The sequence below is a fragment of the Cannabis sativa genome, chromosome 3 (genome assembly GCF_029168945.1).
Source record: "Cannabis sativa cultivar Pink pepper isolate KNU-18-1 chromosome 3, ASM2916894v1, whole genome shotgun sequence".
Classification (NCBI taxonomy): domain Eukaryota; kingdom Viridiplantae; phylum Streptophyta; class Magnoliopsida; order Rosales; family Cannabaceae; genus Cannabis; species Cannabis sativa.
In genome coordinates this window covers 49125418-49197506 of record NC_083603.1, presented here as the reverse complement: position 1 = coordinate 49197506, position 72089 = coordinate 49125418, and the positions used below count along the sequence as shown (strand labels likewise).

General features: G+C 35.7%; 4 protein-coding genes across 5 annotated transcripts; all 4 read left to right on the top strand.

The window, feature by feature from the left end:
* Positions 1-16842: 16842 nt before the first annotated feature.
* On the top strand, positions 16843-21765 carry LOC115704359 (protein EXECUTER 2, chloroplastic). 2 transcript variants are annotated; one of them, XM_061112019.1, is made up of 11 exons: positions 16843-17438; positions 18043-18159; positions 18253-18318; positions 18532-18638; positions 18710-18791; positions 19444-20142; positions 20374-20500; positions 20597-20769; positions 20864-20938; positions 21135-21227; positions 21350-21765. In XM_061112019.1, exons 1-11 carry the CDS (start codon positions 17094-17096, stop codon positions 21449-21451), a joined length of 1986 nt encoding a protein of 661 aa, XP_060968002.1. In that variant the 5' UTR covers positions 16843-17093; the 3' UTR covers positions 21452-21765. The 2 variants fall into 2 exon arrangements, with proteins under 2 accessions (XP_060968002.1, XP_060968001.1); XM_061112018.1 differs by having other exon boundaries at positions 16930-17438; positions 21135-21765.
* A 9764-nt stretch (positions 21766-31529) lies between these two features.
* On the top strand, positions 31530-34010 carry LOC115709949 (CASP-like protein 4A3). Its single transcript, XM_030638219.2, has 3 exons — positions 31530-32502; positions 32954-33089; positions 33542-34010. Exons 1-3 carry the CDS (start codon positions 31766-31768, stop codon positions 33725-33727), a joined length of 1059 nt encoding a protein of 352 aa, XP_030494079.2. The 5' UTR covers positions 31530-31765; the 3' UTR covers positions 33728-34010.
* Positions 34011-38062: 4052 nt separating this feature from the next.
* Positions 38063-41946, top strand: LOC115704452 (uncharacterized). The gene is made up of 2 exons (XM_061112629.1): positions 38063-38188; positions 38332-41946. Exons 1-2 carry the CDS (start codon positions 38063-38065, stop codon positions 41944-41946), a joined length of 3741 nt encoding a protein of 1246 aa, XP_060968612.1.
* A 1823-nt stretch (positions 41947-43769) lies between these two features.
* On the top strand, positions 43770-56945 carry LOC133036135 (uncharacterized). Its single transcript, XM_061112628.1, has 4 exons — positions 43770-44361; positions 44472-44743; positions 55154-56503; positions 56826-56945. The coding sequence occupies exons 1-4, from the start codon at positions 43770-43772 to the stop codon at positions 56943-56945; spliced, it is 2334 nt and encodes a 777-aa protein (XP_060968611.1).
* Positions 56946-72089: the final 15144 nt, after the last annotated feature.

Here is a 72089-nt window from a genome sequence, read left to right as displayed (position 1 = left end):
GCCAAACTGTTTTAGCCGAAAAACAGTCAAGATTTCTTTTTGAGGGTCCTTCTTTTTTCAGTTCCTAATACCCCCTTCTTTTACGTGATCCTCCTTTATATATCCTCTATGTCTTTTTTGCTTGCATGGGTTATTTTTCATTTTTCCATTGTTCTGCTGACACGTGTTCTTTTTTATTCTTTTTGCCCTCTGCCACGTGTTTGTGTTTTAGTAGCTTAACTCTCTCGCTACACGTGTTAGTGCCTTTAGTGGGTTTTTAGAGTTATTACTCTTCCTAACTTAGGTGTTGTGTCCGTCGGCATCACATTCCTGAATTTATTAATTTCATATTTTATACTTTAGTTTTCCTCCCCTCCCGACAGGATCCTTGTCTGCGGAGATCCAAGCTCTCATCCGTCGGGGGTCTTTATTCCATAAGTTGTGTTACCTCGGTCCCCCTTTGTTGTGCTCTAGTTACTTTCTCCGTCGGCGTTTTCAGGTATTTCTTACGTCGGAAAGGTATCCGGGTGCCTCTTCTGGTCCTGATATACTATTTTTCTTGTAGTTAATCCTTGATTCGTCGGCGTCTCTTTCCTTCATGTTTCTCCTTCTACTTCCGTCGGCATTTCTTTACTCGTTCCTTGGTTTTTGTCGTTTTCCTCCTTTTTGTCCGTAGTGCCCCCTTATGGATTGGCAATTGGTGGTTTGGTCGTATTGGGTTGGGCCTATTTTTATATTCTTGGGCTTGGGTATATTTATTTTAATGGGCCCTTTCAATGTGGGCCTTTTGGTAGTCATTTATTTTGTTGGGCCATTTTATTTCCAAGTCCAGTTTTTTCCCCCAAACAATGACTATGTGAATAAAGTTTCCTAGATTTATCAGACACAGGGTTTTTCTGATATGATAATCTACAACAAAGTTTACTTGCATTTGGAGAAATGCTATGTTCTTTCCAGAGCATTGGTTAAAGTAAAGCTCAGGTTGGGTGCATGGAGTATGCATCGGAAGAGACCGATATTGAACTTTGACTTAGATTTATTAAACTTACCGTAATATCTATTCAAGTCAATATCGCCTAGTTGATCCTAGATCAAATGATCTTAATCCTGTTATGATTAGGCTCAATCTCAAGAGGTTATTCGTGTTCTTTGATTTGTTAATTAAGCCTACTTTTGGGTCAGGGTGATACGTACATTTTGGGAACACGGTAGTGCAATTGAGTGGGAGCGCTAACATAAACATGGAATCTATAGCTTCTATCTGGCGAATAGTAAGTAAATGATGATCTCCTTCGAGCTTGACCAAACGAAAATAAATAATGGAGTACTCATTTCACATAAGCTCAAATATCATTTATACGGGGTTAAGTGTTTTAAGGATAAAATACATTGTAGGGTGTAACGGTAATCTAATCCCTTTACAGTGTAGATCATTCATATAGAGGATCATTGATCAAATTAGGATTATAACAATGGATAACTAATGATGTGTCTATATGGTGGAACATATAGAGCATTCTATATACTGAGAGTGCAATTCTAAGTTCTATGCGTGGATTCAACGAAGAATTAATAAGTCAGTGAATTTAGGTTATAAATTCTTGATCTGCTTATTGGAAGCTCGGTTATATAGACCCATGGTCCTCCCACTAGTTGAGATAATATTGCTTGTAAGACTCATATAATTGGTTTTGATTAATCAATTATAATTCTCAAATTAGACTATGTCTATTTGTGAATTTTTCACTAAGTAAGGGCGAAATTGTAAAGAAAGAGTTTTTAGGGCATATTTGTTAATTATGATACTTTGTATGGTTCAATTAATAAATATGATAAATGACAATATTATTTAATAATTATTTATAGTTATTAAATAGTTAGAATTGGCATTTAAATGGTTGAATTTGAAAATTAACGTTTTTGAGAAAATGAGATGCAGAAATGATAAAACTGCAAAATTGCAAAAAGTGAGGCCCAAATCCACATTGCCTAGGCCGACCACTTTTATAGGGTTTATCATCTGATATTTTCATTATTTTAATGCCAAATAATTTAAACCTAACCCTAGTGGAATGCTATAAATAGATAGTGAAGGCTTCAGGAAATTTACACTTAACTTTCTACTTTTTCCTTCAGAGAAAAACCTGAGTCTTCTCTCTCTATACGTAGCCGCCACCTTCTTCTCTCTCTTCTTCATTATAAATTTCGAACCACTTAGTGTTAGAGTAGTGCCACACACAGTAAGTGATACCTCAATCATAGTGAGGAAGATCGTGAAGAAAGACATTCAACAAGAAGGAGTTTCAGCACTAGAGAAGGAGAGAAAGAGATCCAGGTTCAGATCTTGATAATATTCTGCGACAGAAAGGATACAAGGGTTAGAGATCTGAACGGAAGGAGACATAATATTCCGCTGCACCCAATGTAAGGTTTCTCATACTTTATATGTGTTTATTTCATAATCGTTTTACAAGTTCATATTTAGGGTGTTAATCAACATACTTGTGAGTAGATCTAAGATCCTGGTAAAATAATATCCAACAGTATGTGCACGAGTTATTTGCGGCATAACCTCCTTAAGTGGTCAGAATTTTACAACTAACCCCAATTCTAAAATTTTGGTGGTAAAAGCTCCTAAACTCATGTTCTGTTAACACTTAACCCTTTCCATTCATTTTTAGGTGTTAAGTGCATGCTGTATTGTCTACGTGGACAATATGTACACATGGCATTATATTATTGGTCAACGTAAATAATTATTTTAAAAAAACTAAAAAAATAATTATTTTGAAAATAAAAATAAAAAAGTATTTTTCTTTAAAAATTAATTAATTTAAAATTAAAAAAACAATTTTAAAAAAATAAAAATTAAAAAAAAACCTAATTCCCTAAAAAATTCTCTCTTCTTCTCCTTCTCTCTCTCATTTCTCTAAACCTAGCTGCCATCCTTGTCGAAGCCACCATCACCATCCACCACAATTGGTGACTACCACCACCACCAACCCTCACAACTGCCCACCATCACCACCACTGTCGAAACAAATGCACACCATCACCACCGTCGAAACCACAACTGCTCACCACCACTACTATCATCACCTCCATCCTAATTCAAACACAACCCCATAACTCATATCCAAACACAATCAAACAATAACATAAACACCTACCACGATCTCAGTTTCAAATCCTACAAAAACAAACAAACTGCATCCAAATCCATAAGAAAAAAAAATCTTAGATCTAACAATTAAATCTGTCAAAAGAAATAAATGAAAGAGAGAGAGGTGCAACAGTGGAGAAGTCACTGAAGGGGCAAAAACTGTTGTCCTTGTTGTCTTTCCAGTGCCATCGCCCTAAAGCTCTCCACTGCCATCTCCTCCGTGCTCGCCATCAACAAAGACCGCCCCAACGAACCTCTCCACTCCCATCTCCTCCGTGCTCGCCGTCAACAAAGACCGCCCCAGCAAACCTCTCCACTGCCATCTCATACGTGCTCACCGTCAACAAAGATCGCCCCAAGGAGCTTCAGTCGTCATCTCCAGCAACCGAAACCTCCACATGTTGAGTTCGAGCTCGTTCAAGAGCAAATTTGTTGACCCACTTTCTCTAACCACTTCCTCCATATTTCGACTGTGTGAGCCCTCACATCAACACCGAAAACCTTCATCTCGGACATGGGGGAGACGCCAGAGTTTCTTGCGGGTCAGAATGGTGGTGGACGGCTAGGACAGTGAGAGAAGAGTACGAGAAGAAGAGAAGAAATTTAGGGGAATTAGGGTTTTTTTTATCTTTTTTATTATTTTTTAATTTTTTAATTTATTTTTTTTTATTTTAGATAAATTTATTATTTAATTTTTTATTTTTAACATAATTATTTTTTTGTTTTTTAAATATTTATTTACGTAGACCAATAATATAATGCCATGTGTACATATTGTCCACGTAGACAATACAGTGTGGCACTTAACACCTAAAAATGGATGGAAATGGCTAAGTGTTAACAGAACATGAGTTTAGGGAGTTTTACCACCAAACTTTTAGAATTGAGAGTTAGTTGCAAAAACCTGGCCACTTAAGGAGGTTATGCCGCAAATAACTCTATGTGCAATTAATTCTTAAAAATACCTATAAACATATATTGTTTCCTCAATAATGGATTTCTCTATTATTTTTTTTTAGTTTTTTTGTGATGTTTCACAAAATAATTTTTATTAAGAAATGCCAATCAACAAAAAATACAACTTGAATAACTCAATGGAATATCCAAATCGTTCAATGAATATATTGTGTGGATTGAATATGATTCTAACCTGCTTAAATAACCCGAATAAACTAATTTATTTATTTTTACTAAAATTATCTATAATATATATTACATAAATAACGTTTACTAATTAAACTATTTTATATTTAAAGTTTCTACTTTATAGTGTTTAATCAGAAATGCAAACTTTATAGTTGATAATTTTAGTATTATTTGAATATTAAAGTTAACATTCAGAATCTACACTACATTAATATATATATAATATATATATATATATATTTTTATCTATATTTTTAAGAATGTTGTTTAATAATTTAATGTTTATTCAATTTATATTTGTCTTATGTTTAAGTTTTTAACATTAATTTAAACTTTAACGCTTTTAATCTTGAAATATATATACGATACATTAAATATTATCAGATAATGTATTTAAAATTAAAAAGATATTATTAAATAAAAGATTATAATTGATTTTCATTAATCACGATATTTATATTTGAAATTTGAATTAAAAATAAATTATCTTTTATTTTTGGGATTAAATAAAGGTGTTTTTTTATTTTTACACTTCAAAATAGTTTTTTTTTTTTTTTTTCATTTTTATAGAATTAGGCATAGAAACCCTTATTGCAACTAGCGCTGCAACTTAAATTGCAACAAACAATCGTACAGAAACCTCTACTGTAACTAGCGCTGCAACCACTTTAGAAACACAAACCGTAAATTTGAAAAAAAAAAAAAGTTAAAAAAATAGTATATGGGGTAATTCCCCTTAAATAAAAGATTTGGTTAATTATTTATTATTAAGATTTATATTATATATATTATTAATAATAAAACAATATATATCAGAAACATAAATACATGACTTTAGTTAGATCATTTTTAAATTTGAAAAATACAGTAAACTTTTCAAACTCTCTCTCTCTCTCTCTCTCTCTCTCTCTCTCTCTCTCTCTCTCTCTCTCTCTCTCTCTCTCTCTCTCTCTCTCTCTCTCTCTACCTTGCTCACACGTCACTCTCTCTTGAGGGTGATTGTGTTTTCCTAATATCAATCACATTATCTCATGATTTAATTACACATTGTAATCAGAAAATTATATTTATCTAAATTAAATCTAATAGTCCACTCTATGCTTGGAGTGTTGAGGCTAACTTAGAAGGTTCTGGTGTAAACTCTTCAACAAGTTCTTTTAGATTGGATGTTCATTATTTTAATACGAAAAAAATAGTTAAGAAACACTGATAGGTAACAAGAGGTAGAAATCTCTAAACTAATAATTAGGTTTATATTGTATATAATTGTGTTAAGATCCGAGGTTTATAATTCATATAAAATTTAACATTTTTTATTAAATTAAATTTTATTCTCTTCCGCTGTGACTTTGATATGAACCCTAAAACTAACATTTTTGTTCGCCAAGACAAATGCCTCTTTGATCTTGGAGTTTAAGTTCTTGTTCTCGGTCCTAAGCTTATGTCACTCCACTAATGCAATATGGGCAGAGTCACAAGCCCTTTCGGCAAGAACGATCATCTAGCGCACCAATACAAAAAGAGAGGAAGTGTTAGAACATGTTGGTAAAAATCAAAAGTGGCAACAAAAATTGAGTACTCTAAAGCAAGTCTTACCCCGGTGGCTTGTTGTTTGGTAGCATGTGCGAATAGAGTAAGGTCTGTGCTGGAGGCCATGACCCATTTCTCTGAAGTCAGTTCGCAGAAACTGCTAGCAGATAAATTAATCATTTATGCAATAAAAGGAGCAGTGTCACTTCCAACCCTTAGTGCAAGATACTTGGACAAAGATAGGAGGTCCACAACTAGGTCAGAGTTTTTGCCTTTGTCAAAATCTTAGCTTTCCTCCGAGTGTGCAGGACATTGGCTTTCTTCTGTGCAACAACCTCATCCTACACAATGCGCTTCCAGATCCAATTAGAAACTTCTTCGACTTTTTTCTTAATCTCGACCGGAAGTAGAGTGTAGGAGAAAATGGGCTAGGAAAGGTTAACAGCTGGAAGTGGAGGAAGAGAAGTTGTTGTTGTTGTTGTCTCTGTCCAGAAGGTGAAGGCTTTGAGCTTACTTGCAAAGTTTGAGCCTCACCTCTAGGAGCTGAAGGTTCTTCCTGCCCTTCCCCACCTTTGAACGAGCCCTTGGTGTTCGGAGCTTGTGTAGGCTCAAATATTTCTTCTATTTGTGCCTTCTTTGTCTCCTTTTCCACAGCAGGCAGAGGGTCAGATCCTTTTAGCGGTGCATGGGCTCTCTCCGAGAAAATGAAGCCTTAGTCATCATCATCGAGTGAAATGAGGTCTTCAGCGACCATGACATCGAGATATATAAAGACCTGCTTGGCAAAAGTAGACTCGAAAGGGTGTATAGTCTGTAGCAATTGAATGACCAAAGTGCACCCAGAGGCGGACTCTTTCCTTTTATTCAGAAGATCAAGGGCACCTGCTAAAATGATTGGGCTCTTGGATTTGGCCTTGGCTTTCCCTTTGCCTTTGCCTCCGGCTAGCAATTGAGATGTGACCTGGTTCTGGATTTTGGCCACTTCCTTATCCATTTTCCCTAGGTTTGTTTTGGAAAAATGGTCAGGTAAACCTCCAAGCCTTTTTCATTTAATTTTTTTTTGGATGTGTTGCTTTACTTCAGAGTATAGGAAAACTTGAACCTAGGGCTTTAAAGTGTGTTTTCTTAGGGTACCCTGAAGGGGTAAAAGGCTATAGACTTTGGGTAAAGGAAAAAGGAGGATTTAAAACTACGAATAGTAGAGATGTTATATTCCAAGAAAATATTTTTCCTTGTTTACCTAATGAAAAGTCTAGTGCAGGAATGGAAGATACTAACCCTGCAGGTACAAACCTATAAGTTAAAACAGGTTCGAATCAGGTGGAACAAAATGGAGACACACCGGGAATGGTTCAAGTGGAACCAAACAAAAACCAGCAGCCCGATAACAATGGTCAAGGGGGAGGAACTGATGCTCAACAAGAGATTAGGGATGAAGACACCGAAAAAGACCTTACAAACTATCAGTTGACAAGGGATAGGACTAAGAGGACTCCGAAGCCTAATCAAAAGTACAGCTACAACATATGGAGTGAAGAGCTGGCTTATGCACTTATAACAGATTTGGAAATGGATGACATGGAACCGAAGACTTATAATGAGGCAGTAAATGGAAAGAACTCTAAGGAATGGAATAAAGCCATGGATGAGGAGATGGGGTCTCTCAAGAAGAATAAGACCTGATTGTGGTACCAAGACCCAAGGGTAAAAGTATTGTATCTTGCAAGTGGTTGTTCAAGCACGAGGAAGGAAGATCTAAAGATGAGCCTATAAGGTTCAAGGCTAGGCTAGGCTAGTCGCTAAAGGCTTTACACAAAAGGAAGGTATTGATTTCAATGAGATTTTCTCTTCGGTAGTGAAGTATAAAACGATTAGAGTGGTCCTAAGCTTAGCTTTGACATGGAGATAGATCAAATGGATGTTACCACCACCTTTCTCCACGGGGAATCGGAAGAAGAAATATACATGACCTAACCTGAAGAGTATGTTGAGAAGGGAAAAATGAACCATGTTTGTAAACTGGTTAAGTCCTTATATGGACTCAAGCAATCCCCTAGGCAGTGGAATAAACAGTTTGACACCTTTATGATGAAACAAGGATTTTTAAGGAGTTACTATGATACATGTTTCTATCACAAGGGAATAGACATCAACACGGTCATCTACCTGTTACTTTATGTAGATGACATGCTTATTATAAGCAAGGAGAGATCTCTAGTGGATGAGATGAAGAGGCAACTCAAGGCTGAGTTCAAGATGAAAGACTTGGGGATAGCATCTAAGATACTAGGTATCACTATAAAAAGGGACAGAAAGCTGGGCAAACTGTTCTTGACACAAGAGGACTACATTCAAAAGATCATAGAGAAATTTTCAATGAAAGATTCAAAGAAAACTTCTCAGCCAATAGCCAGCTAGTACACTTTAAATAAGGAACAATGTCCTAAGACTAAAGCAGAGAAAGAAGCAATGAGTAAAGTGCCTTACTCAAGTGTTGTTGGGACTATTATGTACTTAATAGTTTGTACAATGCCAAATCTGGACTTTGCCATAAGTTCTTTGAGCAAATACATGTCAAACCCAGGAAAAATTTATTGGCTTCCAATGAAATGGGTTTTCAGGTACCTAGTAGGAACACCTAAGGTTGGACTCATCTACAAACAACAAAACTTCAGCACCAATATAGAGGGATACAGTGATGCCGACTATGCCAGGGATAGAGATAGCAAAAAGTCTACTTCATCTTACATGTTTTTACTAGGAGGGAACTGTGTGAGTTGATAAGCCCAACTCCAACCCGTGGTTGCACTTTCAACAACAGAATCCGAGTAAATATCAACCATAGAAGCTATTAAAGAAGCCATATGGATGAAAGGACTCCTAACAGTGATCAAGCTACTTAAAGAGGTTCCTAGATTTTATTCAGACAGACAAAGTTGTGTACACTTGTAGAAATCCTGTGTTCCACGACAGGACTAAACACATAGAGATTAAATATCACTTTATAAGGGATAAGGTAACACAAGGTGAGATACAAGTGGAGAAAGTTCCTACTGAGGAGAACCCATCAGATATGGGAACTAAGGTGGTAACTCTCAACAAGTTTAAGCATTGCATGAACCTGTTGGGAGTTGACACATGATGGTAAATGGAAACTTAATCAAGCTATGACCCTCAAAGACAACAACAAATAATATAGCAAAGACAAAGACTTTTTTGGACTGTTAGTATGGAAATTTAGGTGAAAATTGTTGGATAAATCTCCATACTAATTGTCACATGGAAAATACCTTAAATAAGGTTACAAGGAAAATAAAGTAAGATCTTTTACAAGGCTCAACAGACCATTATAACTCTTGGAGTAGTCGGTTCTGTTTCATAGGCTTAAATCTTATAAGCTCTCTACAATAACAACTCAATAAGTAAATAACAACATTTCAAGACTCCAACAAACTTTCAGCAACTCAAGAAAAAACAATAACAATTTTTCTCAGCTAATAACACAACATCACAATCAACAACAACAATATATATAAGGGGTTCAACCTGCCCTTTTAAAATGGTGTGGTTTTCGGCTCAAATAGAGGAGATAGCAACAACCCTTTTTCATGGAGATATAACCTCAGTCAAGAGATAAAAATAGAGAGAGAGTTAGAGATATATATTGTAATACAAACCAGAAAAATAAAAGGAAGAAAATAGAGGAAGAACCATAGAGATTACCAGCTCACTTTGTAGCTTGGAATCTCCAAATTCCTTGTAACCCGATATTGATTTTGATAGTGAAGACTCAAGCAACTTTGAGGGCCGCTTGACGGAGACGTACCTCTGATTTAGAAGGAACTCCGAAATCAATCTTTGTGTTTTATTGCTCTTATTCTTCTGTTGGGTTTTTTGGGGTCATTCTTCAATAACCAACAAAGATCATTTTAGATCTTTGTTGTTACTGTTCGGGTTGTTCTTTGTGTTGCAGGTTCGAAGGAGCAGCAGTTGGTTCGGATTTTGAAAGCTCTCACATAGCTTGAAGAAGGAGCTGCGTCTAGATCAAAGGAAGAAGGGTAGAAGGTGAAGAAGAATCGACTGAAGTTGTTTCTTTGAAGAAGAAGAAGAATAGAAGCTGAGAGAGAATGGTTTGGCTGCTAGGGTTTTATGCAAGAAGAGGAGAAGAAAAATAGTGGGCTTTGACTGCTAGGGTTAGAGGAAGGAGTGAAGTGAGCTGCTAGGGTTTTTGCTGAAAAAAGAAACTTTATACTGCCATAAAAAGGCAGGATTTTAAGGGGAAAAATCACTCTTGATCCGCACAAGAGGGAAGGTCCTTTTTGACCTTGGTTTTTTGTACTTTGGGGTGTTGGTGTAAGGGCATTTCGAGTAATGCACATTTCCTACGGTTTAGATTAATCTAATTCTACTACATTATACTCTTTGTTTTCATGATCCATTAATTCACTATAGTTACTCTAAATTTTTCACATTTTCATTATATTTATTCTAATTTTATTAAGAATTTTATGTTTTTATTTTCAAGAATCATTTGAATTTAAATTTAGTTAGATATTTAATTAAAATAATTATTTTATTAATATATTTTCTTTTTTTTTCCCTATGTTTTATTATCTTATATTGTCTTACACCATTTAATTAATATGTATTTTATCATTGCTCAAATAAAAAATATGTATTTTATCAACTTCCTTTATGAAACATTCAAATCTTTATTTGTAAACTATGAATAGAAATTGCATTGTAGTTTTTATGTATGTTTCTTAAATTTACTTTAGAAAATTACTAAAGTTATCAGCTATGACTGCCAAAAAAAAAAAATCTATACAAAAATACATGTATATCTAAGTATAATTCTAAATAAAATTTATACTTTTACTTATTTAAATTAATAGTCGTAAATGATATAATATTTCTAAATTATTAGTCTCATTATTTAAAAAATTATAATTATGAATAGATTAATAAATTAAGTTATAATTCCTAACCATACCATAATGTAAAACTAAGTTATTCTTTAAAATTTCAGTATATTATCATAAATTATAATTCTAAATTGATGTTTTCATAATTTTGATATTTTAAAATTATTTAAAATATCAAAAATTAATTCTAAAGAAAAATACATGTATATCTAAGTATAATTCTAAATAAAATTTATACTTTTACTTATTTAAATTAATAGTCGTAAATGATATAATATTTCTAAATTATTAGTCTCATTATTTAAAAAATTATAATTATGAATAGATTGATAAATTAAGTTATAATTCCTAACCATACCATAATGTAAAACTAAGTTATTCTTTAAAATTTCAGTATATTATCATAAATTATAATTCTAAATTGATGTTTTCATAATTTTGATATTTTAAAATTATTTAAAATATCAAAAATTAATTCTAAAGTTCTTTAGAAAGCTCAGTAGAGTCTAAGCTCAAGTTAAAGGAAACAAGGCTCAATTAAGGTTAGAGTTAGTTTATATTTAAAAAAAAAATCGACATACTTGTATTTGATGATGTATGATGAAAACTATTAAGTAATTAAAATTAATTATTAAACACATCAAGTATAATAAATTTTAATTTTTCTTTTTGATGGTATATGATTAAGAAACTAATATTATAGTCATTTTTATATCTTTAAAATGTGTGTAAAGAATAATATTTGAAATTTGGAATGAAATCTAAAATTGAGATCGAGATTTTGAAAGGACAATAATAGCAACTACAAGTGAGTTACAGTGACAACAATAGATGAGATGACAATGTGTGAGAAACGGTGAGACAACGAGTGAGATATGCTAATGACAACGAGTGAGATACGGTGAGACGATGAGATTACGGGTGAGATACGGTGATGACAATACTTCAAGTTTTTCCTACACCATTCTATTTATTTATTTTATAATAATATTTTTTTAACAAAATAATTTAAAATTCTACATGTATACATTAATAGTAAAAAATTAAAACTTTTTAATAAATAATTCCAAATCATAGTAAGTCATAATATGAAATTAAATAATATGATTTTATTATTATTACTAATTATAATTATTTTTTTATATTAATAGATAGTTATTTTTTTTATTATAACACTAAAAATAATTATATTAGTCGCGCGAAGAGCGATTATGAGAATTTGATATGTGATGGGGATTTAACTTCAGGAAAGGGGCCTGTTGTGCATGGACCAACTCCATTAGCTATCGGGCAGAAGGGTGTTAGTTTGGAGGATATTGGGCTTTTGGAAGTTAATCAAGTGAAGCACATGACTTCACGGGCTTTTAGTGGTGATGTCGGACTTGGTTGTGAGGTAGAGGGTCCGTTACTTAATGGTTTAGGGCTGCCAACAATTTTATTAATAATGGGACGAATCAACATTTTTTGAGTATGTCGCTCATGGACTCTTCTGTTTGTGGGCAGGAAGTTAAAGTTAGTCAAAATGAGGAGAGAGCTTTAGAATTTTTTTTCAAGCTCAAGAAACTACATTACAAGAATTAAAATAGTTTGGCAGCCTTGACTTGTATGAGATTTGGGCCTTGGGGAGTGATATTGGTGTTAAGCCTACTTCTAAAATAAATGCTAGAACTACTCATTTCAAGAAAACAAAGTTATATGAAGCCTCTACTTCTTGTGTCTCTAGACCTCATAAGATGCTTCGTAGGCATCCCGGTGTAATATGCAATTTTCCGTGGGTATCAAAGGATCAAGACCTGGAGACAAAAGTGGCTTCTGAAGAACCCTCTGAGGACATCTCGGATTCTGCTAGTTGTTCTAATGGCATATTAAAAAACCATCTGGTTGGGACTTTTGTGATTGAAGACTTTGGCTCGCGCTCTCTTATACCCCTGTGGAGGAGAATGTCAAATCTCCTCCACAAGAGCCATGATAGGCGTTGCTTGGAACTGTAGAGGGTTAGGATAGACCTTTATAGTTCTGAAATTAAAGTCCTTGGTGAGACTGCGATCCCTGGATTTTGTTTTTCTGTCTGAGCTCAAAGTGGACGCTGCTCCTTTGGTACGCATTCTATAATCCTTACATTATTACTTTCATATATTTGTGTCGGGTATTGGGGCTGCTAGTGGTATCATTTTGGCATGAAAAAATGACTTTATTTTTGAGTGTGTGTCTTGTTCTCGTAATCATATCTCTGGCATTGTTTATTCGGATCCCCCGTGCCACTCGTGGCTTCTATCTTGTGTGTATGACCCTCCATACTTCCATGCCAAGAAGAATTTTTGGGCTGAGTTCATGAAGGTTGGAGATAGATTTGGCAGCCCTTGGTTAATTTTGGGTGATACTAACTTTGTGCTCCGCGAGTCGGAACATGAAGGTGCCACTGACAGGGACCAGTTTTTCCTTTCATTTTTGATCTGGTCGAGTCCTGGGGCGTCATTAACATGAATATTCAGGGTGATATGTTGACGTGGGACAATCATAGGTCTAGCAAGAACCATGTTAAGTCTGCGCTTGATAAATGATTAGTTAACGAAGCTTGGCTCAACTTATTCCTGAAAGTTATTATTTGCTCTTATCAGACGAGCAACTCTGATCATAGACCTTTGTGTCTCTTTTCTGGTGGGTTGGAAGCCAAGTTTAAAAGATGTTTCAAGTTCGAAGAATGTTGGATGCGGGATGAGCGTAGTAATCTAGTGGTGGCCCATGCTTGGAATTCCATTGCTCACCCTTGGGCCCCTGCTTGCTTTTTCAAAAAGATTGGAGCCACTCGGGTTGCTCTTCTTCACTAGCATAGATCTCAGTTCGGTAAACTGGACGCTGGTATTAAAGAGCTGGAAAAAAGACTTAATTTGATGTAGAGTTTACCTGCGGGTGCTCGCGACTGGAAGACTGAAAGTAACATCTGAAGATCCCTTAACGAGTCCTTAGAAAGGAAAGCTTTGTACTGGAGGCAAAGGGCTAGGATTTCTTAGATTAAAGATGGGGATAGGTGTTCCAAATTCTTCTTCCTTACGGCCGATATTAGAGGAAGGAGAAATACTATTGAGAGTATTTTGAACAAAGATAACATTTGGATCACTTCCCGTGACTTAATTAGCCAGGAATTCATGGATTTCTTCAAAGGGATCTTCTCTGGGTCTATCGGTGATCAGAGGATTTACTGTAATCATCTTTTTCATGAGAAAATATCTTGTGCAGATCACGAGGTGCTCCTTGCGACCCCTACTCATGAGGAAATCCGAAGTACTCTATTCGCACCATAAAGCCCCTGGGCCTGATGGAATGTCTGTATTATTTTTCAAACACTATTAGGAGTCGGTGGGTGATGACTTCAGTGATGCTATTTCCGACTTCTTTAGGTCTGGCAAAAGGCACATAGGTATTAATTCTACGAATATAGTTCTTATCCCTAAAGTCCAGAACCCAAAAAGAACAAACCACTTTCGCCCTATTTCTCTTTGCAATGTGATGTATAAGGTTATTTCCAAGATTATTGCAAATAGAATTAAGCCAATTTTACCTAATCTTATTTGCCCCACTCAAACTGCTTTTGTGCCTGGTCAAAATATACAAGATAATAATGTGATTATTCATGAGATTATCCACTCGTTCAACCGAAAGAGAGGCAAAGAAGAGTATTTCTCCATAAAAACTGACCTAATGAAAGCTTATGATAGGCTGGATTAGAAGTTCATTGACCATGTGCTTTCCTGTTATGGGATATCATGGAAGTTCTGCAATTGGATCTCTCGCTATATCACAACCACCACCCTCAATATTTGCCTCAATGGGGGGTCAGTGGGTAAGATTAAACCCTCTTGTGGCCTTCGACAAGGGGACCCTCTGTCTCCTTACTTGTTTATTTGGGCGGCTGAAGTCCTGTCTAGGCTGTTACAAGAAGCCCTGTGTAAGAACACTATTAAGGGCATCAGATTGAGGAGGGGAGGCCCAATTCTCTCCCATATTTTCTTTGATGATGACTTAATTTTTGTGGGCAAAGTGAATTTGGATGAAGTCAAAGGTTACTGGCAGTGCCTAGAGAGGTTCTGTTCTTGGTCTGGCCAACAAGTCAACAAACTCAAAACCTCCATCTTCTTTAGTAAAAATACTTCCACTGGTTTGAAACGTGAGATCAGGGAGGTTTTGGAAATTGGTTCTCGTGAAGGAAATGTTAAGTATTTGGGCCTTCCCCTGTTCAGATCAAGACAAAAGGATGCAGATTTTAACTTCATCCTGGACAATCTTACTTCTAAGTTACAAGGGTGGAAAGCGAAAACTTTGTCCAAAGCGGTCCGGGCTACCCTAATCAAATTTGTGGGCTTGTCGATGTTGTTGTATGCTATGCAAACCACTAAAATCTCCAACCGTCTTGCAAGCAAAATTGACAGTTTAGTGCGTGACTTTTGGTGGGGCTTTGAGAAAGACAACCACAGACTTTACCTAAAAGCTTGGGACAAACTTTGCCTTCCCAAATCTCGGGGGGGTCTCGGCTTTAGGAAAACAAGAGAAATGAATCATGCCTTGATGGCTAAGTGGGGGTGGAACATACTTAACGGAAGTCAGTCTTTCTGTTGTAGGATTCTAGCAGCAAAATACCTTAAAAGAAAGGAGTTCTTTAACTGTAGTTATAAGGAGTCTGATTCTTGGTTTTAGAAAAATAGTGTTAAGTCTAAGTCCATTTTAAAGAAAGATGCTTGTAAGCGGGTGGCTGATGGTAGGGACACGCGTATATGGGGAGAACCTTGGATTCCTCGTATGCGTAATTTCCTCCCTAGGCCAAATGGTTCTCCCGTCATGGACAACAGAAGTGTTGCTGAGCTTTTTTCGAACGAAGGTGGTTGGGATATCCACAAGTTGAACAACCTTTTCGATCGTGAGAATAAATCTGCAATTTTAAAAGGTGGTGCCCCCTCTGGCACCGGTAAACACCAGTGAGTGTGGACCTTTGAAAGTAGCAGGCGCTTCTCTTGCAAATCTGCCTATCTTACCCAGGCTTTGGAAAGATCTCCCTTCTGTGAGGTTGCTCCCACTCTCTGGAATAAGCTGTGGAACAGTAAAGTGTTGGAGCGCCATAAGATTATGTGGTGGTGTATTCTCTCTAGTGCCCTCCCTGTCAGATCTGTGATCCAGGAAAGATTTTGTATTGAGGATGCGAGTTGCCCATTGTGTGGGAAGGAGGATGAATCTTTAGAACACCTTTTTCTTACTTGTGATGTGGCTTTCCATGGCTGGCAGCCTTCTCCTTAGGGTATTTATCCGGTCTGTGACACCAAAATCCGTATGTGGGACTGGGTCAAATTCATTTGGGATCTTAAACACAAGGGGATTAATGCGGATGAGGTTTTCCCATATGCGTCTGTTGTGGTTGATATCATCTGGCGCACTCGAAATGACAAAGTACATAATAACTATATTGTTGATGTGAAGAAGTGTATTTACTATATTTGTATTTTCTATGCAGATTTACATGCTACAATTTTCCCTTTACCTAGCCCTTATTCGACGGTGAGCTGGTCTCCTCCACCTCAAGATTGGATCAAGTTTAATTGCGATGTTAGAGTTGGGCTTGATAGCATGTGCTCCTCAATTGTTGCCAGGAACCACCTTGGTAGAGTGGTTTAGGTCAAGACGTCCTTTGTTGATTTCTCTGATGCTCTGTGTGGAGAAGCGGCGGCTTGTTGTTTGGCCATTTCGAGTGCTAAGGATATTGGTGCCAAGTTTGTAATTGTGGAGAGCGACTCGAGAGTAGTTATCAATGCACTCAATGGGAAGGAGTCTCACTGGGGTATTGGAAACTATGTCACATTTTGTAATAGTTACTCTCATTTGTTTTCTAGTTGTATTTTCTCTTATATTAGCAAGGATTGTAATTATGCCGCTCATAATGTGACTAAATGGGCTTTTACCCACAAGAGGTTTGGGGTTATCTCGTTAACTTCCATTTCGACAAATATTTTATGTAATGACCGCCATTTATTTACTTGAGTACGTCTTTCTTCCCAAAAAAAAGAAAAAAAAACAAAATTAAAGAAGTCATTTATTAACAAGGACATTTAGTTACATGCTGAATTAATTATAATTTCTCTCTCTCTCTCTTTAAAAAAAAAAAAAAAAAAAAAAGACATAGAGTACGTATTTAGTTGGGCGATTTTATCCATCCAACCCAACATAGCCATCGCCATCAACATTATATTAACCATTATCATCTTCATCTGATTTCCACAGGACACCACATAAGTTGGTGCGACTCTCAAACACACAGCTCCGACTCCCAGACCCAAAGAGAGTGAGTGAGTGAGAGATATTTAGGTATGGCGGTGGCCAATTCATGGGGAGTGGGTCAAACTATGTCTGTTTCCCCATTCAGACCCTTCTCTTGTTCCTCAGATTTCTCCTCCAACAAGTCTATCAATAATCGACTCAGTTTCGTTCTGGGTTGGGGTTGTTCTTTTCAAGCCAAGCCCCAAGTCTCCTCCCCATCATCATCATCCTCTTCTTCTTCTTCCTCTAAAAATCGCAGGACCTCCAGTCTTCACTGCCGCTGCACTAACAGCTCTACCGACTGTAATGGGTCTTCTTTAGAATGGGATTGGAATAGGTGGAGTCGCCATTTTTCTGAGACTGAACAAGCTGAGAGCTTTGCCTCTGTCCTCAAGGTACTCTCTAATTCATTTGCCCTCTTCTTCCTTCACTTTTTCCTTACGAAAAGAAATGGTTATGCTTAGAAACAGTATCTGGGTTTTTCTTTCTATTATTGTCTTGAAGCCCAGGTCGATTTTTTTTTTTTTGAAAGGAGATAAGGATCGAATTGGGTAGAACAAGAATTGGGATTATCCACTATATCTATTTGGGGATGCATATGTCAGGGTTTAGTTACTAAAAGTTTCATTTGGGACAATGAATAATTGCTTGTTCTCAAGGAATTAAATTATCTTGTGGAACGAAGAAAATATGCAAAGTATACATATATATTAGAAAGTTGTGCAAACGAGGTTAATTCACTATGATTATAGCTGATTAAGTATAATTTGTTAAGAAAAGTCAGGGTAAGTATAGGTAATAAGAGCTTTTTGAAGTTCATGCCTGCCAATATAAGGCATTTTGTCTAATGGATTTGGTTAGAGATAAGAATGAATCAAATTGGGTTTGTGTCATGAGTTTCACTGAAGAACGGATTCATCAAAATTTGTAATCAAAACAGATGAATGCCATTACGACGTACGTTGTGCGTTCTCTTTAACTATATGATATAATTTGCAGTTTCAACTTGAAGAGGCAATTGAGAAAGAAGACTTTCAAGAAGCTGTAAAGTTGAAAATGGCCATTGAAGAAGCTACGTCTAAGGACAGTGTTGCTGAAATCATGAATCAGTTGCAGGTTGGATTGGATTGGCATTTAAAATCAGTATATATTTTGGTCTCTGCCCACTTAACAAAACTTTCACTTATGAGGTCTGCTATGTTTGTATAGATTGCAATAGATGAAGAACGATATCACGATGCTTCAAAATTGTGTAAACACACAGGAAGTGGACTGGTAATCACCTTACCTGGTCTTGCTCTGGCTTTAATCTCATATTTCTTCAAAGACTTGATTTGGTTAATGACCATCTAATACCATTTTGATCTCGTTGGCCTTAAAAGCAATTTGTTTTGAATCTTTTCTTTCTTGTTATTTTCCTTGATTTATAGGTTATCGGCTTACAAAAACGTCATTTAGTGCTCACTAACTTTCTCAATCTCTGAACAGGTAGGTTGGTGGGTTGGTTACCCAAAAGATTCTGACGATCCCTTTGGCAGGTTAATACACATTGTCCCTGGAGTGGGAAGATTTGTTGGTAGAAGTTACAGTCCAAGGTTAGAATGTTTCTTGTTTATTTTACATCTAAATTTATTGGAAAATGTTTCTGATTATTGTGTTGTTGCAGACAGTTGGTCACTGCATCTTCCGGAACTCCACTTTTTGAAATTTATGTTGTTAAAAATCATGATGACACTTATGTTATGCAGGTATGTACAAATTTCCTCTCAATAACTAATCTTGTGGTTCTAGTGAAGATTTAATTTAATAAATGTTGGACTTAAAAAAATTCAATGTGCATATTATGAAAGAGTTCTAGATAGTCATGTCTTTATGGTGGTTACATGTCAAAAAAGTTGAATTAAAATTTGAAATTGTGATCAATTTCAAATGTTAAGTTTTCATTAAAATTGAAATTGTGATCAATTTCAAATGTTAAGTTGTCATAATTGATTCAAATTTTTCATAAACTACAAGCTGTTTCTAACGGCTAAAGAGTTAGGTAACCATCAAAATATCGACATACACTAAGTAATAAGTACTAACTATGTAGTATAGAACATAAAGGATTTGTGCACACTGTTAGGGGGATGGGAATCCATTATTAAAGGTCATTATTGCTATTCAAATTCCTGTTTATCTATGGCATTCTCGAGTGTTACCATTTCGTTTTTCTACTTTGAATGGTTTTACAACGTTATCATCACTTTTTTCTATTTAGAAAGGTCTAAGAAAATTTGTGAGAAATATGTAATAGAATAGCACATCTTTTTCTTTTAACTTGGTTCTCTTTTTGTTTTTTTTCTTTCTATTTCTGTCTCATCATCTTGACCTCCCTGATGTTGTTGTGTCTATCAATAGGTTGTGTACTTGCAACGAGCCAAAGGCAATTCGAAAAGCCCTGCAATCTCATTAAATAAACCTGTAAAAAGCCAATCTACATCCGAAGTTGAGAATGAGCCTGTGGTAGATGTTCAGGAAATTGAAGACAAGGCAGGAAAGAGCGAGGAGAAAGGCCTTAATATTGAGGAAGCAACTGAGGAGGGTATAAAAAGTGTGATCAATTTTCTTAAAGATAAAATTCCTGGGCTGAAGGTTAAAGTCATGAATGTCAATGTTAATGAGGAAGTGATCGAGGATGGTGATTCGATGAAGCAGTTGATGCAAGAAAATAATGAGAAAGCAGATTGCAGTGATACTTCTGAAGATGAAGAAAGTAGTAGCTTGGATGAGATTCAACCTGATGAGGTCACTCTGGGAGGTAGTGATACAACAGAAGAGGAAAAGGAAATGGACATGAAGCTTTTCATCGGTGGAATTGTACATAACATTGAAGATACTTCCTCTAAGGATGATTACATGCGTCACCCAGCTGAAATAAAAGATATGGAGAGGGATTCTTTTCTGTTGCATATTCCTGGCAGAAATCTAGATTCTGATACCAAAGAGGATAAATTGTCAAAAGTCAAAGTGGCAGCTCTAGCAGCTCAAGGTGTCTCTGAGCTTATGCCTCCTGAGGTTGCCAAGGCATTTTTGAAGTCTGACAAGATTTCTTCAAAGGTGAGTTTGAGCCTTACTGGCCACAAATCTATATATGAACATCATGCGGGTCCTGGAATGATTCTTCAAATTATATAAACCAGTGAGGTGTTCCAATTTGTACTGTTCATATTAAGTTTAATAAATTAACCATAGTTGAATCATGTGATTTTCTTTCTTCGTTTAGACTCTATAAAGTGAAGCAAAATGTTATGCCTTTTCTAAAGCAATTAACTAAAACTTAAATAACAGGTTTCAAGAAATGTTCGTGAAATAGTTAAACTTGCTGTCAGTCAAGCACAGAAAAGGAGTACGCTATCTGAATACACCAAGTTCAGTCGAATTACCACTTGTGAAGGAGATCTAGATCCATTCGATGGTGAGACATGCTTTCATACTCCCCTCTTTCCCACTTCCATCTTTCTCTTTGCTATTTTACGTATGTCTAAATCCAATCTTCTTGGCTGGTTCATAGGCCTATATGTTGGTTCATTTGGCCCGTATGGCACTGAGGTAGTACAGCTGAGGCGTAAATTTGGCCACTGGAAAGGTTCAGATGCTAAAGACAATAATTCTTCAGATGTGGAGTTCTTTGAATATGTTGAGGCAGTGAAACTAACTGGAGATTTGAATGTTCCTGCTGGCCAGGTTTTGTAGCTTTGAAACTCTTGACATCTTGTACTGCTTAGTAGCTAATTGTCTGTTATAGCATACTAAATTTTGTGATTATCTGGGTGTATAGGTGACATTCCGTGCTAAAATTGGGAGAGGGAACCGTGTTTCGAACCGAGGGATGTATCCAGAGGAATTAGGAGTGGTAATTATACTAGTGACCAACTACTTATGCGCACAAAAGAAAACTTAATTCAAGTTCTACATGTAACTTGGTTGGCTTGGTCTTTGGAAATGGAAAACACCAGATTCAACTGTATTGAACTTTCAAATGCATAACGCTTCAAAACTTCCGTGTATTTGCTACTGATTGTTGGTTTATATATTGTTACTTTATATAGGTTGCAAGCTATAAAGGTCAAGGAAGAATAGCTGAATTTGGGTTCCGGAATCCACAATGGGTTGATGGAGAACTTCTACAGCTCAACGGCAAGGTAACTAAACTTTACAAGCCGTTTTCAAACAAAAGACATGGGAGGAAACAAAATTGTCTTGTTCTTCTATTGAAGCTTTCCATAATAATCTCTGGATTTTTTTTTGAACTTGATTGATTTAGGGTATGGGACCATTTGTCAAAGGTGCTGATTTAGGATTCCTATATGTTGTTCCTGAGCAAAGTTTTCTTGTGCTGTTCAACCGTTTGAAACTACCACACTGACAACAGATATCAAGCTCATTCCCCAACTTCATAGTACAACAGATATAAATATTTATATAAAGCCAGACACACCAGAAAATTCTTATCTGAGTGTTTACTCAAAAAAAGCAGTTTTCCCTATTTACTACTTACTATTTATAGGTGCATGTACGTATTTATTTATTTATTTATTTATTTGGAGTGTTCTTCGATAGTCATCAGATACATTCTCTTTTTCCTTCACTGGCTAATTTGAGTGATGTATATCATTTTTGCTGACTTAAAATGTATAATCCAGTAATAAACTGCACGACTAGTTCTTTTTTTGTCACAAATTGTTGCTTGTTTATTCCTTCAATAGAATTTCCGTTTACCAACTCTGATCACTTGCATAAAAACCTTTGCGAACGAAGAATTCAGATGTAGATGTTGCTCCCCTCCACACTTTTAAAGCAAGTTTTTTGGTTGAGCTTAAAATTACATGTATAATTGTTCAAGCTAACAGCATTAGACATTAACTTATTATATAAGTCAATTCTTATAGTTTAAGTGATCTGCTTTACTAAGAATACTAGATTATGAAAATTTTGTTATAGTACTAAAAGGCAAATTTGATGGTAGCTTACTAAAAATATTTTTTACTAAAGTCACTCTAAAATTAATTTATATGTATATTTAATACATATATTATATAATAACTTGCTTTTTCTTTTCTTATTTTTTTATTAGTATCTTAATTAACAACTCGAGAGTAAATGTAATGACTGTAATTTTAGATATAGAAATTAATAAATAATTAGTAGCTTATTAACAATTTATTTATGATTATACGTGCATTAGTAGAAAATAAAATTTATTGTCAGAATTAAGCATTAGAGAGATAATTTTTCAATTACGAAAATTTTATTAAATTTTAAGTGTGCCATGCATGTTAAATATAAATTTTTATGTTTTTATATTTTGTGCTCGATAACATAGGAATAACGATTTAGCCATTAGAGTCACTTAATTATAGTTTAGTAGCCTTAATTAGCAGGGCAATATTATATGGACATTTAAAATGTTGGGATTGTAAGGTAGTATATTTTGACTATGTTACCCCTAAGTTTTAAAGGTTGCTTAAGGAGGAACAAAAGGACATTTTGGTCTTTTTGTCAAAGGACTTATGCTAAGTTAGTGGGAATTTTAGAATTTAATTTAAGTCTTTTTATGTTGATTACTTAGTTGAATAAATCAAAGTTAATTAGAGATAAACATCACAAAATTCAAGACTCATCTTTCTCTCCTCACATCTCTCTCTTGCGGCCCTAAATAAAACCAAAGAGCAAACCAAAAACTTCAAGCCTTTTATCCTCCATTTTCAAGCTAGATTGAGCTAGGTGTTGAGGGTAAGGTGTTGCTAATTTAAGCTAATCCCTATCTCTCTTTTCTCTTTGTTTATATTAAGAAAAGCTTGGTTTTGTTAGGTTATTTCTTGAGTTAGGCTCTATTAGGGTTTTGAAAGGTTAGGAGCTTTTTTGGGAGCTTGAATTAAGTTTTTTTGTGGTGTTTTTATCTAGTGTTAGATGTTGTAGTGGGAGTTGAGCAAGTTTGAGTTTTAAAACTCAAAGCTTGCCCAACAATGGCGATTTTCTTTCTTGAGGTTTGATTGTGTTGTTTCTGGTTAAATTATGTTTATTATGTTTTTGTTACATGTTCTGGAATGTTTGAAAAAATAATTTAGGGTAGAATTGAAGTAGAAATTCGAGTTTTGAGATTTTTTGCTATGAAACGGTCCATCGTTTCTACAAAAACGGTGAACCGTTTTCTAAGGCAGAACCCTAAAAAATAGTGAACCGTTTGGGGATCCGATTATCCTATTGAGGTGTTTTATTAGATTCCCCGATTTCCATTTTTCTGATATTTGAGATATTGCTACACTATTTATTGATAGAGAAACTTCTAATTTTGAGTTTAAATCCCCGAAAGTGATTTAGTGTGTCACTTACCAGTTTTTTGTGATTGTGACTTAGGGCCATTAATCGTCAACTAGTAAATTTCACTTAGGTTGGCCATCACACTTGATTGTAGAAATGAGGTAAGATTAGTATAGCACACAAATATATACACATGTTTAGCGTACATATTTATGTTTGCCAATTAGATAACTTATCAGTAATAGAGGTGTTGGTGTACATAGAGTTGCACCTGGACATCAACAGGATATTTGTTTGGCAATTTAGTGAAGTGTGAATCAATGCTACCACATCAACACGACTAAAGTACTGAGTATATGTTGGTATTATGGTTAGTTGTACTTATAGTATGGATTGATGCTATCACATCAGTATGACTAGAGTACTAAGTATAGATTGATATTATGGTCAATCGTACTATGTCAAGAACATTCGAGACTGAGTTATGGACTTTGTGATTGGATGCATGGGCGCCTAGTCTCATGTCAGTTATATGTTGTGTTTTATACTTTTTCTTAGTGAGTTGTCGATTCACAAATATATTTTTCATGTGTAGGTAAAAACAAAGCAAATGTTGAACAGCAGTGAGTCTAGAGCTAGTTGAAGATTGTACATATCCAAATGGTTAGACCTGGAGTGTTCAAGTCTTTGGGACTTGGGCTTGGTTTTATTAGTCACTGGGTGACTCTTTTTTTTTTTTTTTTTTTTGAACAAAAGAATATTTTATTCAAAACAGTTGAAGCAACAACAACAAAGGAAAAAAGCCCTCAACATGACACACATAGACTACTAGCCCTCAATTACATTTAGAATATACTTATCACCCTTTTTTACATTGGAATTTAAAACCCCCCAAAAGACACATCTATTTCTATTTTTCCAAATCAAGTAAATCGTTGAAGCAATAATTGCATTAATAACTTTGTTTTTTAGCCCAATTTGCGACTTCGAGCACCAAACAATAAGCTCTAACCTGTTTCTCGGCCAAAAAAAACTCACCCAACCAAGATCCAATTTCATCTACTATTTTCTTAGTATAGATGCAATCCATAAACAAATGATCATGAGATTCTTCTTCTAAATTACAAACCGGACAGTGAGATGATAGGATGCTCATTATTCTGCTCAAGTGTTTTCTAGTTAGTAATATGTTATTGATACAATGCATTTTGGTGTAGAAAATAGTGATTCGAATTGTGTATTGATTTCATAGAATAATACATATTTATATACAGAGTTAGGAGACTAAATATCTACTAAATATCTACTAAATATCTGCTAAATATCTAACTCTCTTACAGCTAATATACATCTAATATCTAACACTCCCCCTCAAGCTGGAGCATAGATGTTAATCATGCCCAGCTTGTTACAAAGATAATCAACCCGCACCCCATTCAAAGCCTTTGTAAAAATATCTCCTAGTTGTTCTCCGGTCTTCACATATCCTGTGGAGATCAGACCTTGTTGAATTTTCTCACGAACAAAATGACAATCAATCTCAATGTGCTTAGTTCGCTCGTGGAATACGGGATTCGAGGCAATATGAAGAGCAGCTTGATTATCACACCATAATTTTGCTGGAATAGAAGTCTTAAACCCGAATTCAGTCAAAAGCTGATAAATCCATATTACCTCACACACAGACTGGGCCATAGCTCTATATTCTGATTCAGCACTGGATCTAGATACAACATTTTGTTTCTTACTCTTCCAAGAGACCAGATTGCCCCCAACAAATACACAATATCCTGAAGTGGATCGTCTATCTACCTTGCAGCCTGCCCAATCTGCATCAGAAAAACACTCAATCTGGGTATGTCCATGATCCTTGTAAACTATACCTCGTCCTGGTGCTCCTTTTAAATAACATAAAATTTGTTCTAATGCTGCCCAATGATGAATTGTTGGAGAAGACATGAACTGACTGATAACACTAACCGGGAATGCAATATCTGGACGAGTCACAGTTAAATAATTCAACTTTCCAACTAACCTGCGATATTTCTCAGGATCTTCAAATGGTTTCCCATCACGTGTAAGATGCACAGTTGGATTCATTGGAGCATTGCAGGGTTTTGATCCCAATTTCCCTGTCTCAGTTAGCAAATCAAGTACATACTTTCTTTGAGACAGAAAAATACCCTGTTTACTCCGAGTAACTTCAATCCCCAAGAAATACTTGAGCTCCCCTAAATCTTTCGTGTTAAACTGGGTGTGAATGAATGACTTAAGGGATGAGATGCCTTCAGTATCACTTCCAGTAATAACGATGTCATCAACATACATCACTAACAAAATGATACCAACAGTTGATCTTTTATAAAACACAGAATGATCTGACTTACTTTTCAACGAACCAAACTTCTCAACAGCCTGACTAAATTTACCAAACCAAGCACGAGGGCTTTGTTTCAATCCATATAAAGATTTGCGAAGATGACAAACTCGCCCTAACTCCCCCTGAGCAACAAACCCAGGAGGTTGCTCCATATATACTTCTTCCTCAAGATCTCCATGAAGAAAAGCATTTTTAATATCAAGGCCGATGCAAAGGCCAATGATGAGTAGCTGCCATGGAAATGAACAGTCGAACAGATGTGAGTTTAGCAACAGGAGAAAAAGTATCACAATAGTCCACTCCATAGGTTTGAGCATAACCCTTGGCAACAAGACGGGCCTTTAAGCGAGCAACTGTGCCGTCTGGATTGAATTTAACCGTGAACACCCATTTACACCCGATGGCCTGTTTTCCGGAAGGTAAATCAACCAAGACCCAAGTACCATTCACAACCAAAGCATTCATCTCTTCTATCATTGCAGCAAGCCAACCAGGATGAGACATCGCTTCTCGAACAGTTTTAGGAATAGTGATAGAATCAAGAGAAGCAATAAAAGAACAAGAAGAAGAGGAGAGATGATTATAAGACACAAAAGAAGTAATGGGAAAAGTACATTGGCGTTTACCTTTACGTAGTGCAATGGGAAGATCATCTGAGATTTCCGGATCTGATGACGAAGATGTAGGTGCAGGACATGAAACAGGAGGTGGAGGAGGGGGGCGCCTGGTGTACACTATAGGAGGCCGAGGGAGTGGTGGAGGTGGTAGAGGTGGTGGAGGTGGTGGAGGTGTAGACATTGTGGGGGTGACGACCGAGGCAGGTGAAGGAACAAGAGACCCGCCAGAACATGTAGCAGGCGCATAGGATGTGACAGAATAAACCAACAAATCATCATCCTCCCCCTGACTAGTAGAAGTAGTGGAAGATGAAAAATAAGGTGTATTTTCTACAAAAGTAACATCAATAGAAACAAGATATTTGTTGAGATCAGGACAATAACACCTATACCCTTTCTGAAGACGAGAATAACCAAGAAATACACACTTTAGTGCCTTAGGGTCTAATTTGGTGACAGATGGACGGACATCGCGAGCAAAACAAACACTACCAAACACTCGGGGAGCAACTGGGAATAATGACTTATTAGGAAAAAGAATTTTAAATGGAATTTCACCATTAAGAACAGAGGAGGGCATGCGATTAATAAGAAAGCATGCCGTGGAAACTGCATCGGCCCAAAAAGGTTTAGGGACTTTCATTTGAAACAAGAGAGCACGTGCAGTTTCAAGAAGATGTCTGTTTTTACGTTCTGCAACACCATTCTGAGGTGCCGTATCAACACAAGAAGTTTCATGAAGCATGCCATTAGAGGTCATATAAGATTGAAATTGAGCAGACATGTACTCTTTGGCATTATCACTTCTCAAAGTACGAATAGATACATTAAATTGAGTTTGAATCTCAGCACAAAAAGCACAGAATATAGAAAACAACTCAGAACGATTTTTCATTAAATATAACCAAGTTACACGAGAATAATCATCCACAAAAGTAACAAAATACCTGAATCCAGGTTGAGACAAAATAGGAGAAGGACCCCAAACATCAGAATGAACTAACTCAAAAGGAACACTAGCACGTTTATTGACACGTGGACTCAAACTAACACGATGATGTTTGGCAAACTGACATGACTCACAATCTAACGAAGATAAACTACTATATTAGGGACACAGTTTCTTGAGCAAAGGAAGGGATGGATGACCTAAACGACAATGAGCCTCAAAAGCGGAAGCAACACTCGAACAAGCAATAGAGGTTGGCGGAAGTGGGTCAAGAACATACAAGCCACCAGATTCATGTTCTTTACCAATAATCTTCTTCGTCACAAGATCCTGAAACAAACAATGATCAGGAAAGAATGAGATGCAACAATTTAGATTACGAGTGAGTTGACTAACAGAAAGCAAATTAAAGGACAAATCAGGTAAATGTAAGACTGATGACAAAGATAGCATAGGTGTAGGAACAATAGTGCCAGATCCAAGAACAGAAGATGTTGACCCATCAGCTAAGGTGACAACAGAAGTGGGACTGTGAGACTGAAAAGTGGAAAAGAGACGGGAATTACCTGTCATATGATCTGTGGCACCAGAATCAATGACCCATTTTGAGGATTTGGAAAGAAGGCATGCATTAGAGTTACCTGAATCAGCAATCGCGATGTGACGAAGAAGATGAAGACTTAAGTGTTTCCCGATACCTTGAGAACTTGGCAAATTCATCGGCGAAATAAGGACCGATTTGTCGGATGCATCACTAGTGCTTGCAATATTGGCGCAGTGTTGTTGTCGATTCTTAAATTGTAACTTCCTACACTCGAACTTGGTGTGGCTCGGTTTCTTACAATAATTGCACATGATGCTCCCAGAATTTGGTGTGCGGTTATCAGGTCCTTGTGAATTACCTCCTTTAAATCCACTTGGAGTAGAGTTTCTTTCCGGTGCAGAATTATTACGACTCACCAAGGCGCTATTCAGAGGAGTTGAAGAGGTAGTCTCTGTGCAAAGAACACGAGTAAACACATCTTGTAAAGAGGAGACATCAGAACCAGAGAGAACTTGTGACTTTGCAGAGTCAAATTCAGATGAGAGTCCTTCAAGAAAACTCATAATAGCCATCTGTTCTCGTTGGCGCTGTTGAACTTTTACATCAGGACTAAACGGTAATAGCACATTAAGTTCTTCATATGTTTTCTTGAAAGCCATAAAATAATTCATAAGAGACTTATCTTGTTTCTCCGCGCGATAAAAAGCTTTGCAAACATCATATATGCGAGATATGTTGTCTTTGCCAGAATACAAAAACTCCAAGTAACCCATTAGTTCTTTAACCAATTCACAATGATTAATCAAACTAATTACCTCATTATCGATAGAATTTCGAATTTGAAGGAACAAGCGAGCATCCTCACGGAGCCATATTTTCCTTGAATCGTTTGTTTCTTCAGGAGGATCGTCGATCAGTGATCATCTTTGTCAATACTCCTCAAATACAGTCGAATCGTCTTACTCCATTCCAAATAATTCGAACCAATCAACTTATGATCCGTGATTTTAGACATCACGGGAACAACATCAGAAACAACAACTGATTTTGAATCTGATCTCATCTCTGCCATAATCTCAAAAGCAAACACAAAGGACAGAGAAAAAGAACAAAAGAACACCAAAGAATGAACACCCAAACACGAAGAAGACAAACAAATACCGAATTACAACCTAGAACAGATGCGAGTGGGCTTAGAAGAACCCAGTGAAGAATCGGCAACAGAACGCCGTCGAAGGCGCCGTCACACGCGCCTCCACGCGCCGGCGCGTGAGCCCCACGCGCAGAAGCTTCAGGCGGCGCGTGAGCCCCACGCGCGAGGAATCCGGCGACCGGACTTCGGTGGTTCGTAGATCGGAGGCTGGGCAGTCCTCTTATGTGGGCGGTGAGAAAAAAAATCTTCACTCCAAATAGGATTTTCGAAAAAAAACAACCCTAAACTCAAACCCTAATTTTTTTTTTTTTCAGAACCCTAATTTCGAATTTCGAATTTTGAATCACAATGCTCTGATACCATGTAGAAAATAGTGATTCGAATTGTGTATTGATTTCATAGAATAATACATATTTATATACAGAGTTAGGAGACTAAATATCTACTAAATATCTACTAAATATCTGCTAAATATCTAACTCTCTTACAGCTAATATACATCTAATATCTAACAGGTATATTTTGTAAATGTTTGTAAAATCAATTCAGGATCCCAAAGTTTATAAACTTTATACTGTATAATTAGTAAAGTTTATATTTATTATGAAAGTTTTTGTTAATTTTTTTTACTAATCCTTTTAATTAACAAATATTAGCACAATGATTTAGAATTTATTGTGGCGCGCCTAAACTAGTAGGGCGTGACAGTAAAAGACTAAAATATGTACAACTAATGAAGAATAAGAATTATTTATCAAAAAAATAAAGAATAAGAATTGGAGTCTTTTTTTAGAAGCATTTTTTAAATTACATATTTGAGTTACATTATTGAAATTTTTTTATCTCATGATCCCCTTACACACACTCTAATACTCTTTATATGACCACTTAAGTTAGTCTTAAGTGATTTTCTTGAAGTTTTTCTTAGTTATATAGGTATATACTATTTGAAAATTGAGAATAATAAAATGAGTATTATTATTGGGTACTAGTGGTGCCGAACACTTTCTATAGGTGACACTATACGATTAGTTAGCAATATTCTCTAAAAGTAATTTTATTAAGTTATATGAGACCGATACTTAATTATACTAATAGTAGTATGTGATTGATGAGGTCATGAGGGTGCTAGACACCATTGGTGTCTTTTAACAATTCTCTAAGGGCTCGTTTGGAATGCCGTATTAGGTCATATTGTATTGTATTATATTTTATGCAATATTTTTATGTGAAACTATATGTGGTATTATTATATAAAAATATGATACATAATCTAATTCAATATAATACGCCCTAATACGACGTTCCAAACGAGCAGTAAGAGAGTAGGTGTCTTAGGTAATGACACATGGTGTTTAGGGATTGGTGGAAGGTCCACTCTGTACAGAAAAGATTTAGCTAGTGCTGAGTATTTTGTTTTGTGCATGTCTTGTTGATTATTGAGACATTTGGAAGAAATGAGGAATTAAACAAGAATGAGTTGAAGGTAAAGAAAATGATAAAGTTGAATGGAATAATTGCCTTTAACTTAAAAAAGGATAGCGCACTCTTAAAGAAAGCCAAAAGAACACTACTTTAGCTACCTCATAAAGTTTCCACTCAAAGCTTTACACTTTGATTATATGCTTTATGTATATATATGTATAAATTTATGTCTCAAATTTGTTTCTCTTGCTTTTTATTTATTTATATTATTTTGCTTCCATGCAGCCTTTGTCTAAGACTCTGTGAGAGTCTTAGTTGTTAAGCCAATATGATGAATATTTGAGTAGCCATAAAAATGGTGAAAGAATAATATTTTGTAGTTAGATAATCTTTGAAATGATACAGAATTATAATAAGTGTTTTTCTTAAAAATGTGGAACTATAGTAAATATCTATTATCTACAATATAGTCTGGGGTGCACGTCAAGTATTTATAATTACGATTTCTCTTACAGTGCATGTGTCGTGTAGTCACTAACTCATTCTAGTATTTTCTTTAATAATAATTTAGACCATGTATTTTATAAATAAATTAAATTGATATCCTAATCTAATATTGGTCAAATAATTTTTCAAGATGACAATTGTTAAATTGATGTTTAGTCTAGATAGGAAGTTATTGTTGAAAAATTAAGCTCAAGTATTAATGTATTAAAAAATTATTTAACCAAATTTAAACTCTAGGTATCAATTTATTTGTTTCTGATTCCTATTATTTGACAAAACAAATGGTAAACACTTAAGCCATGATATAATCCTACATATCTACAGATACATATTACTATGGACTCTTTCATTTTTAAAATTGAAAACAAATAAGTTAAAAAATATATAACTACTAACTGTAATTTGTATTTTTATTACACCATGTTGGATTGTAAAACAATGTAATTTGTATTTGTATAGCTACGTACAATTTATAAAAGAAGACTCTATCTCATCACTCAAAAATATTAGATGCCTCATAATTTGATCAATTATTCCTTGTTTGTTATAAATTGGTTAGGTTGGGATTTAAATTTAATAAACAATTAAAACTCGAATCTCTTGTTTTTTCATTTGTAACTTGTAAGTAGAAAAAGAATCTCACAATATACTTTACTCGGATTTTATAGAGTTAGTAGTTCTATCTTCTCACCCATAAACCAATAAAATTCTGCCACGACACCAATTGGACTAAACGTCAAGTATTTTAGTGAGTTGGCAATAAAAAATAGATTTAGTTATAAGAACTAATCAGTGCCACGTCATCATGTAGTGCAGTGGTCCCCACCAAGTGAAAGAAGGACTCATGGAACTTCCTCTTTTTCTTTTCTTTTCTTTTTTCCCGGTTCCCAAACAGCGCCTCTTTTTCTTTTCCATTAAAGTTCGAGAAAATCAAATCAAATCAATGGAGTCACAAACTCAAACCAATCACTCCCAGCAAACCAGACGAGCCATGAAGAAATCTTCATCAAGAAACTCTGACACATCTCAATTGGACTCGCCCCACTCGCCTCTCCGATTCCACTCCCCTCTTCGATCGGATGCCGGTGATCCACCTGAAAGTCCGCCCTACGAGTCTCCGGATTACTCTCCGGGAAATCTACCGGATAACTCCAAAGCCATCGTCCCTGTCGAAAAGGTTAATCACTATCAGGATAATCACCACTCGCTGCGACAGTCTACCACTACTGATAATCATCAACAGGTGATCAATCACCCACTTAAGAAACCTCAGCCGAATGCGACCGTGCAGCCGACGACGGTGATCAATAGAGCGATGAGGGAAGAGCCTACTCAGTCGGTTGCCAAGGTAGGACCCGTCACCGGAGCCAGTGGAGGCGAAAATGGAAGCGGCGGTGGTAGGCGAACAAATTTAGCGCCTTCTACGGGGAGGAGGTCGAAGAAGGAGGATATGTTGAAGAGTGCTGCCTTAGGGTTTCGGGTGAGTGAATCCATTCTCTGCTTAATTTCGTTCTCCGTTATGGCTGCCGATAAAACTCAAGGCTGGAGCGGCGACTCCTTTGATCGATACAAAGAATACAGGTATATACATATACAAATTTTCCAAATTCAAATTAACATATAGTGATATTCTCTCCCCTCTTTTGTTAGAAATATTTCCAAATTTGAACTTATTGGGCTATATAAATATATAAATTCTGGTGTATCTTTGAAATTTTCCTTTTTAAATCTTTTCTTTGGGCTAAAATATTCATTAATGTCATCTACTTTTATGACTTAGTATTTGACTATGGAAATTTTAGTTTCCATCATCAAGATTTCGATATTAAAGAATTTGTTTAATTATAATAATAAAGAGAAGAACTAATTGCTGCCCACCTTCTTAAATTGAGTGAATTAGGAGTGATGACTTTTCCCACTAATTAATGACTTGCAGTGGACATTGCCCCCTTTTGAATTTTCTCATTTAAATAACTTGACTCTGTGAAAAGCCTAATCCCAATCCTAATTTGATTTTTCATTCTGTCCACAGGTACTGCCTATCTGTGAATGTTATTGCATTTGCATATGCCCTATTTCAAACCTATGATCTATCATACCACCTTGCAACCGGTAAACACGTGATCCGCCACCACCTTCGTCGTCATTTCGAGTTTTTCATGGATCAGGCAAGTAGTTTACTTCTATGGCTGTATGATTAACGTACGTGAATCTGATAGGCTATAAGAGAGGTTAAACAATGTACTTCATGTCTTTTTTAAGCATGTTTCCATGGACCTTGATCCTTGATTTCGGTTCATTGCTGTTTGATCCAGGCTGCATATTTTAGACCAATTCTAATTTAGGGGTTGAACAAGGGTTAATGGGTGCATCTATTTCACACCTGTGTCTTTGTAAGAACTCTAGCTTGTGAGTTGGTGCTGGTTTCTAAAATATTGGCTTAAATTGATAACAACTCTTACTTCTTGTGTTGCTATCCAATTTAGTATTATCTGATAGTGCAACATTTCAAGTAACATGAAGTAAAATAAGAAGAATTTGGTTAGCTTTCTCAAGTTTGGTATGAAGTTTTGGTGTTGTACTGATTGCTGTCTTGTTTTTTTTGAACAAACAATGATAGATATTAGCATATCTTCTGATGTCGGCATCATCATCGGCAGCTACTCGTGTGGATGATTGGCAATCAAACTGGGGTAAAGATGAGTTCACTGAGATGGCAAGTGCTTCAGTGGGAATGTCCTTTTTAGCTTTTGGTGCCTTTGCCATCAGTTCCATCATCTCCGGTTACAACCTTTGGACTGAATGAGAACTCTGATCTTATATTTGATCTTATTGCTTGTAGTTTTTTCTCAGTTTATAAATGTGGGGGGAATAACTAAAATGGAATGTGGAAGAAAATATATAATCCTTTTTTATTGTTGTACAGAAATAGCTCTAATAGTAATTTATTTTTTTTTTTTTTAAAAAAAAAGAAACATTGTAAGGGGTGAGATACTGAAAAGTTATGTTTGAAATTGTAATTCGTTTCTGCTATATTTTTACAAATATACCTTATATATGTGTACATTATTTTGTACAAGCAAAGAAAATTGATGGCATTAATAAAACAAGCAAACATAATATTTCTTTTCGAGACTCATTTCATAAAACAAGAAACAAACCAAGTTTCAACATAGCTGTTTGAAATGACAAATCACTATTTCGTAGGACTAGCAGTAGCAAGCGACAACAGCAATCAGTAGACCAACATAATCCAAAAAAAAGAACATAATCAAACAAGTACACCTAAGAAAAAACATAACCATAATCAAACTAGTACACCAAAGGAAAAAAGTTTGAAACAACAATAACAAATTTTTCAAAAGAGTGAGAAAGCCCACTACCAACATTTGAACTTTCTCTTTAGCTCTATCTCATTATTATATTCCATCTAAGTTCCAAATCCATTAATTTAAGATTCCAATTCCATTAATTTAAGATTCCAATTCCATACAAAGCTTATTATACAACTAAGTTACTAATGCTTTGGCTATCTACTCTAGGATCTTGCTTGTTACTCGTCTTGGCTATAATATGGTTGTATTGGAGTTTAATATTATTATGTCATTCTATACATTTTTTTTTTTTAGTAGTCTGGCTACCCTATTGTATTATTACTGTTTTACCGATAAACTTTTGTGATTAATGATATTGTTTGGTACCTTGTTTTTTCTTAAATTAACTTCTACTAAATTTACTCTAAAGGTCTTAAGACTCTTAACAAGGTCGTATTTTTTTCTTTTTTTTTTTTAAAAAAAAACAATTCTTTACAAAAGTATGTACAATTACAACTATAATTACTTCAAATCTTTTCAGCAATAAAATTGTAGAGTGGCTCCGCTTCTATTTAAATTTTGAGAACTTTTTTAGTAGATATAATTTTTAAAAATAAAATTAAGTTAAATGTATTTTTTAATTATTATTTCTTTTCATCAATAAACTGCTATAAGAGAATAACAAACAAACAACATTATTACATTTTGTTAATAAAATCTTTAAGGGCTTGTTTGGTACGCCGTATAAGGATTGTATTGTATTAAATAATAAATAATACTATGTTTAGATAAAGTAATGTATTATATTAATTATTACGGCCAAATTTTTTATACAATGTATGTTGTATTATTTAATACATAATAAATGGTTCGTATTAGCTTGTATTATAATATTTACAAAAGATTGGGAGTCAACACCAATCTCCGACGTAGACCCAGACCCAGACTCGGGACCCAGACTCGGACTCGGGACCCGAGACCCGGAGCCGCTCGGGACCCAGACCCGACTGGGACTTGGGACCCGAACCTGAACCCGAACCCGGGACCTAGACCCGGACCCAGACCTGCCTGGGACCCGAACCCGCCCAGGACCCTAACCCGAACCCAGACCCGAGACCTAAGACCCGAACCCGGACCCGAGACCCAAACCCAAACCCGCCCGGGACCCGAACCCGGACCCGGACCCAGGACCCGGGACCTAGACTTGGGACCCGGGACCCGGATCCGGACCCAGACCCGGGACCTGGACTCGGGACCTGGATCCGGACCCGGGACCCGGGACCCGGACCATAGTTGGTGTTGGGATTGAGTGTATGAAAATATATTATAACTTTACACAATCAATTAATACAAGTCAATACCAAACATTGTATTGTATTAAATAATACTAATACAATACAATACAACACAATCCAACATAATACAATACAATAATGCAATACAATACGGCGTACCAAACAAGCCCTAAAAGTTAAATCTCTCATATTCCTATCGATTATGTTTAGGATTCTACCCTTTGAGAGCCCCTTTAACCAACCTCACAACATAACTTATAGTAAAAAGCTTACTAGTATCATGTATACAATCCACAAAGTATAGACAATAGCAACCACAAGAACAGAGATGACATGACAAAAATGATAAATGTACAATAATTCCACAAACTACTCTCTCTCTCATGGATCCGTTGGTTGAGTCTGCTTACTTCATGTAAGTTTTTGTGTGTAAGGCCTGACCTTATTTCTTTTAATGTTCTTGTTTACAAGTTCTTTTTACGGTTCTAGCTAGTGTGTCATAGTGCCCCTTGCTTTGGTGTTGTTTGTGCTTCTTTGGGTTTTCTTGGGGGTCTGATCCTTGTTATTACCTCGTTATTGTGAAGTTTCTTCTGGTTAGTATGGGGGAAAAGGGAAAAGAGATTCAAGTGGAGTTTGTTGATTCTGAGAAAGATGAACTGTTATCTAGAGACAGTGGTCTTGAGATGGAAATGTTAGAGCTCTTTGAAGATATTACATTGGAGGATGTTGTGGCTAGTAAGGCTTGTGTGGGTAAGGTAGTTGGGTGTAAGGATATGCCGGCATCAGTAGTGAAGAAGATCCTTGCTGGCGTTTGGAGGAGGCTGGGTTATTGGCGAATGAAGAAGTGTGACGATGGAGTTCTTGGATTCTTTTTTGAGGAAGAAGAGGACTACCATTTTGTTATGGAAAAAAGGCCATGGATTATCAATGGTGTTCTTCTTAACCTTAAACCTTGGCCGATTGAAGGAGAGGTCTCAGTTGGAGAATTTGATGTGGCATTATTCTGGGTCCAATTCCATGGACTCCCTACCCGTTTTTTATCAAATGAGAATGTCCCAATCCTTGCGAAGAAAGTGGGAAACCTGGTTAAGATGGAGGAGAAGCGTAAAGAGGACATTGTTAGAAGGGGTTATCTTAGATGTTGGATAGAGGTTTGGATGGCTCATCCCTTCCCATCAGAGTTCTTTCTTAAAGCTGATGGGAAGCCTGATTCTTGGGTCCAATTCAAATATGAGAAGCTTCCCCATCTATGTTTTAATTGTGGCAAATTGGCTCACTGGGATAAAGTTTGCTCCGTTCAGCCTACAATGGTCATTCCCACGGAAGGTCCTGCAGTCCCAATGTATGGAACATGGATTAAAAGCGATACGGGACGGTCTAATTGTTTTAATATGAGGGGCAAGGGGACTATCAGATCGATTGTGGCCAGGGAGGAAGTTCCTGAATGGGACGTTGGGAAACCATTTCGGAGGCACACCTGGAAACGAAACCAGAGATCGGAGGAGGTCAAGAACACCACTGCTACATCGTCGTCGGAGGGCCAGGTGCTGGGTCCAGTGACCGTTACTGAAAAGGACAATGATGCTGGACAGAAAAGAAAATTCGTACAAGAGGGTACGCCCATTACAACAAATTCGAATTTGCAGGGTACGGATGGATTTTGTGAGAAGGTGACAGATGGAATTGTATTAGGTAATGTCTCTGGTGTGCAAAACGTGGAGATTATGGAAAACGTACAGCTGGCTTTGAATGAAGTTGGGCCAAATTTTTTAGATTTGCCAACCCCTGATTTCTCCTTTGGGCCTGAAGGTAGTGAGCTGATCCCTGATATTGGGCCTACAATCGCTCAAAGCTTAGATATCCCTCACTCTTGGTTGTGTAGATCCCAAACTCCCCATGACTTCCCTGAGCCCACTCATATTAAATGGCCCAATGATGATTTGGAAGCCCAAAAGATGTTTTTTCAGCTTTATGGGCCGGATGTTACTGATTTATACAAAGCTCAGGCTTCCCTTATTTGTAATCCCCCTGATTTATCCATGATGATTGTTCAACTATTGGGCTCAAAGAAAAGGAAACCACATACGTGGTATCACCCCTACCCAGCAGTCACGAATTTTTCCCTCCCTGAATGTCCGGTTGTTGAGGAGAAGGCGGATGGCGTCACGAGTGTTGCTGCAGAACTTAATAACTTTAGCTTGGGGACGGGCTCTGGCAGTCGTCCAAGAAGAAGCTCTCGAAAGAAAGCCTGGAATTTTGCCTCTGGAGTTAGTGGGGTAAGCAAGGGATCGGGAGTGAAGACTCGTCGAGGAAGGAGAATCGCAGACACCAAGAATGAAGAGGTAAATGTTTTCTCTAGAAATTTGGAGGTAATGGCAAGGAGGCGGCCTCAAGCATGCCCCCACCATCGTCATGAGGTGTTTATCTTGGAATTGTCGTGGGATTCGTAGGCCCACGACGGAGAGAACCTTACGAGGTTTAATCCATGATACAAATGCGGATTTGGTTTTTTTGGCGGAAACAAAAGTTGGGATGGTGGATATGGAGGCCTGTATTAATCGGTTAGGCTTTTTAAATGTAATTGGAATCCCATCTGAGGGAATTGGTGGTGGCTTTTGTCTGGCTTGGAGGGATGCTGGGTTGATTGAAATTCAACAGGTCTTTGAATCGGGGTTCCATGTTGTTATTCCTGAGATTAATGGTGGGACAAAGTGGCACTTGTTTTGTATTTATGGGACGCCTTATGTCGAGAAGAAGAAGGAATTCTGGAAATGGTTGACGGATATTGTGCGGGAATGTAGGGAGCCGTGGGTGGTGTTAGGAGATTTCGGAGCCGTGAAGGGGAACTGTTAAGGAATTTTCTTCATGAGGCTGGGGGTGTGGATTTGGGATTCCAGGGAGTGAGGTGTACTTGGAAAAATGCGAGGAAGGGTGAAAAGAACATTCGCAAGCGTCTTGATAGGGGTTTAGCGGATTCTTCATGGTGTACAAGCTTCCCAAATGCTAAAATTCTGAATCTCCCTATCTTAGGATCGGATCATTCTCCAATTCTTCTATCGAATTCAGAAGTTCAGTCGAAGCTTAACTATCCTTTTCGTTTCCTGGAAGTGTGGACCTCAAGCCCGGAGTGCGAAAAGGTTGTGAATGGGGCTTGGAAGTTTGAGGCGAGAGGAAGAATTGATGAAGTTTTGCTCAAGAAATTGGGGAATACAAAACGTGAGCTGAAAAGATGGAATCAATTGTCGTTTGGCTTCTGTGATAAAAATTTAAAGAAACTTAAATCGGAGCTGGGCGATATTCAAAATCAATGGCCTTCTAAGGAAAATTTGGAAAAGGAGGCTACTGTTCAATTGAGTATCTTGGAGATGGAAGCAAATTTGGAGAGGATTTGGAAGCAAAAATCAAGGGAAAATTGGATCCACAATGGTGATGGCAATACCAAATTTTTTCACGCGTCCACGGTGATCCGGAGAAGAAGAAATACTATTGATCGAGTGGAAAAGAATGGGGAGTGGCTTCTTAGTCGCGAGGAGATTGGGAATTACTTTAGGGAGAATTTTATGCAAGTGTATGAATCCCAAAACCCGAGCATTGGCAGAGACTTTGACACTCTGTTCTTGGAGAGTGTTACGGATGGGGAAAACGCAGACATTAGCAGATGCCCGACTGTGGAAGAAATCAAAGCTGTGGTCTTTCAGATGCATCCTCTCAAATCTCCGGGACCGGATGGATTCTCGAGCATCTTTTACAGAAAATATTGGCAAATTGTTGGAGCAAAAGTTTGTGAGATGGTGCAAGGCTTCTTTGAAGATCCTACAGTGAGTAAAAATCTGAATCATACTTTCTTGTGCTTAATTCCTAAGATAAATAATGCTACTCGTTTTGATCAATTCCGCCCTATTAGCTTGTGTAATTTTTGCTACAAAATTATTTCCCGCATTGTTACGGACCGATTAAAGGTGGTCATTGATAGATTGGTTTCTCCCTACCAATCTGCCTTTATCCCGGGTAGATGGATAGCGGAATGCTCTATCATGGCCCAAGAGGTTCTCCATAGTTTCAAGAGAAAGAAGGGTAAACAGGGAGTGATGGCGACTAAGACGGATATGAGCAAAGCGTATGATCGCTTGGAATGGAGTTTTCTCTTTCGAGTCTTGAAAGCGAATGGTTTTAGTGATCAGGTGTGCTCCATTATTATGGGTTGTGTGACTTCTGTGTCTTATTCGGTGCTCCTCAACGGAGCGCCTTTGGCTCCCTTCAATCCTAAACGTGGTCTGCGCCAAGGAGACCCGCTATCGCCGTATCTCTTTATTTTGTGTAGTGAGGTGCTTTCGAAACTGATTTGTAGAGCTGAACAAAGAGGGGATTTGTCTGGTGTCAAGGTGTCTCGTGAAGCAATGCCTATTACCCATCTTTTTTATGCGGATGATGCTATTTTCTTTTGCAAGGCTAATGGTTCAAATGCAAAAGCAATTTTACAATGTATTAATACTTATGAACTTTGGTCTGGTCAGAAGGTAAACAAAGGAAAAAGTGGAGTGGTTTTTTCATCTAACACCCCTCAAAGGAATAAAGATGAACTAAAATCTATGCTGGGTATGAATGGGCTCGGGCCTCAAGAGAAATACTTGGGTAATCCGTTCTTCTTTTCGGCTAATAAGCGCAGTGACTTTAAGTTTTTGAAGGAGAAGATTGTATCTCGGCTTGAGGGGTGGAAGGCTAAGAATCTTTCTCAAGCGGGTCGAACTACTTTGGTTAACTCGGTCCTTCAAAGTATCCCGGGTTATTTCATGTCAACGGCTCTAGTTCCAAAGTCGGTTTGTGAGGATCTTGATAGAGTGGTGGCCAAGTTTTGGTGGATAGGAAACTCGGAAAAACAGCGTTATCGGGCGTACAAGAGTTGGAATGAGATATGTCAACCTAAACGTTGCGGGGGCCTTAGGTTAAGAAGGTTCAGCGAGATTAATATAGCCTTATTAGCTAAGTTGGGATGGATGGTGCTTACGGGTGTTAACAAACCTTGGGTAAGACTCCTTGAGTCGAAGTACTGTCAAGGATTAGATGTTTGGCAAGTGGATAAAAGGTCAGGGGATTCGAGAGCTTGGAGGGGAATTCTTGAGGCAAGACATGTTTGTATTGAGGGGGCTGGTGTCCTAATTGGTGATGGGGAGACTGCTCTTTGGGAGCGGCCTTGGGTTCCTGGTAAATCTATGGAAGAGGTTCGGAATGGCTTCCACTATACTCGGAGACATGCTTTTGTCAAGGTCTCGGACTTATTCTTAGAAGGTTCGAGAGTGTGGAATGAAGAGCTTATTAGAGCTAGCTTTGATGAAGATGTGGCCTCGGCTATTCTAGGCATCAGGCCGTTGTTGAGCAGTGGAGATATCATCTTTTGGAAGGGGTCCAAGTCTGGGCATTTCACGGTGAAAAGTGGCTATTGGGTAAGTCAATGTGGCAGATTTAAGAGTCCCCTCAAGGTCTGGGAGAGATTATGGCAGTCTAATATTCATCCTCGTTTGAAACTGGTCCTATGGAAAGCCTGGTCTGATATATTACCTTCCAAACTTCGTTTGGGTTTGGTAGATAAAAGCTGTCCATTTTGTCATGAGGAAACAGAGTCTGTGCTTCACTTGTTCTGTTTCTGCAGTGTTGCACGTGCTGTGTGGTTTCAAAGTGCCTGGGGAATTCGTGTGGATGACTTGCACTGGGAGGAAATCTCTCATTTTGGTTGCTGGTGGGCCCAAGCAAAGGATGAAAGGCTTCTCTTATTCTCAGCCTGTCTTTGTGAGATGATTTGGAAGTGGAGAAACAAGATCATTTTCCAAGGGTGTTCTTTCTCTTTGGCGAAATTGATTTCAGATATTAATCTCAGAGTTAAGGAGATGGAGATGCGGATGGCGCCTTTGAAACTTATGGATCGGTCTCAGGATATTGACGTAGAGTTGGATTTTCAGAATATTGATGACTTGCAGTGTTTCTTCTCGGATGCATCTATCTTGAATGGGGCTGCTGGTGTTGCAGCTGTCAAGGTTAATGTTGCTGATGTTGGGGAATCTTGGGTTGCTTCTCGCTTCCATACGGTTTCTGGGGTTCTCGAAGGGGAGCTGTTGGCTATTTACTTGGCTCTACAAATGGCGTGCGAATTGGGGGCTAAAAAGATCAAAGTCCTGTCGGACTCTAAGGTGGCGATCATGGACTTGAAAAATGGCTGTTTGCCTTATGCTTGGGGCACTTACCCTGTTTTTGAATCTTGTCGATGTATTTGTAAGTGTTTTGATCTTGTTGTGTTTGTGCATTGCCCTCGGTCTGAGAACCGTGTGGCTGATGCTGTAGCGGGTTGGGCGAGATGTGCCATGGCCTGCTCTGAAGGCCTGCTAAAGGACTTAGCTCCTGCAGTTGCCGCAAGTCTGATGTAGTTGTTTTCGCCTTTTCTTTCAATAAAATCCTTTCTTAACAAAAAAAAAAAAAAAGAACAGAGATGACATCAGAAATAGTGCTCTTTTTCTGAGAACCAAACTAAAATAAGCCAATCTAACTGGAGTCACAAAGTGCAGTCAAGCTAAATTGTACACACACTACACCACTACAAACTACAATAAAAAAATAAGTAATAATTGTTAAATAGTTACTTAATAGAGTTATTTTAGTTTTTTATTTATTTGAGTCTTTTATATTAGTTGCCTAAGACTTTCTTATTAGTTGTATTCTTTCACTTTTAATTTTACAATTGAATATGCACGCTAAATTTCTCTCTCTCTCTCTCTCTCTCTCTCTCTCTCTCTCTCTCTCTCTCTCTCTCTCTCTCTCTCTCTCTCTCTCTCTCTCTCTCTCTCTCTCTCTCTCTCTCTCTCGTACAGCTTTCTAGGGCTGGTGCTATGGCAAAAACCAGGGCGAGGCAGGGGAAGCAGCAACCGGAAGTCAAAAAAACAAGGAAAAGAGGGCCAACCTCTACGGCGGATGCTCGAAAACCTAAGACGATGGACGCAGTTCTGGGATTGAACCGATTGAATTCTCGGAGGAGGATGGAGAAGGTGAACCGGTAGTTCAAGCACAAGAAACAGAGTCATTCATGGCTCCATTATCGCCTAGGTCTTCACTAAAAGAAATTCAGAGGCAAGAAGACATCAGCGAGAATTTCGCATTCTTTCTAAATGCTAATCGAGAATGTGCAGCAAGCATTCAACAAGGTAATTTTGCTACTCCTCCTATTCTTAGATCTGGAAATGTAGTTCGAAATTTGGATAACTCTTTCAAGAATACTGGAATTGCTCCTAAGGTCAAAATAACTCTAGAGGATATAGAAGCTGAGATTCATTTCTGGAGTTCCTCTATTGTGTGTTATGTCCTTGGTGCCAATCCCCCTCTCTCGATTCTTGAAGGGTTCATTAGAAGAGTTTGGAATGGGAAAGTGGATAAGGTTGGCTCATTGTCTTATGGAGTATTTTTAGTTCGGTTTGATACTGTGGAAAATAGGGATGAGGTGCTAAATGAAGGCTATGTGTTCTTAAACAACAAGCCCGTGGTGATGAAGGCTTGGGATCCGGATACCAATTTCAAGAAGGAAGATATAAGGACTATACTGGTATGGATTCAACTCCCTGATCTTGATTTGAAGTATTGGGGAGAGAAGTCATTATACAAGATTGTGGGACAATTGGGAACGCCTTTGCAAGTTGATCATGTAACCAAGGAAAGAAACAAGTTGAATTATTTTAGAGTGTTGATAGAGGTGTCGATAAAACAGGAGTTTCCTGCTCAAATTCAGTTTGAAGATGAGCATGGTTTCATTGTTACAACTTTAGTTTCTTATGAATGGAAGCCGATCCAATGCAATCACTACAAAGGATTAAACATGAAACAGTTGACTGTCGCAAGAAAGATGGGAAAAAGCAACAATGGGTAGCAAAAGAGAGCAAACAAGAAGCACCAGCTAAGGAGAAAATAGCTGATGAAGATGGATTTCAGGAAGTTAGCAAGGGGAGCAAAGGCAAGAGTATTGCAGAAGCAGAAGGGACAAAAGTGAATAATTCCTTTATTATTTTATCTGACAGATTTACGGGTTTGGACATTGCAGAAACTTCCCAAGCTCAATCGCAGCAAGTTCCAGTAGCAGAATATGGTGAAGGAAATATAGAAAAAACAAGAGGAGGGGGAGTGCCTCCTGCGGGAAATGGATAAGATAGTGAGTTGGAACGTCCGAGGGATCAATAGTCAAGACAAGCAAAATCAAGTTAAGAGTATGATTAATACTCATAAAGTTGGACTAGTTGGTCTTCTCGAGACGAGAGTTAAGGCCCACAAGCTTGGTGCCTTATATGTAAATATGTTTCGTGGATGGTGTTTTACATCGAATAATGCATGGCATGATGGAGGAAGAATATTGGTGGCTTGGAATCCTTCTTGTTTCATTGTAAGTGTTCTCATGTGTACTAGTCAACTTATCCATCTATTTGTCACAACTCTAGATGGTAAGTGTCGATTTTTTATTGCATATGTTTATGCTTTCTATGATGTGGAAGGGAGAAAGGTTCTTTGGACAGATTTGAAACGAATTGCAACAAATGAGGCATGGGTGATACTAGGTGATTTCAATGAGACTTTAAGCAAGGAAGAAAGGATAGGGAAAAAGGTGAAATATAGTGAAGCTACTGATTTTATTGAGTGTGTTAATGGCTGTCAGTTGGAGGACATTAAGTTCAGAGGTAGTTATTTTACATGGAGCAACAAAAGACAAGGAAATGAAAGAATATGGTCTAAGATAGATCGAGTGCTTGCTAACAAGAAGTGGATGGATCTTTATCCGAACGCTGAAGCTGTCTTTATGGTGGAAGGTTTGTTTGACCATACCCCAGTAATTGTCTCAATTTATCCAGAAATTCGCAGAGGCAAATCGTCTTTTAAATACTTCAGAATGTAGTCCTCTCATCCACGGTTTTCATAGATTGTTGGAAGTCTTCTGTTGCTGGCACTAAAATGTTCCAGCTTGTTTACAAGCTGAGAATGTTAAAGGCTGAATTGAAAGAGCTGAATAGAAGAGAGTTCTCCAACATTCAAGAGGCAACTACTCAAGCTAAAGAGGATTTAGTAGAGATTCAAACAAAAATTCAGGCAGATCCACTTCAACACGGGCTGCTTGAACAAGAAATGGCAGCAAGGAAAAAACATAGTCTTCTGCTTAAGGAGCTCTCTTCCTTCTTACAGCAGAAGTCCAAAGTAAATTGGATCAAGGATGGTGACGAGAATTCAGCCATTTTTCACGCAAGCATTCGAGAACGAAGGAAAGCAAAATAGTATACTTTCAATTGAAGACCAACAAGGAATAAGGGTGGAGGATCAGAACAAAATTACTGAAGCCTTTCTTTCATTCTATTACCAACTACTAGGTAGTAAAATGGAGAATAGGCAACAAGTAATTAAGAGTATCATGCAACAAGGGCCTTTGGTTACAAAGCAACAAGAAGAAAGCTTAATGAAAGAGTTGTTGGGTTTTATGCCCTAAATAAAACTCTATTTCAATGTAATCCAGATTATCCAATATCAATAAAGTAACAGAAGTATTTTTCATTCATTTGTGTATATTTTGGTTCACTTAATCAATTGTTTGTCTATTTGATTTATAAATTCATCCAAACCCCTTTTCACATACTTGATCATGTTTATTGTGTTGTCAACACAGTGGAAAGTAAACATGACTATGTGAATAAAGTATTCCTAGATTTATCAGAACACTGGATTTTACTGATATGAGAATCTACAACAGAGTTTACTTGCATTTGGAGAAATGTTATGTTCTTTCCAGAACATAGGTTAAAGTAAAGCTCAGGTTGGATGCATGGAGTATGCATTGGAATGGACCGATATTGAACTTTGAAATAGATTTTTGAAACTTACCGTAAATATCTATTCAATTCAATATCATAAGTTGATCCTAGATCACATGATCGAAATCCTAATATGGTTAGGCTCAATTTCAAGAGTATTATTCGTGTTCTTTGATTTGTTAGTTAAGCCTAATTTTTGGTCAGGGCAATACATACATTTTGGGAACACGGTAGTGCGATTGAGTGGGAGCGCTAACATTAATATGGAATCTATAGCTTCTATCTGGTGAATAGTAAGCAAAGGGTGATTTCCTTCGAGCTTAACCAAACGAGATAAATGATTGAGTACTCATTTCACTTAGTTGAAATATCATTTATACAGGGTTAAGTGTTTTAAGGATAAAATACATTGTAGGGTGTTACGGTAATTTAGTCCCTTTACAGTGTAAATCATCCATATAGAGGATCATTGATCACATTAGGATTATAACAATGGATAACTAATGATGTGTCTATATGGTGGAACATATAGAGCATTCTATATACTGAGAGTGCAATTCTGAGTTCTATGTGTGGATTCAACGAAGAATTAATAAGTCAGTGAATTTAAGTGGTAAATTCTAGATCTGCTTATTGGATGCTCGGATATATATACCCATGGTCCCCCCACTAGTTGAGATAATATTACTTGTAAGACTCATTTAATTAATTTTAATTAATCAATTAAAATTCTCAAGATAGACTGTGTCTATTTGAGAATTTATCACTTATTAAGGGCAAAACAGTCAATAGAGATTTTGAAGGGCATATTTATTAATTAGGAAACTTTAATTAGTTTCATTATTAATAAAAATAAATGACAATATATTATTTGATAATTAATTTTAATTATTAAATAATTAGATTTGACATTTATGTGGTTGAACAAAAGAATTGGCAGTTTTTGACAAAACAGGAAACTATCAGTGTAGGAAAAGGAAAGTTGGAAAAGTGGCAAGCCTTGTTTCCAAAATGCCTAGGCCGGCCACTTAAGTTCCCTTTTCCCTTTGATTTTTTCAATATTAAATGTCAATTAATTCAATCATAGCCCTGGGTGGTTTTCTATAAATAGAAGGCAAAGGCTTCAGATTTCAACACAACTGATACACAACATTATTCTGACAGAATTTTCTCTCTGAAAATTCTCTCTGAGCCGCCACCCTCTCTCTCTCTATTCCTTCACTTTTTCGAAATCTATAAGTGCTAGAGTAGTGCCCACACACATCAAGTAATACCTCAATCATAGTGAGGAAGGCTGTGTCGAATTCAGAAACAACAAAGAAGGACTATCGGGCTCAGATCTTGATTATACTCTGCTACAGAAAGGAATCAAGGGTTAGAGATCTGAGTGGGATGAGACATATATTCCGCTGCACCCAATGTAAGATTTCTGATACTCTTATGTGTTTAATTTTCTATCGTTTTAGAAGTTCATATTTAGGTTGTTAAATCAATATACTTGTGAGTAGATCTAAGTTCCTGGTAAAATAACTTCCAACAACTGGCACCAGAGCCATGGTAATTGATTTGCTTGCAAGAAATTTGGATTTAAAACGATTTGCTTGTATTTTGGATGGTATCATGTTGCTTTGTCTGTCATATTGATGTTTGATTGTTGTTTGTGAATTCTGGGAAAAATAGTTACTTTTCTGTCTCTGTAATTATTTTTGTTGGATAGTTTGGAAAATTCTAAGCAATTTACTTTTTTACAGAACTCGATTTCAATTTAATTTGAATTAGTTATGAATTTTTGAAAATTGGAAAAATCGGGGTGATGAGCACCCTCATCACGCGCGCGGAATGGCTGCAAGCAGCCTTCCTGCGCCGTGATTCCTCGGCGTGCACCCCAGATACGCGCGCGGATGAGCATGCATGGCATGCCATCCGTACACTTCATCATTTTTTTCAATTTTTTCGATTTTTCATGCTATTTCATGGAATTAAATTCCGATTTTTTGTGTAGTTTTATATATTGATTTTTGTTTTTCAAATTTCAAATATAATTATCAGAAATAAATTAATTTTATTTTTTAAAATTAATTTTAGATATTAGTGTAATTTGATTTTGAAAATAGGAAAAATCAAGTTTTGCTTACCTCTTTTCTTATTTCCTTTAAATTTGATTATTTTTTTTTTTAAGGTCAGATATTAATTTATTTTTGGTAACTTGACCTTAATTAGAATAAGATCAAAATAATCATGATAATTTTAAAAGAGGAAATAAGGTATTTTTGTTAACTTTTAAATTTTGTTATTTTTTTAATTAAATTAAATTGTAAAACAAGAAAAGGGTATGTATTTACCATTTTCTATTTTATTATTTAATTTATTAAATAACATGAAATTTAAAAGGAAAGTTAGCAATTTAATTTTGAAATGACATTTAGGTTACCCAAAACCTAATTTTTCAAAATTGTAGGTTTAATTTTAATTTTTTATTTTTCGAAATACATGTTTAAAATTAAATAAATCCTACATCCAACTATCCAAATCTAACCTTGTTGCAGGAGTATGTGTTTTAGATTGTTTGTAAGTTTTCTAAAACCTATTATTGCTTGATCTAAATTGCCTTGGTTAACTTGTTGATAGATCCAATGATCTAATTTTAACCAATGGTTCAATTGATGATAGATCAAGTAAATAATTTGTAACAAGTAATTTTTACAAACTTCTTTCATCTGTGTATGACCTAGTAACATGATAGGATCCACCCAAGTGTGTATGCCTGTGTGAGCCTATATGTTTAATTTCTGTGATAGATACATATAGGTTGTTGTTGCTAAATAAAATATCATAACTGATAGATTTTATTAGGCTCATTTAGTAGTGAGCCTATTCAATTAATAACAGTTGTTCATTTTAAGGTTAAATTCCTCTCTTTTGGGCCTTGTGCGAGAGTTGGGACCCTTAGAAGTGGGTACGACATACTGGACCCAGCCCCCCCTCACATGAACAACCCCAATTGTGAAGGCCCATTTGCCTGATTTGGATAACTGTGCTAGGTTAATTATATTAGTTTGACCTAATAAAAAATTGATTAGCAACATAATTAATTTCATTCTTCCTTGAAATTAATTTAAGAAAAACATAGTTTGAATAGTTATATTCTGGAAAGCTATATGTATTTTTCTTGTGTTTAATTAAAGATGGAATTATAACCATATAAATTCTTTCTCAATCTTAATTTTATAATTTCATTAAATATTCCTATTTAAGTTGAGATTTAGTTAAATCTATCAAATCAACTTAGATTTGAATATTTTTGAATTCCTATTATAAATTAAGTTGATGAATTTTAGGAATTGGTTATTAAGATTCTTTAGATATTTATTAAGTTGATATTTTATAAATATGGGAACTTAAAATGGAATATCTTCTAAATTAAGTGGTTACTACTTAATTGGTAATATTTAATTAAGTCATTGAATGAAGAATATTTAAGTTGGGTATTTAGATTCTTCTAAACAACTTAAATAAGATATTTTTCAAAATTATTCTATTTTTGAAATTTAATTAAAGTTTTTACTTTAATTTGTAATATTTCATTATTGAGATATGGAATATAAATGATTAAACAAAATACATATTTTTTAAATAATGAGCTTTAATCAAGAGAAATTCGATCTCCATTGTTGGTTTTACATAGCTATTGTTTTAGTGAGTAATCCTCCCTAATGGAGGAACGTTCATTAGCAAGTTAGCGCCGTTTAATCTCGAAAGATAAGTATTCTTATAAGTTTTTTATATGGTTTATGACCACCCTAATGGTGGCGACTGTATAAGACTTACAAGAGTGCGAAACAATGGTAGAAGCTCATAAGATAGAATTGCCTTGACTCTCGCCTAAACGGGACAAAGCTGAATTCCAATCTTGATCGAATAAAAAGTTGCTAGAATGTTTGACATTTTAGATGAATTGACAACTCTATTCAATGGATGATGCTTTGACTCTCGCCTAAATGGGACACTGTATCAGTTCGTTGGAAACCTTGGAAAATAAACTATGTTAGATTTAGTATTTTTATAACATATGTGATTATTTGTTTTCTGAACCTGTGTATGAATTTATAAAACCAAAACCTTACTTCTGTTTATTGATATGTTGTAGTGCCAATATGAATAACCCTCATCCCGATCCACTCCTAGTTAGTATCTTTGCAAAAGAACTGAATAGTGTGAAAATGCATCCTGGTAGTTGCATTAACTCGCACCTATTGTTGATGAATCTGAAATTCCAAAAGGCAAATCTACTAGGAATTGATTTATCAAGGGAACAATGGGTAAGACTCATACTTAATAGTCTTCCTCAGGAGTATGATAGTTTTGTTCTATATTACTTATTGAACAATCCTCACTCCTCCGACATGGACAAACTCGAGACTGAGTTAAGGGCCCATGAGCGGAATCTGATTGCAATGGGACCTCCTGGTATTGCAAACTTTAATCAGAGGAAGAAGATTAAGCATGAGGGCTCTAACAAAGCTGCTTCTTCAAGTACAATTATCAGACATCATGTTCTATGTGCGAATTGTAATGGAAAGGGACATAAAGAAGAACAATGTCCCAGGCTTCTAGACAATTTAAACGAAGGTGATGCTTTTGTATTTGAATCATGTGTTTTAGAGAACGACAAATCCACTTGGATTGTTGATTCTGGATCTACTAACCATGTATGTTCTTCATTGCAGCTGCTTGAAACTTGGGAGAATCTTCACCCAGATGAGTTAAAGCTTAAGGTTGGAAATGGCGAGTTGGTATCAGTTAAAGCAAGAGGAACAGCCCGAATCAAGTTTAATTCTAAGAAATTTTTACTTTTAGAGAATGTTTTATATATTCCTAATTTTAGTAGAAACTTGATTAGCGTTTCATGTTTATAAACACAATTTTATATATTGAATTTTTCGAGTTCAAATTGTTCAATTTCTCGTAATGGATTTCATATATGTGTTGCAAACATGGAACAAGGGCTTTATGTTTTAAGACCTGATACTCAAATCTCACTAAATACTGAACTTTTCAATGTAGCTAAACCTAGAAGCCTTAAGAGAAAAGAGATTGATAATGATGATAAAACTTATCTATGACATTTACGTTTAGGTCATATAGGCTTTGATAGACTCAATAGGCTAACCAAAGACGGTCCATTGAAAAATGTCGTCTTAGGAGAACTGCCAGTTTGCGAGTCTTTCCTAGAAGGAAAAATGACCAAACGTTCTTTCTCTGCGAAGGGAGAGCGTGCCAAACAACCCCTAGGGTTAGTGCATTCAGATGTTTGCGGACCGCTGAATGTAAAAGCCAGAGGAGGTTATGAGTATTTTGTCACTTTCATTGACGATTTCTCTAGATATAGTTTTCTTTCCCTAATGCAAAAGAAATCTGAAACGTTTGAAAAGTTTCAGGAATTTCATGCTTTGGCTCAAAACCAATTAGGTAAAACATTAAAGATCTTGCGAACTGATAGGGGTGGAGAATATATGGATATGCAGTTCAAAGATCATTTAACTGAACTTGGAATTGAATCCCAATATACTGCCCCAAGCACTCCACAGCAGAATGGAGTTGCAGAAAGAAGAAATCGCTCTCTCTTGGAAATGGTTAGGTCTATGCTGAGTTATTCAACTCTGTCTACGTCCTTCTGGGGATATGCTATTCAAATGGCAAACGACATTTTAAAAGTTATACCATCTAAAGCAGTCCCTAAGACACCCGTCGAACTATGGAATGGTCGTACACCTAGTTTACGCCATTATAGGATTTGGGGGTGCCATGCTCACGTCTTGAGAAAGAAAGAAGGCAAATTGGAATCGCGAACTGAAGTTTGCATGTTTGTCGGAAATTCTAAAGAGAGTAGGGGTGGACTATTCTATAGTCACAAGGATAACAAAGTGTTTATTTCTACAAATGCTACTTTCCTTGAAGATAACTATATGAAAGACAACAAATCGAAAAGTGAAATTGTATTAGAGGAAATGCTCACAGATACTGTTCCTTCAAATGTACCATCCTCTTCTACTCAAGAAGAGGAACATCCCACTCCCTCAGTTGTAGCAACTGAGAAAACTACTACCAAAGCTCCTGTTCAGAAGGTCACCGCTCCTCGTCGTAGTGGGAGGGTTTCTACAAAACCATCTCGTTATGGCTTGGATGGTGAAATCAATATGGTCGTTGGTGACGGTATTGATGACGACCCATTAACCTATAAACAGGCAATGGCAAGTCCGCAACGGAAGCGATGGTCAGCCGGTATGGATTCAGAAATGGATTCCATGAAAAAGAACAAAGTCTGGGAATATGTAGAACCACCTGATGATTTTCGTCCAATTGGATGTAAATGGGTCTACAAGAAGAAAAGAGGTGCTAGAGGCGAAGTCGAAACTTTCAAAGCTAGACTGGTCGCCAAGGGTTATACCCAAAGAGAAGGTGTGGACTATGAGGAAACTTTTAGTCCGGTTGGCATGCTCAAATCCATCCGAATTCTTCTCTCCATAGCTGCCGCTTTAGATTATGAAATTTGGCAAATGGATGTCAAGACAGCCTTTCTTAATGGGCGTCTTGAAGAAACCATCTATATGGAGCAACCAGAAGGTTATGTTCTTCCTGGGCAGGAGAATAAAGTTTGCAAATTAAATAGGTCCATATATGGACTTAAGCAAGCTTCTCGCTCATGGAATAGAAGGTTTGATGAGATCATCAAAACCTACGGCTTTCATCAGAATGAAGATGAACCTTGTGTTTACCAACTCAAGGAAAACCAAGTAGTAGTATTCCTGGTCCTTTATGTTGATGACATTTTGATTATTGGCAACAATGTCAAGAAAATGACTCACATCAAGGAATGGCTTGACACTCAATTCGACATGAAAGACTTGGGTGAGGCAGCCTATGTTCTCGGTATTCAGATTGTCAGAAACCGGAAGAACAGATCCCTTGCTCTCTCTCAAACAGCTTACATTGACAAAGTTCTAGAGAGATTTTCCATGACCAATACTAATGGGGGCAAATATGCCTTCTAGACATGGTATCCGTCTATCTAAGGAACAGTGTCCTACTGATCCTCAAGAGATAGAAGACATGGCAAAAATTCCTTATGCTTCTGCAGTTGGAAGTCTAATGTATGCTATGCTATGCACTAGACCTGACATCTGCTATGCAGTTGGAATCGTGAGCAGGTATCAGTCAAATCCAGGACGGGTACATTGGAATGCTGTTAAGTATATTTTGAAATACTTAAAGAGTACAAGAGATTATGTATTAGTCTACAAGGGTGGTGCTTTAAATTCCTTAGGCTATACAGACTCAGATTTCTAGGGATGTCTTGAAGACAGGAAATCTACATCTGGGATGGTGTTTACTCTTGGGGGTGGAGCAGTGGTTTGGAGAAGTGCTAAACAAACTGCGATTTCAGATTCTACCATGGAGGCAGAATACATAGCTGCCGAATTTGAAGCAGCTAAAGAGGTTGTCTGGCTTAGGAAGTTCTTCACCAGTCTTGGTGTAGTTCCTGGAATGGAAAAGCCTCTAGTCCTGCTTTGTGATAACAATGGAGCTATAGCCAACAGTAAGGAACCTCGGAGCCACAAGAGAAGTAAGCATATAGAAAGAAAGTATCATATTATCAGAGAATATGTGGCAAGAGGGGATGTACTGGTGGAGAAAGTGGATACGCAGGATAACTTAGCTAATCCATTCACAAAAGTCTTGGCAGTAACTTCATTCGAAAAGCACCGTCAGAATTTAGGATTAATTGAAATTTACTGATTTGTTTTATATTAGTGCAAGTGGGAGTTTGTTAGGTTTTATGCCCTAAATAAAACTCTATTTCAATGTAATCCAGATTATCCAATATCAATAAAGTAACAGAAGTATTTTTCATTCATTTGTGTATGTTTTGGTTCACTTAATCAATTGTTTGTCTATTTGATTTATAAATTCATCCAAACCCCTTTTCACATACTTGATCATGTTTATTGTGTTGTCAACACAGTGGAAAGTAAACACGACTATGTGAATAAAGTATTCCTAGATTTATCAGAATACTGGGTTTTACTGATATGACAATCTACAACAGAGTTTACTTGCATTTGGAGAAATGTTATGTTCTTTCCAGAACATAGGTTAAAGTAAAGCTCAGGTTGGATGCATGGAGTATGCATTGGAATGGACCGATATTGAACTTTGAAATAGATTTTTGAAACTTACCGTAAATATCTATTCAATTCAATATCATAAGTTGATCCTAGATCACATGATCGAAATCCTGATGTGGTTAGGCTCAATTTCAAGAGTATTATTCGTGTTCTTTGATTTGTTAGTTAAGCCTAATTTTTGGTCAGGGCAATACATACATTTTGGGAACACGGTAGTGCGATTGAGTGGGAGCGCTAACATAAATATGGAATCTATAGCTTCTATCTGGCGAATAGTAAGCAAAGGGTGATTTCCTTCGAGCTTAACCAAACGAGATAAATGATTGAGTACTCATTTCACTTAGTTGAAATATCATTTATACAGGGTTAAGTGTTTTAAGGATAAAATACATTGTAGGGTGTTACGGTAATTTAGTCCCTTTACAGTGTAAATCATCCATATAGAGGATCATTGATCACATTAGGATTATAACAATGGATAACTAATGATGTGTCTATATGGTGGAACATATAGAGCATTCTATATACTGAGAGTGCAATTCTGAGTTCTATGTGTGGATTCAACGAAGAATTAATAAGTCAGTGAATTTAAGTGGTAAATTCTAGATCTGCTTATTGGAAGCTCAGATATATAGACCCATGGTCCCCCCACTAGTTGAGATAATATTACTTGTAAGACTCATTTAATTGATTTTAATTAATCAATTAAAATTCTCAAGATAGACTGTGTCTATTTGAGAATTTATCACTTATTAAGGGCAAAACAGTAAATAGAGATTTTGAAGGGCATATTTATTAATTAGGAAACTTTAATTAGTTTCATTATTAATAAAAATAAATGAAAATATATTATTTGATAATTAATTTTAATTATTAAATAATTAGATTTGACATTTATGTGGTTGAACAAAGGAATTGGCAGTTTTTGACAAAACAGGAAACTATCAGTGTAGGAAAAGGAAAGTTGGAAAAGTGGCAAGCCTTGTTTCCACAATGCCTAGGCCGGCCACTTAAGTTCCCTTTTCCCTTTGATTTTTTCAATATTAAATGTCAATTAATTCAATCATAGCCCTGGGTGGTTTTCTATAAATAGAAGGCAAAGGCTTCAGATTTCAACACAACTGATACACAACATTATTCTGACAGAATTTTCTCTCTGAAAATTCTCTCTGAGCCGCCACCCTCTCTCTCTCTATTCCTTCACTGTTTCGAAATCTATAAGTGCTAGAGTAGTGCCCACACACATCAAGTAATACCTCAATCATAGTGAGGAAGGCTTTGTAGAATTCAGAAACAACAAAGAAGGACTATCGGGCTCAGATCTTGATTATACTCTGCTATAGAAAGGAGTCAAGGGTTAGAGATCTGAGTGGGAGGAGACATATATTCCGCTGCACCCAATGTAAGATTTCTGATACTCTTATGTGTTTAATTTTCTATCGTTTTAGAAGTTCATATTTAGGTTGTTAAATCAACATACTTGTGAGTAGATCTAAGTTCCTGGTAAAATAACTTCCAACAAGAGTATACTAAGGAAGATGTCAAGAAGGTGATTTTTGAGATTCTAGGAATTAAAGCTCCAGGACCTGACAGTTACTCAAGCTTCTTTTTTTCAGGATAACTGGGACATAGTTGGGGATGATGTTACTGAAGTAGTATTATCATTCATACACTCTGGGAAGATTTTGAAAGAAATTAATGCAACTGTGCTAACACTAGTCCCTAAAAGTAAGTGTCCGAACACAGTAAGAGACTTCAGGGCAATTGCGTGTTTTAATGTTATTTACAAAGCTGCAACCAAGTTGCTGTGCTCTCGGCTCAAGGCTCTTCTCCCAGATCTGGTTGCACAGAATCAAGGAGGCTTTGTCTCAGGCCGTTTCATCACTCACAACATTATGATATGCCAGGATTTAATTAGACATTATGGAAGAAAAACAGCTCGGCCAGGGTGTATGGTTAAGCTAGATTTACAGAAAGCTTATGACACATTTGAATGGGATTTTTTAGAAGAGATTATGCAAGCTTTTCAATTTCCTAGGGAGTTCATTAAACTGGTCATGACCTGTGTACGCACTCCTCGGTTCTCGTTGATGTTTAACGGATCTCTTCATGGCTTCTTTGATGGAAAACGAGGTCTTCGACAAGGTGATCCAATGTCTCCACTCCTATTTGTTCTTGGAATGGAGTACTTGTCAAGAATAATGATTCGAATTGGAACCAAGCCAGAATTTCATTATCATGATCGATGCAAGGAACTAAAGATGAATCACTTAATGTTTGCCGATGATGTAATCCTATTTTGCCACGGAGACTTCAAAAGCATTCATTACTTGCTTCAAGGATTGAAACTATTTTCTTGTACATTAGGGCTGCAACCGAACCCTGATAAGTCGGCCTTTTACTGCTGTGGAATGGAAGAAAGCGAGGTGCAAAGGATCATAGACAGATCAGGTTTTTCTAAAAAAGCAGTACCATTTAAATACTTAGGCATTCCTATTTGTGCCAAACGTATTTCTGGTAAAGAGTGTGCTGTGTTAGCTGAAAAAATGACAGCAAGAATTAAAATATGGAGTTCAAGGAACTTGTCCCTAGCAGGTAGAGCGGTGCTAGTAAACTCTGTTTTGATGTCTATCCATTCTTATTGGAGTCAAATTATGATTCTTTCCAAGAAGATCATAAAAGACATTGAGCAGATTTGTAGAGCCTATCTCTGGAGGGGCCATCTTACAACAACAGGGCCTGGATTAATAGCTTGGGACAGTGTGTGTCAGCCGAAGGCAGCAGAAGGCATTGGACTCAAAAAAATAGCAGAATGGAACTTGGCGGCTTTGACAAAATATGTTTGGGCAATTGCAAACAAGGAAGACAATTTGTGGATTAAGTGGATACATTGTGTATATATAAAAGGGGAGGATTGGTGGGACTACCAAGCCCCACAACAAGCGAGCTGGTATTGGAAAAAACTGGTATATGTCAAAGAGCAAATCAAGGAAAAAATGAGTATGCAGCAATTTACTAGTTCTACCTATACAATTTCTAATGGCTATAATTTACTTTGCCCCCCCTCAAAGGAAGGTAAATTGCAGTCATGGAGTTTGGAATAGGCAAAACATTCCAAGACAAAGCTTCATCTTGTGGACTACAGTGCAAGATCGACTCAGAACTAGATCGAGATTGAAGAAAATTAATGTCATCTCAGATGACTGCTGCCTTCTTTGCAGTAGCCAACCTGAGACAAAAGCTCACCTATTCTTCTCTTGTTCCTTTGCTTCTCAATGTTTTCTGCAGATTAAAACATGGTTGCATTGGAAGATTGAATCGATGGACCTGGACGCAATAATGAGGTGGATTGAAAGATCAAAAGCTGACAGATTTCGGAAGAGTTTTTGGTTTACTGTGATTGCTTGAGTTGTGTATCAAATCTGGAAAACAAGGAACCTGCTGCTATGGGAATCCAAGGAACCGAGAGTAAATGAGGTGGCTAGGAGTATCAAGGAAGAAGTAAAGAGTAGATTCATTTATGTATGGCCTAAAAATGTATCTACATATGACACTCAATGGTTTTTAGAGATTGTACAACAATAGAAAATGGGAAAGGAAAGGGAATCATGTAATATTGGGATGTAAAATTGTGATTTGAATTCGGCTCACACATAGAAATAGATCTTCTCTTTGAAGATGCTAATAGTTTGTAAATAAATTGTTGAGGTAATGCATTACACTGATTTACCAAAAAAAAAAATTACAATTGAATGAAACCTTAATTTCTCTGCATCTCTTTTATTCTTTATTTGTTATTCTTATCTTCACAAATAATTATCAATAATAACTCTCAAGAACCTCCTCACAACAGACAAATTAGATGTTACAAGCCAAAATTTTATCTCTAGTGAGGAGATTCCATTTACTGCTTGCCAAACCTATGCTTAGAGACAATGATTTTATACCCAAGAATCTTAGTGTAACTCACCTTCTCTTGAGGCCCGTTTGGTATGCCGTATTATATTGTATTATGTTGGATCGTATTGTATTATATTGTATTAGTATTATTTAATACAATACTATGATTGGTATTGACTTGTATTAATACCAAACATGGTATTCATAACTTAAGCTTGACTTTGAGTACGAGAACTTGTTACCAATTTATCTTTCAATTTATAACCCACTCCTTTTCGATTCTCAAGAACTTCGAAATTACTTGTATTAATTTTGTAAAACATCCATCGCTAGAATCATTTTCTGTTCCTGTCATGCTGGCAACCTCTTCAATCATTTTCTCCTGATCAAATAAAATGTTAGAAACACAATATTACCTTCATTCATTCATTTTTAAAATATTATAAAATAAAAATTTGAAACTTACATGTAGTTATCTGCATGTCACTAACCCAAGTGTCTTCTGTTCCTTTTTTAAGGTGGGCTTTTCTTCAAGCATAAATTGCATAGTCTTTAAGGACGTCCTGTTCAAAAATAGGATTAGTTTATGTAATGTGTAAAAAAATTTACTAATAGAAAGTTAATAATTTTACTTGCAAATTCATTATGAGTCGCTGCCATCGACTTTGTACCTTGTGTTGACATATACTTCATTTCCTTTCTATTTTTCTTGTTTTGATTAGATCGCGCAATAAACTTTGGGCTCAAAAATAATACAATAATTTGCTTCCAATTCTCTATAGTGCAGTGATCAGGCTCTGGATGACCATCAATAAATCATCGAGATAAAATACTTCCTTTGCTTGATTAGCAAGTATGTATGGGTCATCTTTAAACCATACACCATTAACATTAATATATTAAATTCTTATTATTTTTAAAAAAATAAATCATTATTATTAACATTAATTATTTAATTATTTATAAATCATTATATTATTAATTAATTAAATTTATTTTTATATTTAATTTTTAAGTAATTATTATTTATAATTTTTTATGTTAAATCTTTATTATTAAAAAAATTGTAATTTAGATTCTAAAATATTATTTAATTCTTTACATGATTTTTTTTTTATTTTTATTTAAAAAAAATTTATATATATATACATTTATATAATTATTGTTAAACAATATTTTGATTATAATTAACTTTCTTTAGTTAATATATTTTTATTCTAATTTTTTTTAAAATAATTACATAATCAATTATTTAACAAATTTATGATTTTGTACCTATTTAAAAGTTGCAAATTTTTTTAAGAAATTAATTGCATAACATTTTTTAACAAAATTAAATAATATAACCCTATAAATTACATTTATTATTACATAATATATATTATTACAAATAATAAATTGAAATCTAAACTTTTACAGATTTACACCTCTTAAATTTCTTAAACAATATTATATGTATATATATTATGTATTTATTATATATAAATATACAACACATATGTATACATATAATATATATAAACAAAATCATACACTTATAATTTACACTATCAACCATACACACATATATATATATAAATTAATATACTAATTACTGAACATTTAATAAGAGAAAAATAAAATTAATAAAAAAAAAACCAACTTCTTAATTTTTGGTGGAAATTTTTGTTTCTCTTCTAGCGTTTTCGGTTCCCGTTAGTGTCTCAGCCGACGTATCGCACCCAATACTTACAGCAAGGACAAAAAATAAATAATTACAAAAAAAAAAAAAGAGAATAGAGAAGACAAAAAATAATGACAAAAATATTATAGTAAAAAAAAATATTACCTATCAAATAAAATGATGATAGAATGGCGGTTGATGGTGGTACAATGTCGGTTAACAATGGTAAAATGGGCGGAGGTGGAGAAGGAGAAAAGAAAGGGGCAGAGAACGAGACGATCAAATGGAAACTGAAAAAGAGAAAAATGTTTTCTGAGTTTGGGTTTGGAGAAGTGCTAAACAAACCTCGATATCGGACTCAACTATGGAAGCTGAATACATAGCAGCAGCCGAAGCTGCTAAAGAACTTGTCTGGCTAAGAAAGTTCTTCACCAGCATAGGAGTTGTTCCTGGAATGGAAAAGCCTCTGGTACTACTCTGTGATAACAATGGAGCAATAGCAAACAGTAAAGAACCTCGAAGCCACAAGAGAAGCAAACACATTGAAAGGAAGTATCACATTATCAGAGAATACGTGGCAAGAGGGGATGTACTAGTTGAGAAAGTTGACACAGAGGACAACCTGGCTGACCCATTTACCAAAGTCTTGGCCGTGACAGCCTTTGAAAAGCACCGTCAGAATTTAGGATTAATTGATATGTACTAATTAGTTTTATATTAGTGCAAGTGGGAGTTTGTTAGGTTTTATGCCCTAAATAAAATTCCATTTTAATGTAATCTATTTTATTCAACATCAATAAAGAAACAGAAGTATTTTTCATTCATTTGTGTATGTTTTGGCTCACTTTATCAATTGCTTGTCTAATTGATTTATAAATTCATCTTAAACCCTTTTTCACATACTTGATCATGTTTATTGTGCTGTCATCACATTGGAAAGTAAACATGACTATGTGAATAAAGTTTCCTAGATTTATCAGACACAGGGTTTTACTGATATGATAATCTACAACAAGAGTTTACTTGTATTTGGAGAAATACTATGTTCTTTCCAGAACATTGGTTAAAGTAAAGCTCAGGTTGGATGCATGGAGTATGCATCGGAAGGGACCGATATTGAACTTTGACTTAGATTTAATTAAACTTACCGTAAAATCTATTCAAGTCAATATCGCCAAGTTGATCCTAGATCAAATGATCTTAATCCTGTTATGATTAGGCTCAATCTTGAAAGGCTATTCGTGTTCCATTGAATTGTTAGTTAAGCCTACTTTTAGGTCAGGGTGATACATACTTTTTGGGAACACGGTAGTGCAATTGAGTGGGAGCGCTAGCATAAGCTTGACCAAACGAAAATAAATGGTGGAGATCTCATTTCACATAAGCTGAAATATCATTTACCCGGGGTCAAGTGTTTTAAGGATAAAATACATAGTAGGGTGTTACGGTAACTTAATCCCTTTACTGTGTAGATCATTCATATAGAGGATCATTGATCACATTAGGATTATAACAATGGATAACTAATGATGTGTCTATATGGTGGAACATATAGAGCATTCTATATACTGAGAGTGCAATTCTAAGTTCTATGCGTGGATTCAATGAAGAATTAATAAGTTAGTGAATTTTAGTGCTAAATTCTTGATCTACTTATTGGAAGCTCGGTTATATAGACCCATGGTCCCCCCACTAGTTGAGATAATATTGTTTGTAAGACTCATGTAATTGGTTTTGATTAATCAATTATAATTCACGAATTAGACTATGTCTATTTGTGAAATTTTCACTAAGTAAGGGCGAAATTGTAAAGAAAGAGTTAATAGGGGCATATTTGTTAATTATGATACTTTGTATGGTTCAATTAATAAATATGATAAATGAAAATATTATTTAATAATTATTTATAGTTATTAAATAGTTAGAATTGGCATTTAAATGATTGAATTAGGAAATTGGCATTTTTGAGAAAATCAGATACAAAATGTGTTAAAATTGCAAAATTGCAAAAATCAAGGCCCAGTCCACCTAGCCATGGCCGGCCACCTTTATAGGTATTTTAAGTTGATTTTTTCATTATTTTAATGCCATATAATTCAAATCTAACCCTAGTGGAATGCTATAAATAGATAGTGAAGGCTTCAGGAAAATTACACTTTCTGAATCAGAAAAACCTAAGCCTCCACTCTCTCTTCTCTAGCCGCCACTCTCTCTCTTGCTTCTTCCTTTAAATTTCGAAATTACCTTAGTGATTAGAGTAGTGCCCACACACATCAAGCAATACCTCAATCATAGTGAGGAAGATCGTGAAGAAAGATCATCAGCAAAGGAGATTCAGCATCAAGGATTCAGATAAAGAGATCCAGGTTCAGATCTTGATAATACCCTGCTACAGAAAGGATTCAAGGGTTAGAGATCTGAACGGAAGGAGTCATTTAATTCCGCTGCACCCAATGTAAGGTTTCTTAAACTTTATATGTGTTTAATTTATCGTTTAGAAAGTTCTTATTTAGGATGTTAATAAACATACTTGTGAGTAGATCTAAGATCCTGGTAAAATAATTTCCAACAGAAACTTGTGCTGAAGCTTGGATCGCGCCTCAAGAATTCTTCACTGCTCAAACTAATTCAAAGATGAGTTAATTTAAGACTCAACTTTGTAACACTAAGAAAAATTCCTCCTATATTAGTGATTACTTGTTAAAGATCAAATCTATTGTTCATCTATTGAAAACCATAGGCCATAATGTTACCACTGCAGATCATGTCGAAGCCATTTTTAATGGTCTTAGATCCGAATATGACATCTTCTACACTTCCTATAATATGCACAAGGAGAAGCTCACTATTGTTGAACTGGAGGCTCTTCTTATGGTTCAACAAACAAGGATTGACAAAGTTGTTAAGGATCTTGACATATCCTCTCTAGAAGTCAATCTAACACATAATGGTCGTGGAGGTTTTCAACACAATAGAAGAGGATACACTGCCAATCCACCTGTCTATAATGGTCAGCAGACTCAAGACTCATACAATTCCTCTAGAGATCCCTATGGTGGCCCCAACAATTGTGGTGGGAGAGGCTATTCAGGTTGAGGAAGATGGCCAAATCAATCTTGGCAGCAACAACCTCGAAGTGTTTGTCAACTCTGTCAGAAACCTGGTCATGTTGTTCTTTAGTGTTTCTAAAGATTTGACAAATTGTTTCTTGGACCGACCACCTTCACTGGCTCAGTACCCACACCTACCAACAATAATAATCCTATGCAAGCTATGTAGGGCGCAGTTGCTACACCAGATATTGTCCAAGATTCGAATCAGTATCCTGATTCAGGTGCAACAAATCACCTTACACCAGATGCTCAAAATTTGATCACCAGTTCAAAGTACCTGGGCCAAGAACAAGTTTTGGCTGGTAATGGATCATGTTTGTGTTGGGATTTTATGCCCTAAATAAAACTCATTTCAATGTAATCTGATTTGTTATTAATAAAAGATTAGAAGTCATTTATGTTTACACGTAGTTTTCATGTTTATGGTTTAATGTGTACAAAATCTGTTAAGTCCAGAACATATCGTTATTCACAATTACAGTGGTGTCAACACAGTGGAAGGTAATTGTGATTATATGCTTCAAAAGATAATGTCCATTGATTCATCAGTGTACTGGATTTACATTGATGTGATAGTCAGTATACACCTTGGATAAGTGTTATGTTCTTTCCAGAACATTGGCAAAGTATGCTAGTTTCGGATGTATGGAGTATACATTAGACTCGGACCGATATTGATCTTGGTAAAGATATTATAATCTTACCGTTGTATCTTTCTAAGTCAATATCACTGGTTGATCTTAGATCAAAAGATCTTAATCCTGACATGCTTAGGTTCGATCTCAAGAGTGTTATTTGTGTTCTTTGATCTGTTAGTTAAGCATACCTTTTGGTACGGGTGATACGTACATTTTGGGAACATGATAGTACAATTGAGTGGGAGCGCTAAACATAGATATGGAATCTATAGCTTCTATCTAGACATAGAAGTGAAATGATGATTTTTCTTCGAGCTTGGCTTAATAGAGATAAATGGAAGAGCTCTTATTTCAGTGATTATATTAATTTACTGAAATATCATTTATAGGAAGCTAAGTGTTTAAAGGATAAAATACATTGAGGGGTGAAACGGTAAATTTGTCCCCACTTGGTAAATCAACTATATAGGATCTTTGATTATTGGGATTAGAACGATGGTTAAATATTTATAGTGTATCTATATCGTAGAATATATAGAGAGCGTTCTATATAACTGAGAGTGAAATTCCAAGTTCTATGGTGGATTCAATGAGGAATTAATAAGTTAAGAAATTTACTTGGTAAATTCTAGTTCTGCTTATTGGAAGCTCGGTTGTATAGGCCCATGGTCCCCATACTAGTTGAGACAATACTGCTTGTAAGACTCACTTAATTAATTTGAATTAATCAATTATAATTCTAAAATTAGACTATGTCTAGTTTATAAATTTTCACTAAGCTAGGGCTTAATTGTGAAGAAAAGAGATTCTAGGGTTTATTTGTTAATTAAGAGGCTTTATTGAGTATAATTAATAAATATGTTAAATGGCCATTTAATTTGATAATTAATTTTAACTATTAAATAAATAGTTTTAGCATTTAAGTGGTTGAATTAGAAAATATGGCATTTTTGAGAAAAAAAAGATAAATAGTTGAAAAATGGCAAATTTGCAAAGTGGGGGGCCACATCCATGGCCGGTCACTTAAGTCTATATTACCATTATATATCAATTTTTTAATGCCAAATAATTCAAACCTAAACTTAGTTGGATTCTTATAAATAGATAGTGATGGTCTCAAAATTGGAAGCTTAATAATTCACTTGCCTTCAGTCAAATTTTGAGCCTTCTCTTTTCTCTATTTTCGAATCTCTCTCTCTCTCTCTCTCTCTCTCTCTCTCTCTCTCTCTCTCTCTCTCTCTCTCTCTCTCTCTCTCTCTCTCTCTCTCTCTCTCTCTCTCTCTCTCTCTCTCTCTCTCTCTCTCTCTCTCTCTCTCTCTCTCTCTCTCTCTCTCTCTCTCTCTCTTCAATTTTCGAACCCTATAGTCACAGAGTACGTGCCCACACATATTAAGTTGGTACTCAATCATAGTGTGTAAGACTATGAAGAATCCAATTCAAGTGAAGGAGAATCGGGCTCAGATCTTGGTGATACTCTGCTACCAAAAGGATACAAAGGTTAGAGATCTGAGCGGAATGAGTCAATTAATTCTGTTGCAACCAATGTAAGGTTTCTCAAATTTTATATGTGTTTAATTACATTGTTTTAGAAATTCATATTTAGGATGTTAAATAAAATACATGGTAGTAAATTTAGATCCTGGTAAAACCATAATCCAACAGTTTGCACGTAACTCATATTGGTTTTAACTCTCTAGTTCTCAAAAAATTATTGCATGTCCCCACTATAACTAAGAATCTCTTAAGTGTATCCCAATTTGCTAAAGATAATAATGTCTTCTTTAAATTTCTCTCGGATTCTTGCTTTGTGAAGGACCAGGTTTCCAAGAAGACTCTTCTATTTGGCAAGGCTAACAATGGTCTCTATGTGTTTGATCACACTCAAATTAGTGATCATATGCATTCTCCCTTCTCCTCTGGTCAACCTTCACCACAGCCATCATCTTTACAATCTGCTGCATTTCGTTCTCATTTTTCTGTACCATCTAAATTTCAGTTGTGGCATAGTAGGTTGGGACATCCAACAGCTCAAATTGTATAAAATATAATGACATCTTGTAATGTTTCCCCAATTAATAAAACTATCTTTGATTTTTGCCACGCCTATTGTTTAGGTAAACCCCACAAGTTAACTTTTCCCCTATATTTAAGACTGTTTACACTCAACCATTACAAATGATTTATACTGATCTATGGGGCCCTTCCCCCCACAAATCATCAAATGGCTACACCTACTACATCAATTTTATTGATACTTACAATAGGTATACTTGGCTTTACTTGCTCAAAACCAAATCTGAAGCCTTCCCAACTTTTTAGATTTTCAATAAACAGGTTGAACTTAAATTCAACCTACCTATCAAAGCTATGCAATCCGATTGTAGGGATGAATTTAAACCCTTTGACAAATATTTTGAGCAACGTGGCATCCTCCACACCCAATCTTATCCCCACACTCATGAACAAAATGGGATTGTGGAAAGAAAACACATACATATGGTAGAGAATGGCCTTTCTCTACTTGTTCATGTCAACATGCCACTACAGTACTGGGATGAGATTTCTAGGACATCTATGTACCTCATAAACAGTTTACCCTCTCCCAAATTAGGCCAAATTTCACCATTTCAAATTCTATTTCATAAGGTGCCTGACTATACTGCTCTTAAAGTCTTTGGTTGTGCTTGTTATCCCAATCTTAGACCATACAATAGAGACAAATTAGACTTCAGATCTACTCAATGCACCTTCCTTGGTTACAATCTTGTTCACAAAGGCTACAAGTGCCTTAGTGCAGATGGGAGAATTTATCTCTCTAGAGATGTCAGTTTTAATGAATACATGTTTCCCTTTCCTTCAAATTCCTTCCCCTCCTCCTCTTCTCAAGTAACATCCGCTCTCACTCCCACTGCATCTCCTCCACTTCATTTACCTGATCCCCAACCACCACCACCTGCTGTTATACATCCCACATCACGTTCCCTAAATGACCATATTGATAATGTGCAAACCACTAACATGGATACTAGTTCCTCTAGTGCCTCTGTTTTTTTGAATGCAGGTACCTCTCCTGTTTCTAAATAGGCTACTGCATCTGTAACATGTAATGATGCTGCTGAACCACACATGCCAGCTCCAGTTGTTGCAATCTCCACTGTTGCACAAGCCCCTGCTCCTATTAATCAACATCTTATGATCACAAGAGCCAAGAATGGTATCAAAAAGCCTAAAGCTTTCTTTACTACTCTTCTGCCTACCAAAGTCTCAGAAGCCTTGCTTGATGCCAAATGAAACTCTGCCATGAATGAGGAAATGTGTGCTTTAAAAAGAAACAAGACCTATACGATTGTTTCTTTACCTGAAGGCAGAACTTCAAAGGATGTAAATGGGTGTACAAAATCAAAGAGAATCCAGATGGATCTATTGACAAGCTCAACGCCAGACTTGTGGCCAAAGGATAGCTACAACAACCAGGCTTGATTTTTCAAAAACATTCAGTCCAATTGTCAAGCCTTGTACAATTTGAATTGTCCTCACTTTGGCTATCTACAACTCATGGAAAATTCATCAATTGGATGTCAACAATGTTGGAACTTATTTTACCAGGATCTTAGATCTACTCACAAGTATGTTGTTTAACACCCTAAATATGAACTTTCTAAAACGATAAATAAACACATATAAAGTTAAGAAAACCTTACATTGGTTGCAGCGGAATAATGTCTCATTCCACTAAGATCTCTAACCCTTGTATCCTTTCTGTCGCAGAGTATTATCAAGATCTGAGCCCGAATGTCCTTCTCTTTGTGTGTGATCCTTCACAGTCTTCCAAAATCCATGATTGAGGTACCACTTGCTGTGTGTGGGCACTACTCTATCACTAAGATTTCAAAATTATGAAGAGGAAACGAGAGAGGTATAGGGTCGGCTATAGAGAGAGAAGTGGAAGGCTCAGTTTTTCTGAAAAAGCAATCTCTGATTTTCTGACCAAAAGGCATATGTTGAAAAAACTTGTTATTTGACTGAGCTATCACTTTCTATTTATAAGCAACTACTAGGTTTAGGTTAGTAATTATTTGGCATTAAAATAACGAAAATATCAATTTGAAAAACCTGCTTAAGTGGTCGGCCAAGGTGTTTATTGGGCCTCACTTGGTTTTTGCAGTTTTCACAATTTTTATTTCTATTTTCTCAAAAACGCCAATTTTCCAATTCTAACCATTTAAATACCAAAACTAATTATTTAATAACTAAAATAGATTATTAAATAATATTATCATTTAATTTAATTATTAATTAGACTCATAGAGTCTCTTAATTAATAAATAAACCTAAAATCTCTTTTCTTTACAATTTCACCCCTGCTTAGTGAAAATTCACAAATTAGTCATAGTCTAACTTTAGAATTATAATTGATTAATCACAAATCAATTATTGAGTCTTACAAGCAGTATAGTCTCAACTAGAATGGGGACCATGGATCTATATGCTGAGCTTCCAATAAGTGAATCGAATTTACTAGGTAAATCCATACTTATTAATTCCTCGTTGAATCCACTCTTAGAACTTAGAATTGCACTCTCATACTTATATAGAGCATATTATATGTTCCACGATATAGATATGATATCTCATTTAACCATTGTTATAATCTTATTGTGATCAAAGATCCTCTATATAGATGATTTACATCGAGATGGGATAATTTTACCGTTCTCACCCCTCAACGTATTTTGCCCCTTGAAACACTTAGCTACCTGTAAATGATGTTTAGTGATCTAAGAATTAGTCACTTACACAAGAGCTCATCCATTTACTTCTATTTAGCTAAGCTCGAAGGGAATCATCACTTGACTTCTATACACCAGTAGAAGCTATAGATTCCATATTTATGTTCAGCACTCCCACTCAATCATACTATCATGTTTCCAAAATATACGTATCACCCTGACCCAAAAGTAGGCTTAACTAATAAATCAAAGAACATGAATAGCACTCCTGAGTTGAGCCTAAGCATATCAGGATTTAGACTTTTAATCTTAAGATCAACTACTGATCTTGACTTGGAAAGATACAACGGTAAGTTTATAATATCTTAACTAAGTTCAATATCAGTCCAGTCCAATGTATACTCCATACATTCAAAACCAGTATACTTTACCAATGTCCTGGAAAGAACATAACACTTACTCCAAGTGTAAGTACACATCATCGCTAATTATCACATCAGTGTAAATCCAAAACACTGATGAAACAGGGACTTAGTCTTTTGATTCATATAATCACAATCACATTCCACTGTGTTGACAATACTGTAATTGTGAATAAATATATGATTTGGACTTAACTGATTTTGTGTATAAATATAATAAACATATTAAACCATTAGCATGTAAAATTCATGCAAACATAAATCACTTCAAATTTCTTATATTGATAATTAATCAGATTGTAAAAGGTTTTATTTAGGGCACAAAAACGAACAAACAATTCATTCCTCAATGGATATCTCACTAAGACAGTATACATGCAACAACCTCCTGGTTTTGAGGATCCCATTCAACCCCAAGCAGTCTGCAAGCTTCACAAGGCCATCTATGGTCTCAAGCAGGTTCTAAGAGCCTGGTTTGACAAACTGGCTTCTATTCTAATCTCCTTTGGTTTCCAGTCATCAAAAGTTGATCAATCTCTCTTTGTGAAGCATCATTTTGGCCAAACAATGCTCATCCTTATCTATGTGGATAATATTCTCATAATAGGGAGCAATTCACTTGTTTTTGCCTTGATTTTTGATCTTCACAACATTTTTTCTCTTAAAGACCTTAGAAAAATAAGGTACTTTCTTGGGATTGAAGTGCTTAACACAAAACAAGGACTACATCTATCTCAAACCAAGTATCTAAAAGATCTGTTGTTTAGAGCAAAAATGCAATATGTAAAGCCAAACTCAGCCCCCATGACTTCTGGTCTTAGATTATCTATGCAAGATAGTGATCCTGTAGAAAATCCTCAATTCTACATATCTATTGTTGGAGGACTACAATACCTTATTGTCACTAGACATGAAATTACTTATAGTGTCAACAAGGTATGTCAATTCATGCACAATCCACTGCAGTCACACTAGAATGTAGTCAAAAGGATTCTTAAATACCTAACAGGGACCATGGATTATGGATTATACATTAAGAAATCAAGCACTTTTGATTTAGTGGGATTTTGTAATGAAGATTGGGCCTTAGATCTTGATGATAGGAGGACAACCAGTGGTCTCTGCATCTATCTTGGTTCCAACCTGATTGCTTGGCAATCTAAGAAGCAGCAAATTGTGTCAAGGGATCTTCAACTGAGGCTGAATTTCGAAGCCTTTCCAGCATCACAACAGAAATGTCTTGGATTAAGTTCTTGCTTGAAGAACTTCAGGTGACATTGCAGTGCACACCAATAGTCTGGTGTGACACTCTTAGCATTGTGCTGCTAACTGCAAATCCAATCTTGCATGCTCGAACCAAACACATAGAATTGGACTTATACTTTGGAAGGGAAAAGGTTCAAAACAAGAGTCTCGATGTAAGACATGTGTCAGTCTATGATCGAATTACTTAAGGTAATATTAAGCTTTAGATTTTTCTTAATTTGTTAGAGACAAATTCAATGTTGAATGCTTTTGCAACTTAAGTTTGAAGGGGGCTGTTGAAAACAATTAATTGTAATAGTTTTCTGTTATTTGTACAGTTTTTCTAATTGTTAGTTGCTTTTAGTTTTGTCTCTACTTATGTATATATACTCTGTACCTTGCCTTGAAAATCAATAATACAGAACTCATTTTCAATTTTTCATCTATTATCTTAACCGATGCTGCTAAACTTTCAACGTCAAAATATTTATTGAAGTTTTAATTAAATAAATGAATAATAAATTCTTTTGTTCATTATTAGGAAGATGTTGATTTGTCCTAATTAACTTCTAATACCCAACTACCATATACGACATCGACATATATGATATATGATGATTTAAGTGTTTCTAAGGTGGTGATTTTTGGAAGTGCATCTTCAAAACCGGCCAATCCACATGCTCAAATCTCTCTCATAACCTTTTATACACACGCATATATATATATATATATATATAAATGCATATTATATAGACACACTATTTATATATGCTTATCCAAACTCAATACCTATCCAATAATTCTTTGGTGGCTCTAGTTTCTTTTTCTAATTAGTTGAAACCACTTAAATACCCACCCCCAAAAGAGAGTTTAGAACACCTTTTAAAAGATCAAAAGAGAGAGAGAGTTACTAACCTGCTAATAATGTTCCTTATTTAATTTAGAACTATTATATAAATACATATATTATTATTATTATTATATCCTTATTTTGTCAAAAAGAGAAAGGAGAGAGAGGTAGTTCACGTGGTTCCTTCATCAGCCATGTTCAAGAAATGTACAAAATCAACTACAAGACAAATATTCTTGTATCACAGACTCGTCTTTTTCCTTAACTAAATAGGTCAAACCACCTTTTTAACATATATTTCTTTCTTCTCATTCCCATTATTTAAATATGCATATATATATATATACTAGTAAAAAGTTACGTGCGATGCACGTATAATAAATTTTATGTTAGTTTTTTTCTACGTTATTAAAAAGTGATACAATTAAAAATTAAAAAAAATATTATTAGTTATTAGGTTCAACATCATTACCCTTACCCTGTGTTCATTTTTAAGGAAAAAAAATATTTATGAAATAATAATTTGTTGCAACGCGAGTACAGGTCAAATTCAGAAAATATAGCATTTATTAGTAAAGTATTGACAATTTCAACAATAAATTAATTAATTGTATACTTTTTTTGTCTGCTAACATTAAGCTTTTGATATTTGAGTGGTGAACTCTTATTTGTCCGCTTTTCAAATTTTTTAAACACTCTCATTTTATTCTTCCAACTTTCTGTAGTTGGAGTGATGTCCTTAATTGTTGTATATAGTGTAGTCATTTATTCACCTGTTTTCAAATAAAACAATAGATATACAAAATAAAAGTAAATATAACTAAGCTCATATTAAAATCAATCTCACCTTTCAATATAGTAAAAGGTTTTTAAATTGATTCATTCTCACTTAATAATAATTGTGACAGGCCTAACGAATAATAATATTATGTTACCTAATAACAAAATAGGAATCTACCAAACAACATTATGAAAATTTATTCCAGGTATAATTATATAAATCTATTACTCATTGAAGTCTATAAGAAACTATCTAAAAAGCTCACAATACGAAATTTCACATAAAAAATCTAACAATGATCAACTATGTAGCAGGAATAATAATACAATAACCAAAATTGCCTAGTCATAAACAGTCTTAAAACTTAAAAGAGTGGCATTATTCATTCAAGTTTCGACTAAGTGTTTCTGAGTTTGAGTTATAATATTGTGTCATGTGTTTATGTCCAAATATTATGTGTCTCTGGCTAATCTAGTGAAGGAGATTGAAGTTTTGATTCTCAATAAATAGAATGAATATAAGTGTATACTTTGTAGTAGGTCATTATTGTGTCATTTTTAAGTTAATGTGTCAACTTGAAAATAATTCATTTAATAAACAGAATGGAGTCAATATAAAAATATTTTTCTACCTTAATAAGTAGAGCTATAGAAAACAAACTCAGTAACTTTTTGAGTATTAAAAAATTGTAAATGGTTATAAATTCAGAGTAAGTAAGTTGTGTGTGGCAGTTGGTTAAAGAAGCCAAAATTGAGGTTTATGATTAGAAAGTAGAAGCACCGCTAGAACTTTCCTTTGTTTGAAGTAATAGTATAATAACTAATATTTTTTATTACACATTAATAATTAATTCAAGATGAACTTTTCAAAGTATTTTTGAAACATCGTGGGATATATAAATGCAATACTTTTGCATCTTTAGCAATATATATATAATATATAAATAGTAGTAAATTCTTATTTAATTTTTAATTGTATCATGGCATAAAATTTAATATATAGCTTTTTACTTTCCATGCATGGTCGACACCTCAATTGAATAGAGTCCTATTCAATTAGTTTCTGTTTTTCGTGTCTTGATTTCAGATTATAAAAAATTATTATTTTTCTTTGGACCTTGACCACTTAATCTATGATCGTATAGTTTTAGAATAAAATTCTTATATGATCGTAGATGTATATTTATGGTATTATTTATTAATAATTAAGA

What these genes read in the sequence shown, in the direction of transcription:
- LOC133036135 (XM_061112628.1), top strand. Translation starts at nt 43,770, where the DNA reads ATGATTAATACTCATAAAGTTGGACTAGTTGGTCTTCTCGAGACGAGA. An exon ending in TCTTACAGCAGAAGTCCAAA is followed by an intron (nt 44,744 to 55,153) that starts GTAAATTGGATC and finishes TCTTTTTTTCAG; the next exon opens with GATAACTGGGACATAGTTGG. An exon ending in GCTGGTATTGGAAAAAACTG is followed by an intron (nt 56,504 to 56,825) that starts GTATATGTCAAA and finishes TGTTTTCTGCAG; the next exon opens with ATTAAAACATGGTTGCATTG.
- LOC115709949 (XM_030638219.2), top strand. Translation starts at nt 31,766, where the DNA reads ATGGAACTTCCTCTTTTTCTTTTCTTTTCTTTTTTCCCGGTTCCCAAA. An exon ending in GATCGATACAAAGAATACAG is followed by an intron (nt 32,503 to 32,953) that starts GTATATACATAT and finishes TTCTGTCCACAG; the next exon opens with GTACTGCCTATCTGTGAATG. An exon ending in TCGAGTTTTTCATGGATCAG is followed by an intron (nt 33,090 to 33,541) that starts GCAAGTAGTTTA and finishes AAACAATGATAG; the next exon opens with ATATTAGCATATCTTCTGAT.
- LOC115704452 (XM_061112629.1), top strand. Translation starts at nt 38,063, where the DNA reads ATGGTGGATATGGAGGCCTGTATTAATCGGTTAGGCTTTTTAAATGTA. An exon ending in GGTTGATTGAAATTCAACAG is followed by an intron (nt 38,189 to 38,331) that starts GTCTTTGAATCG and finishes GCGGGAATGTAG; the next exon opens with GGAGCCGTGGGTGGTGTTAG.
- LOC115704359 (XM_061112018.1), top strand. Translation starts at nt 17,094, where the DNA reads ATGGCGGTGGCCAATTCATGGGGAGTGGGTCAAACTATGTCTGTTTCC. An exon ending in GCTTTGCCTCTGTCCTCAAG is followed by an intron (nt 17,439 to 18,042) that starts GTACTCTCTAAT and finishes TATAATTTGCAG; the next exon opens with TTTCAACTTGAAGAGGCAAT. An exon ending in AAATCATGAATCAGTTGCAG is followed by an intron (nt 18,160 to 18,252) that starts GTTGGATTGGAT and finishes ATGTTTGTATAG; the next exon opens with ATTGCAATAGATGAAGAACG.